The sequence below is a fragment of the Miniopterus schreibersii genome (genome assembly GCF_964146895.1).
Source record: "Miniopterus schreibersii genome assembly, chromosome: 13".
Classification (NCBI taxonomy): domain Eukaryota; kingdom Metazoa; phylum Chordata; class Mammalia; order Chiroptera; family Miniopteridae; genus Miniopterus; species Miniopterus schreibersii.
In genome coordinates this window covers 53,746,551-53,817,739 of record NC_138113.1, presented here as the reverse complement: position 1 = coordinate 53,817,739, position 71,189 = coordinate 53,746,551, and the positions used below count along the sequence as shown (strand labels likewise).

The 71,189-nt window shown below is 48.1% G+C and overlaps 2 protein-coding genes across 2 annotated transcripts; one reads left to right on the top strand and one right to left on the bottom strand.

Annotated features, from left to right (window-relative positions):
• Positions 1–1,184: 1,184 nt before the first annotated feature.
• NEURL3 (neuralized E3 ubiquitin protein ligase 3) lies at positions 1,185–7,588 on the top strand. Its single transcript, XM_081156408.1, has 4 exons — positions 1,185–1,260; positions 4,591–5,082; positions 6,009–6,080; positions 6,675–7,588. The coding sequence occupies exons 1-4, from the start codon at positions 1,233–1,235 to the stop codon at positions 7,001–7,003; spliced, it is 921 nt and encodes a 306-aa protein (XP_081012534.1). The 5' UTR covers positions 1,185–1,232; the 3' UTR covers positions 7,004–7,588.
• Positions 7,589–32,807: 25,219 nt separating this feature from the next.
• NCAPH (non-SMC condensin I complex subunit H) lies at positions 32,808–70,957 on the bottom strand. The gene is made up of 18 exons (XM_081155840.1): positions 70,390–70,957; positions 60,506–60,722; positions 60,254–60,344; positions 59,712–59,804; positions 59,247–59,385; positions 58,718–58,842; positions 52,235–52,424; positions 51,162–51,253; positions 50,204–50,409; positions 45,874–46,022; positions 45,184–45,290; positions 44,703–44,825; positions 41,820–41,930; positions 40,064–40,246; positions 38,684–38,797; positions 36,881–36,972; positions 36,438–36,513; positions 32,808–33,552 (listed from the first exon to the last, which is right to left on the bottom strand). Exons 1-18 carry the CDS (start codon positions 70,406–70,408, stop codon positions 33,493–33,495), a joined length of 2,187 nt encoding a protein of 728 aa, XP_081011966.1. The 5' UTR covers positions 70,409–70,957; the 3' UTR covers positions 32,808–33,492.
• Between the last annotated feature and the right edge of the window lie 232 nt (positions 70,958–71,189).

The window sequence follows — 71,189 nt, the reverse complement described above, 5'->3', positions numbered from 1 at the left end:
GGAGGCAGCGCCTGGGTCTCCAAACCACCACCTCCCCAGCCCAGTCACTAGCACCGCTGCTCCCTGCTACTCCAGGGTCTTGCATGGGGTATCCATCCCTTTAGCCAGGTTCAGAGAAGTCATGGTCATGGCCTTGATCTGGGGTCCTAGGAGCGGCTTAGCTTGGAGGTGGAGGCCAGGGTACTCACAAGCCTCCAGACTAACCTGGGGCCTTGTCTCTAAAGTAGGGTCCACAGAGCCACTCTGTTAAGGGAAGCGTGCTACCAGGCACGCCCAGGCCTTCCGAATCAATCCACATTCAACAAGCTCCCCAGGAGAGTCATGTGCGTGTAGAAAAGTGAGAAGCACTAGGTGAAAGCCAGCCACTTGCCCTCCCCCAGCCTCAGCGTCCCTGTGGGAACGGAGGGCCGAGGCTTCCTGGTCTCTTCGTCACAGGGGAAACTCTGGGAGCCAGAGTTTCTGGGGATGACTTGCACTTTGAGGTGGGTTCTGGAAGGTGAAACTCCAGCCCCAGCAAGGATCGGGGAGCATCACACTCTCCCATTCCACCTGCCTCGCCTTCTTTCTGGGAGACCCCACTGGGCCTCTCCACAAGTCCTAAGAAACAGATAATTCAGCTGGCTTACCTCAGCAACATCACTTAAGCACCTTCTGTGTGCCAGGGGATTCTCCAGGAGACCCTGGGTACGTTAGAGTCTACCAGGGTAGTTTTTTTTTTAGTCATAACCTGAGGACATGCTTAGGGAGAGGAAGGGAGAGAGAGGGAGAAACATCGATGTGTCCGAACACCATCGGGGATCGAACCCGAAACGCAGGTGTGTGCCCAGACCAGGAATTCAATTGGCAACCCCTTGGTGCACAGGACAACGTTCAACCAACTGAGCCACTTGGGCCGGGCTACCAGGGTGTTTAAAAATGATGCGGGCCTACCCCAGGCTGCTGGAATCAGGGCCTCTGGGTCATGTGGGCACAGGTACTTATTAAAGTGCAACAGGCAATTAAAACGCACAGACTGCTCACAAGTGGGCGAGAAGTCTCCCCTAAATCCCACCCAGGCCATCCCAGTCCCTGCTTCCCTCGGATTGGCCAGCTGCAGCCAGGAAACATTAGGAAATTCCCAACATTTAATTAATCATCAACTCTGTAATGTGATCCCAGCCCATAACAAGGGGACCAGTGGAGACTCTGGTGACTTGTCTACTGGCCTCTTCAGACCCTTCCTTCCAGACCCAATGGGGGCCCAGCTCTGCTCCCAGGCCGGTGAGTGGGAGCCCTGTGCGTGGTCCCCGGACAGGGATGCAAGAGGCAGGGGAGGCTCTGGGCCATTGCTGAGGGTGGCGTGGGAAGGGGCAGGCTCAGGGAGCATAGGTGCAGGCAGGGTCAGTGTCGCTCAGAAAGAGCTTCTGATCAGGCTGGCACACCTGGCTGGTGGGCTCTTGCCGTGAGGCACGGAGGCTGTGAGCTTCCTGCCCCTGCAAGAATCCAACAGAGGCCAGTGACCGAGTCCACCATCCCTGTCATCGCCAGATGACCCACACGGCCCGGCTGCCTTCAGGTCCTGCTCTCAGGGAGAAGACTGGCTGGGGGGGAAGCGATGGAGTTTAGGGGGCCAGGTGGGAGATGGGGGGTTCCAGCTGTGAAAGCTGAGCTGTAGGACCCGGAGCAGGTCACTTTTCCTTCATCTGAAGGCTGAGCCGGAGCAGCTGACCTGCTGGCTTACAGGACTGCTAGCAGCACTGACCAAAACGTCACCAGGCACACTGGTGCACCTCCCCAGAGGCCATGATGTCCCTCTGTGTGAGGGGCAGAGATGGAGAACCTGCTTTTACCTACGGAGATATGAGCACGCCTCTCTGGACACTGCTCCCTTCCAGGCAAAGAGCCCCCCCCCCCCCCCGCCTCCCCTCCCTTTCCCTAGCAGCACTGAGGGCTCGCACAACAGCAGGTGGCACCCAGAGCCTGGGGCTGGGGTGGGACCAGCTTTGGCAACTGCTTCTGGATCCCAGGCGGTGCCATGAAGGAGGCAGCACAGGGCGCAGGGTCCAGGAGCTGCACCCAGGCTCCCCTTGCTCTGGCTGCGAGACGGCAGCAACCTGCATATCTTCCCCACGCTCAGTGCCCTCTGAGAATTTCCCCATGGGGTGTGGGCGGAGAAAGGCTGTAAAGCACTCAGTGGGCACCTGGCACCTGGAGAAGCTGGGTGGCTGGAGGGCGGTGATGAAGATGATGGAAGTCTTGGGGGTCCTCACTGAGCAGCAGGTTGACTCTCAGTCACTTAGATCTAAGAGCCTCTCTGCAAAGTTTCTCTGTTTTGAATCCCCTGTGTATGTGTGTGTGTCGGGGGTGGGGCGGGCATCCAAAGGCCACAACTCATGTTTTATGACAGCCAAGGCGGATCCTCATCATCAATCCTGAGGCAGGTGCACCAGGTGGGAGGACGGGGGCCAGGGAGCCCTGCAGGCCCTGAGGGAGGGGATGCATAGGTGGGGTGAGCACCCACAGCTTCTATGCCACTGTGAGCCAGCTCCAAACACAGAGCCCAGTGCTCAGTAGAGGGAGGAGCCCTGGTGGGCTATGCAGTCCTGCAGGCTCTCTGGAGCCCTTGGCTCCCCTACCAGCAGCACCTCGAAGGGGCTGTGAGGTCATTTGTTAGGAGAGCCTGGGTATGTTCCCTGGCAGCCTGTGGCCTGTGCAGCTGGGCGTCCCCTCAGCCTCCCTCCTCTACCGTGGTGAGCACGTTGTGCCCAAGGGCTGCTGGGAAGCTCTGAAGGCAGAGATAGGCAAGCTTTGCAGACCATCAAGTCCTGTCCAGGACCAAGCTTGCTTTGCCAGAGTCCCCAGGGCTCCCCTTCCTGCAGAGGGATTCCTGCAGCTGCCAAAGCCACTCCTGGGGCGGGGCCTTCCTCCTCCCTGCACTGCCTTCTAGTCACGGGGAACCTGGCTGCTCTCCTTCCCTGCCCCCCTCCTGTCCCAGAGTCACTTCTGCCTGAGTCAGTCTCTGTCCAGGGCAGCCGAGCAGGATATGGGGTAGAAACTCCACACACTGACCTTCCTGAGGGAGAGGAGACAGCCTGTCCAGCCAGGTCAGGCTCACCTCTACAGGTTACCCTCTCAGCCCAAGGAGCTAAGGGTGAGGGGTTTCCTGTCCCTCAGCCCAGGGGTGCACTTTCCCTGTAGGGGTTGCATCCAGGCCAGGCTCAGGCAACTCCTGTTTGAACCCTAGCTCTACCCTGCAAGGCCGGAGGCTGTATGCCCACTGCCAGGAGGGGTCTGTCTGCCTGGCAGGGTGGGGGCAGCAATGGACATGGTAGTGTGTGGAAAGGGCTCGAATGCCATTCACCCCCCTAACCAAGCCCATTCCGGGACTCCTTGCCAGTGCCCACTTCAGGGATGGCAGTGACCCAGCCAAGTGAGGGGCTGGGGGGCCTTTGGCTGGTTACACCAGGAGCTCCTACCACCCCAGCCCAATGCCTGCCCAGGTGGGCACTTAATTCCTCACATTCAGTTACTTGGGGACTCCTCTGTGCTGGGGTCTGACTCAGGCTCAGACTGAACTCAGCTCTTTTTATATTCAGCCTCTTTTTATATTTAGCCCAACCCAGAAAGAGTAGGGCCAGGAGGTGCAGGAGGAGAGGGGTGAGTGAGGAGGCTTGGGGAGCTAAGAGCAGTTCTGGGCAGGGAGCTTCTCCAGCTTCCGCCAGGCCTCCCCCAGGTTGCTGGAGTTGAGAGGAAAGCTGCCCAGTAAGCAACTTCCCTTCCTGGCTGCCTCGTAGTCAGGTTGGGAAGTCCCTTGATTTCAAAGCTCACCCCAGGACCCCCTGGGACCCCTTCTCCAGCCTGCGCTTCACTGGAAGGAAGCTGCCAGGACCCCCTCCCCCAGGGCTAGGAAGGCCCCTCACTGGAGGCCTGGCCTTCACAAGTGAGGGAGGGTGTTCAGGAAAATCAGAAAGTGAGACAAGGAAACAGCACCAACCCGGGACCCATAGGCCAGAGCCAAGCAGAGACAGATGGAACATAGATGACACATTAAACAAACACACTGGGGAACAGAGCCAGGAGCGTGGGACACCAGCGTTCTCAAACCTGCGCTATGTAACAACCACGTAACCACCGGGGGCTGAGAGCCTTGGACGCATCAGCTTTTACAACCGGTGCCTTTCTCTTTTTTTTTTTGGTTTAAAATATTACAGATGTCCCTTTTTCTTCCCAATGACCCGCTCCACCCCGTCCCTTCCCCCTCCCCAGTCCCTCTCCCCACCATTGTCCGTGTCCTTGGGTTGTGCATATGTGGGGGGAGAGAGTAACCAAAGAATTTATATGCCTTTTATTTTTACAACCACCCTGCGGGAGGGGAATTGAGGCCTCAGGGCTTTCGCTGAAGGAACTCAGATCCCAGAGAGGCAGAGCGGGCTCCTGGCCAGCTCTAAGCAGGTCTCTGGGGTCCCCAGGATGAGGGGAGGGGCGGTGGCCCCGAGGGAGCTGGGATGGTTGCTCCAGGATGCTGGGGGTCGGGAGAAGGAATGTTCCAGGTGGCTGGATGCGCACCCATGGGTCCCGGCCGCCCTCACGGACGCCCCCCTGCCCCTGCAGACGCCGACGCCAAGCTGCCCCTGGAGGCCCTTCGCTTCCACGCCGAGGCCAAGGGCGCGCAGGTGCTGCTGGGCCCGGGGCGGAGCACCGCCCGCCGACTCGCCACTTTCCACGACGGCATCGTGTTCAGCCAGCGGCCCGTGCGGCCCGGGGAGCCCGTGGCCCTGCGCGTGCTGGGGCACGAGCGCGGCTGGCACGGCGGCCTCCGCGTGGGCTTCACGCGCCTGGACCCCGCGTGCGTGCCAGCGCCCAGCCTGCCTCCCTTCGTGTGCCCGGACCTGGAGCAGCAGAGCCCTACGTGGGCGGCGATGCTGCCAGGCAACTGCGCGCTGGCGGGGGACGTGGTCTGCTTCTGGGTGAACCGCCGAGGCCGGCTCAGCGCAAAGGTCAACGGGGGCCCGCGGCTGGTGCTGCGCAAGGGCGTGCCCACGGGCGCCCCTCTCTGGGCGGTGATGGATGTGTACGGGACCACCAAGGCCATCGAGCTGCTGGGTGAGGCCATCGGCAGGGACCAGGCACTGCCCTAGGGGGGCGGTGGACTTTCGGGTGTACTCCACCCGCATCCAGAGCCCCGGGGAGAATCATTCATTCATTCATTCATTTATTCATTCATTCATTCATATTCAGTTAGTTTTTCCATGGGCTCCTGCCAGTGTCAGCTATGAAGATGGGAGCTGGGGATGGGAAGAGCAACCTGTCTCTAAAGAATTATAAGAAGATATGGCCAGCGCCCCACGCATCAGTTAAAAGGCTGATCACCTTTCACAAAGGAAGAAATTTTGGGGTGGGGCTTTGCAGTCTAAGTAGGAGTTCACTGGAGAAAGAGTGGCAAACCAAGGGAACAAAAGTGTGAGGGGTAGAGATGAGCAAGAAGACAGCCTGTGGGGCAAGGGTGAGATGTGCAGTCAGTGGGTGGAAAACAAGACCGTCCCTCTAGCCGCCTGCAAGGCCAGTGGATTCAGGGGAGGGAGTAGATACAGAAACACCCAGGAGAAGAAATTTTGGCATTCCTGGGCTGGGGGCCCATGTCCCCCCAACACCACTTGTCACAGCTGCTGGAGCCTCGCCCCTGGAAAGCCTGATTTGGTAGGTGTGGGGTGAGGCCCAAGCAGCTGTGTCCCCCACCACCTGGTGGATTTCCATGCTGGTGATGCTGAGGGTCTCCACTCAGGCCGTGGCAGCAGGGCAAAGAGGTGGTGTCTGAAGGAAGGGTGGTTTAGGGAGAAGGACCCACAGCCCCACAAATTCTCTGCTGGGTTAAGCTGGGAAAGGGGTCGGCTGGGACGGGGCCACTAGATCTGCCGGGAGCTCTCACACACTGCCACCCAGAAAAGAAAGGCCATGGGCACTGCCTCGGGGTAGGGGCCGGGGCGCCCTGGCTTTGCTCCCACAGGCCTGAGTCTCCCTCTCTGCCCTAGATCCCGGGGCCAGTGCCTTCCCCACAGCCGCACTCAGGTCTCTCCCTGAGGAGACTCCATCTGGTCCTGAAGGTAAGTGGCTTCCTGGAGCACCAGGGACTCCCCAGGCCTCCAGCCCCAGGGGAGCCGGAGAGGCCCCAGCCCTGGGAGCTCAGGAAAGGCTTTGAGTCCCATCAAGTCTCGCACAGGCTTCAGGCCAGACAATATGGCTCTGCTACCGGGACCCAACAGCCGTCTGGCGGTTCTGCCTTCCAGAACAGCGGCCAGCTTTACAAGCCCCGAGAGCACATTTAGGAGCTGGTGATGTCACTTTGTCCCTGCTTTACAAAAGCGGCCCACGTTCGTAGTAGAAGCTTTGCTGAACAGGAATAAAAAAATATTAAGGATAAAGAAGGAAGTAAAAAGAAGAAAAGCACCCATTACTTCCTCGGTGGGTTTTCCCCCAGTCAGCTTTGTTTTCTTTCCTCTAAACTGGAATTTGATATCGATGTGTGTACATTATGGTTTCTTACCAAGTTTTTTCACTTGATTACACTGTGAGCATTTTCTCACAAGGTAATATTTTCCCCGACATGACTGCCTGGTTCTCCGTTCCGTGGCTATATCATGCGTAGGCGGCCCACCCTTGACCCCATATGCCCCTGACCTATGTTGTCCCTTTCCCAGCCACCGCAGGAGAGGAGTGTGCCATCTGCTTCCACCACGCTGCCAACACCTGCCTGGTGCCCTGCGGCCACACGCACTTCTGCAGCAGCTGTGCCTGGCGGGTCTTCAGGGACACAGCCAAGTGCCCCATGTGTCGCTGGGAGATCGAGACAGTGGTCCCGACATGGGGCCCTCCTGCTCTGAGACCTGAAGCAGGCCTGCGGTGTGAGTGGCAGATGGGACCTAGCTCTGAGCTGTCCCCTGCAGGTGGAGAAGGTACAGCCGCCCTCTTTCCGGAGAAAAGTCAGAAAGGCGGGTTGGTAACAAGCAGAGCAGAGAGAGGAAGGTAGGGGATGGTGGCTCTTCCCCTTCCTGGGCCAGCAGTAGGAGGAGGAGTCCCTCCTCCTGACCAGACCAGAATGGTCTCCCCGATGGGGAGCCTGGTTGTAGACCTGGCTCAGCAACGGTCAGCGCGCTTGTGGTCTCTCTGCTCAGCTCCAGGTTCCTTTGTGCCAGGGGCCTGTCAAGGCTCTTGGCTGGCCACTTGGCACAGCCGCCATTGACCTAGCAATCCCTGGCATGCATAGGTGCCAGGGCTCTTGGGATGCCAAGACCCCACAAGCATCTTTGTTTAGAAGTGGGTGGCCTGACCCCTGGTTTCAGAGCCGAGGAAGTTAAGGTATCTGCATGTGCCTGTGGCAGCCTTGCCCGCCTGGGGACTGAGGAGCTGGACCAGATGCAGGGAGGCATCTTGGCCACTGCCAAGTCCTCAGTAAAGTGGGCCAGTAGTGCCCCCGATGCAACATGGTTGTGAAGACCCAGTGAGGTCATGCATCTGAAGATGATTTAGCACTCGAGAGGGCACTGTTGTCGCTGTGCTTATTTCCTTACTGGTTTTTGAGCTATCGAAATAAAGCTTGTCTTCTATGAATGGCTTTGTAATGAATATGCCCCTTTGTTGCAATCAGTGGGAATAGGTGGCGCTGTGGGCTGGTCAGGAGGCTGGGACATTTGGGGACATGCCCCCCTGTCCTGCAGACACAAGCTTGGCTTGCAGTGGCCTGGGTGGGGGCTCAGGCCTGCGTACTCTATTCTGCATACATGGGGAGGGGACCATCCTACACTACCAGCCCTGAAGTCACAACCAGGCTTTGCCCTTGCCACCCTTGATTTGGGGGAAGTGTCTAGAAGCTCTGGCTCCTGAACAAAAGGAGCAATTGGCCTGGGAGCCCTGCTCAGCAGGTGTTCATGGCAGGGGCAAGGCACACCTATGACTGCTGTTCCCAGCTCTGTGACTGGTGGGAGACCCATGAGTGTTCTAACCGTGGGCGTGTGACTTGACCTTTGTGAACCTCAGTTTCTTCATCTGTAAAGTGGAAATGAGATAATTTTCTTTGATGGTAAGCGGTGAGGATAATGAATATGCATCTTGTAACCTCGAGGAAATACTCACGTGGCAGCTCCTTTTCCTGTACGAGGCAGCTGCCCGGGGAAGCAGCCAAGAGGTCAGTGGGCTGGGTGCCCAGGCCACGGTGTGTGTCCTGGCAGCCTACATCACCCCAATATTTTGGGATGACTCCTATGGATCCTAAGACAAGTGTTTTCTTCCTTTAAGTGTCTTTTATTTTTTTAACCCAGATACCTCCAGGATGAGGGCATTACTTTAATCCTATTTCTATGAATACTTCCTGATTAGTTAAGTCCTACAAAAGCCTGAGCGTAGAAATGGTCCCTAGCAGAGGTGGGACTTCTGGAAGGTGAAGTAAGAACTTCTGCAAATCTATTCTTCCACAAAAACAACAAAACATTGGCAAGATTATATCTGGATATTAACCAGAGGCTAACAACAATCTGAAGAGGGATTATCAAAGGGAAACTACTGAACTTTGGTAAGAACAGTGGAGTTTGTGGTGTTTGAACTTGGCCTTCTCCTGTCCCTTTTATCCCAGCTTCACAGTAGCCTTGAAACCCAGCAGCCTGTAGCTATCCGAAGGAACAGACTGGGCCAGGGGCTCCTCAGGAAGCCCCATCGCCAGCGTGTCGTTACTGTTTGACCTGGACTGCAGTTCCCTAGAAAAGCTTCACTTAGGGGTGTTTTTATTATTTCACCTAACTTGAAGCTCTCTTCATGGGAAACCCCCTACCCCCCCAGCAGTCATATCCCTACTTAGAGCTCCCTTCATGGGAAAAACCCTATTCCCAGGGTGTTTGTCAAACATAATCAGCTTTAATTATTCAACATTGCGGTTGCCCAAGACTGTGATAACAGCTGGGACAAACAAAAGCCCAGCCAGAAATTTAAAAGGAAGATCTGATAAATGAAATGCTTATAAGGGAGGTTGAAAAGCTCTGACATATTCCTAGGGGTCTAGAAGAGTGTGCACATGATCAGGAAAGGCCTGAAAGGGCCTCAATCTCTCAGTTCTGGCTGGCTTCGAGGGTCTCTGCAGGCAGGAAGTAAAGGCTAAGGTGGAGTTGTAAACTTGACGTTGAAAGAAAGCAGGCCACATGGAACTCCTTGGAAAAGGGTAGAAGATTTCCTAGCTCAAGGCATTTAAGGATATCTCTGTGCAATCATTAGCTGACCATTAAGCTAACAGAGCAGAGGCACCAGTGGTGGAACACGAAAGGAAATACATACTTCACAACATTAATCCAGGAAAGTCACCAAACAAACAGCAGCAACAACAAACACAGTGGGGGTGGGGGGCGGTGTATGTCTGATATTCAGAGTTGCCACATTATATTATCTAAAGAAACAACAACCAGTCCCCCCCCAACAAAATGAGACCAGCAAAAAACAGGAAAGTATGGCCCATGTACAGGAAAAAATTAGTCACAGGAGAAACTGTTCCTGAGTGAGACCAAATATTGGACTTACAAAGACTTCACATCAACTATTCAACATTCTATCACCAGGCACTAGAAGGCATCCTAGTATGAGCACAGCCTTGTCTGTGTCCTTGGGGGTCACACTGGGGAATAGGCAATTATAGTGCAAAGTGGTAAGCGTTATGATAATCTATACAAAGAGCTTTTCAACTTCTGGTTCAAGACAGCAGACTGAGCCCATATACTTGTTTCTTTTTACTCCAATTCTCTATAAACTGCTCATAAGAGATCCAAATAAATTCATATCCTCACTAGAAAACAATATAGGGAACACCTAACCACCCAAAACCAGTATAAATGATGAAAACCAGATGGGATCAGAATGAAGATGGAAAACAGGGACCAAAGCTCCACAGAGGAGAGGACTGCTGCAAAAGGTGGGAGCAGCTCTGGGATGCTTCCAACCCAGAACTAGTGAACGAGGAGGAGAGGACCCATGTGTGACTAACCAGGAATGGTTGAGGATCACAGAATGGACAGCCAGGAATATTCATCTCAGGTCAGGCAGTGAGCCAAAGAGGTACCTTCCCATGGGCAGGAGCAGGGGGTGGGATGTCTAAGTAAGAGAGGCAAGGCAAAGCCCCAGAAATTGACAGCTCCCTAGGGGGACAGAAGCCTCTATATCCAGAAAGCTGACTATGGACTCATCTTGTCCAGCAGCACATTTCATCCATTTCTCACTATCACTGTAGACAGGTGCAGTGTGGTTCACACCTGCATATCCTACTCTTTGTTGCAAGTAAGACCCTCAGGCTAATAAGGGAAGCTCAAAGCCAAGAAAATCCAAGTATTTGAGGAAAGCTAATACCATGGGGGAAAGGCACCCAACTCAACAAGAGGAGGAGTTCATACAAAAAAGATAGAATTAATAGAGCAGACAGACCTGGGCTTCAGAATAAATATAATTAGATGCAATAGGATATTACATCAAAAAAATCTAGATACCTTAAAAATGAATAATTTAATCATTGAAATAAAATTAGTCCATTAGATGGACTGAGAAGCAGAAAGATTATGGCTAAAAAAAATGAATTCATGATATAGAATCAAACAGAAGGCACTACAAAATTCCAAAGACATTAAATTTACAAAAGGAAAGGGAATAGAAGCAGAACTTTAAATATCTAAAATTCCAGGAGCAGCTAGAGAAAATGGAGGTAAGAGAATACTCAAAGAAAGCATAGAGAAAATTTTATATTAAGAAAGACATGACTCCTCAGATTGAAAAAGTCCACCAGCTGACAAACACAATATGTAAGAAAAGATCTTCATCTTGACATATACTGATGAAATTTCAGAGAATTAAGGATAAAGAGAAGACCCAAAGAGAAAAACATAGATTGCATACAAAAGAATGTGAATCACATTAACAGCAGACTTTCCTCAACAATCCTGGATGCTGAAAGACAATGGAATAATATCTTCAAAGTTCAGGGAGATTTTTAAAAATTTTACTGAGGTATAATCTACATACAGTAAAATGTACAGTTCTTAAGTCTCCACTTTGCTAAGGAATAATTTTGAAACTTACGATTCTACAAACAGCTACCCTCTCATTCAAACATGGGAGCAAAATGAAATTTTTAGATATAAAAAGACTCAGTTTTTTATTCACAGTTGGTGAAAGAACTATTGGAGGAATTGATTCACAAAGAAGAAAAAACAGAAAGTTAATGCAATGGTGATCAATGAAAGCAAAAAAAGTTGAGTCTACATAAATGTTGATTGCAAAAAAAAATCAACAATAATCTGGAATGATGATATCATGGGTGGAGCGGAGAGAAGCAAAAGATGCTATGGTTCTTTTCTCATTGGAAAGAGGTAATTATTAACAATAAAAATGAAAAAAAAACACACATAAGCTTAATTGGTATGTTGAAGAACATATGAACAGAATATATAATTTCCAAACCATTGAAAGAAATACAATTCCAATTTTAGCAATCCAACAAAATCAGGAAAGGAGGTAAAAGAACAAAAAATAGCCATACCTGGTTTGGCTCAGTGGTTAGAGCACTGGCCCATGGACTGAAGGGTCCTGGGTTCATTCCGGCCAAGGGCATGTACCTTGGTTGCTGGCTCAATCCCTGGCCTGGGTCGGGGCACATACGGGGGCAACCAATCGAAGCGTCTCTCTCACATCGATGTTTCTCTTTCCCTTTCTCTCTCTCTCCCCCTCCTTCTTCCACACTCTCTGAAAAGCAATGGAAAAATTTTAAATATAATGTAAGCAGTTTAAACTGGACAATTTAAAAGCAGCCATATCATAATACATATCCATATCTACAATCATAAATGCAAGTTTATTTGCAAAACTTCTGAAAGGAATATTTGATCACTACCAACAACCTCCCCACCCAATGAGAAAACTAGGCAAAACCTGGTGGGTTTATTTAGACAAGCCAGATTTATTTAAAGGTTCCTCCTAGTGAGCGTCCCTATACAAGAAGTTGAAATCACAGTGCTATATTGACTAAAAAGTCATAATTCGTGAACTGTGTTAAGACTTTGTTCATGGAAACCGAATCAGATAGGTAGAAATGTTGGCAATTTAGGACCTGCTGGAATAAATGGGTGAACAAACTTTTGTAATCTAAACTCTTAAAACATTTTTATTTATTGATTTTAGAGAGAGAGGAAGGGAGAGAGAGACATCGATTTGTTGTTCCACTTACTTATGCATTCATGGGTTGATTCTTGCATGTACCTTGACTGGGCATGGAACCCCAAGCTTGGCGTGTCAGGATGACTCTCTAACCAATTGAGCCACACCGCCCAGGACTGTAATCTAAATTCCTGAGCTGCACGTTTTCTCTTTACCCCAACTCATTCCTTATGTGAGGGCTCAATCTCAGTATTTGGGTTACTGGTTCAGCAGAAGCCAGGAAAAAAAATAACTTTGTAGTAAACAGAATGTGATCCAACTGTATATTGTTTATTTTATTGTAAATACAGGTAAAAAGCCCTGGCCAGTGTAGCTCAGTGGTTAGAGCATTAGCCCATGTACCGAGGGGTTGCAGGTTCAATTCCAGGTCAAGGGCATGTACCTGGGTTGCAGGTTCATTCCCAGGCCCTGGTCAGCACCTGTGGGAGACAACCAGTCAATTTGTTTCTCTCTCTCTCTCTCTCTCCCTCCCCATCTTTCCCTTCCACTCTCTCGAAAAGAACAATAGAAAAAATATTCGAAGGTGAGGGTTAACAAAAATAAAATAAATAATAAATAATAAATAAATACAGGCAAACAATAGTCAATAAATAGTTTTATATTCCTTTAAAAAATTAGAAAACAAAATAGGATAATATTTGACCTCAGAGTAGTGATCCCTTTTTAAACAAGATACAACAACCAAATACCATGGAGAGGAGATTGATAAGTTGGATTACATATATATTTTTTGTTAATCCTCCCTAGATGGGTGAGAATATTTTTTCCATTGATTTTTAGACAGAGTGGAAGGGATGGAGGAGGGGGGAGAGAGACACACATGAATTAGTTGCCTCCTGTATGAGGGGCGGTGGGGACCAAAACTGCAACCTGGTATGTGCCCTTGACCGGGAATCAAACCAGAGACCCCTTGGTGCACAGGCCAATGCTCCAGCCACTGAGCCACACCAGTCAGGGCTACATATACATTTTTTAAAGTTTCTATATGCTAAAAGATATCATAAATAAAACTAATAGGCAAGTTAATAGACAGTCAAGTTTTTCAACATATATAACAGAGAATGGGTTGATGTCCAAATGTAGAAAGCACTCACCTATGATCAATAACAAAAGCACAAGTAGCTCCCCATGAAAGTGGCTATAATCACATTTGGGGACATGCATCCATGTGGCCAACAAACTCATTCACCAGGGCCTGGGAAATGCAAATCAAGGCAACGAGGAGATACCAACAGAACTGAAACTGATCGAGCAGAAACATTGAAGACATTCTCTACTACAATGTGGCGTCTCATACCCTATTGCCCCAGTAGATTCTCTTCTAGAAAGTCCTCACACGGCTGGGATGGGAAGTTACTGGGTTAAAACAAACTGACGGGCCTGGCCAGGCGTGGCTCAGCGGTTGAGCGTGGACCTAAGATCCAGGCGATCAGAGTTCGATTCCCCGTCAGGGCACATGCCCTGGTTGTGGGCTTGATCAATGACTCTCATCATTGATGTTTCTCTCTCTCTCTCCCTCTCCTTTCCTCTCACTGAAATCAATAAAGATATATTTTAAAAAAATAAAATAAAACAAACGGACAGAGGGAGTGAGCATGCGCGCAAGGGTGATCCTGGCAGCGGGCCTCGCACAGAGAAAGCCTGGGGAGCATACCCTGAATGTTCACCATCAGGCCTTGGCTAGGTTTCTCCTCGTGAGGAACACTGTGCCTTGGTTACAAAGGGTAAGTTATTCCTGTATTTCCCACATACAGAATGTGATATATAGTAAGTCTTATGTATGTAAAAATACATAAAGTGTGTGTGTGTGTGTGTGTGTGTGTGTGTGTGTGTGTGTGTGTGTGAATACATAGTAAGGGATCTAGAAGGCTAAAAATTTACCTCAAGGAAAGGACTGGGATGGGGGAGCTATGATTGAGAGGAAATTTAAATTTCACTGTAATGTTTGAACTTTTCTTTACAAGGACAATGAGTTTCTCTCTTAGTTAGAAACAAAACAAAACAACAGTTGCTTTGGAAAACACTCTGTCAATTCTCAAAAAGTTAAACATAGAGTTACCATGTGACCCAGCAATTCCACTCCTAGGAACAGCCCCACTCGGACTGCAGGCACACCCTTGTGTAAACATCTGAACGTGAAAGTTCACAGCACAGTTATTCTTAATGGTCCCAAAGTGGGAAACAACCCAAATGCCCGGCAGCTGACACAATGCGGGCAAACACAATGCGGCCATCCGCTCAATGGCACGTTGTTCCACAAAGTGCTGACTCATGCTACAGGGTGGACGTGCCTTGGAAACGTACTAAGCGAAGGACGCCAGTCACCAAAGGTCACATCCCGTATGATTCCATTGATACGAAATGCCCAGAAGAGTCGAATCCATACACAGGAAGTAGACTCTGGGGAAAGGGAGCAGTGGCAGGGACAACTGAGCGGTGTGGGGTTACTTTTTGGGGTGAGAAAAATGTTCTAAAATTGATTGTGCTGAGAGTCACACAACTTTGTGAATATACTAAAAACCACCGAACTGCACACTTTACAGGGATGGATATTGTGGGATGCAAATTATATCTTAATTTTTAAATTATGTGAAAAAAAATAAAGGAATGAAGAAGTACTGCTGGGGATACCTACCTGGCAGGGGAGCTGCTGTGATCGCAAAGGTGGTTTTCCAGGGCGAGGTTTGCCCATTCCACTGGGGGTGTGCTGACCCCTGCGATTTCCCCAAATGTGGGAAACTCGACTGCATGATTGGGGGGGGCTGCGTTTGCATTCCCCCCCAAAAAGAAAATAAAAAGAAGTGCTACTGGGAGAAAAAGGGGGAGGGAGCCTTAACCCTGGGGGCAGGAAGCGCAAAGAGAAAGTGACATTTGAACTGGTATTACAGGCACATGGCCATTTGGGGAGGGGAGGGACAATCAGGACCTCGGCATTGCGGGCACAGCACAAGCTCAGAGGGACAAGGCAGGGGGTGTCAGCGGACGGGGAGGAGGTCAGAGCGGCCCAAACAGAAGGAGCAAGAGGCCGCAGAGGAACCCACCAGGACGGTGGCTGAGGCCGGCAGGGGGGTGGCAGGGGGTGGGGAGGAGCCTTTGCCACCAGGCTGGCCAATGGAGGGCCAGCCTGTCAGGAGGCCAGCTGCCTGTCCAGGCGACAATGGGCGTTACTAGGTTTCTTTTTCTTAGAAGGCGAAGATTTAGAGGTTGTGGAGATGAGGTCATGAATCAGAGCAAGAGGGGGAGTGTGCAGGGAATCACTGTCAGGAGGGCAAAACACAGGGTAAAAGGAAAGGGAAACTACTGAACCTTGAAAACACATTCAGCGCCTGCTTCAGGAGGAGGCCCCTGGGCTCCGTCCAGGACGCGAAACTGGACTTTCCTGGAGCCTGGAGAAAAATCCCCTTGTCCAGGTGACTCACAGAGTCCGCTTCTTGTTTACCAGCTGGGGTGTGGGAACAACAAGCCCACCCCCGGGGACCAGGGTCGCTGTGTCCCTGTCTACCCTCCCCCTCACATGCACGCACACACAGATGACATCTTCAGAGGGGCCTCCACCAGCATCATCGCCCGATCAACACCCAACCTCTCCACCCCTAGCACTGCGTGCGAGGCCTCCCAGTCCTGATTCAGGAAATTCCACTCACAGTTCACAGCCAAGGCGGGGAGGGTGGGAGGAGACGGCTCCTGAGCCGAGCAGCAGGGTGAAGAGAAGGAGGCGCTGTCCCACGCTCCGTGGCCCTGCACACCAAATCCAGTCCTCTCTGCCAGCCGTCCTGCTCCCCGACCCCTTCCTTCGAAAGAGGAGGAGGTAGGGACCCCTTGTGAGCCTGGAGGTGGTGCCTCTGACCCTGGGGTACAGCCTGCCTGTCACTGGCTCAGATCTGCATGAAGCAGGTGGGCCACAGCAGATGGTAATAGTTCCATTTCACAGCCAGGAAAACTGAGGCCCAGAGTCTGTGTCGGACTTGCCCAAGGCCATTCAGCAGTCCAGGGTGCTGCCTCACTAGAGCCTGACTCTGCTGCCTCAGGCTGTGCCATTTATGGTTCCACGTTTATACAGATCCCCAGGGAGATACCACCTCTTCCCACCCCCACAAAGTTCCCAACAAAATGGAGTCAATTTGGACACAAACAGTGATTTCACTGAAAGGGCCGACAGTGAGAGCCCTTCCCAGTCTCCCTCGTGGACCCCGACCACCTTTCTGGCTGCCTCTCCAGGACCCTCCTGACTCCCTCTGCTCCTCTTGGGTCCTGCTGGCCGAAGAGAGGATCAGCTACACTTTGCTCCTCACGTGTCCCATCAAAGAGTGTGTGGTCCTGGGGCTGACTCTCCCAGGAGCCCTGAGTTCCCTGAAAGGGAGAAGCCTGAGGCTGGCCTTCTCCCCTCCGTGGATTTATGAGGCCCAGAAACAGGTGTGGATGCAGCCGGCTGGGCTGGGTGGGGTAAACCCAGTAGAGGTAAATGTGAAACAACCCAAGTGCTTGTGGCTGCCTTAGAACAGCCTTCTAACAGAAGGTGGTTGGACTCCGGGTGGCGGGCACGCAGTGCAATCTGCAGATCATGCATCATAGAAATGTACGCTTGAAACCTGCATGATCCCGTTCACCAACGTCACCCCAATACATTTACTTTTAAAGAAAGAAACGCCCTGCTGAGACCTGTGCTGTGGGGAGTGTGGGTGACACCGTGGGCTGTAGGGCAGCCACTCCTGCGGGAGGGAGACCCGTCTCCAAGCTCTCCTGCAGGCCCAGCCCTGGTCCAGCCTCCCTTCGGCCCCTGGCCCATGGTCTTCTGCATCCTCACAGGGTCTTTCCTCTGTGTGTGTCCCCATCCTAATCTCCTCCTCTGGTCAGGACCCAGTCAGATTAGATTAGGGCCCACCCTAGGAAACTTGTTTTACCTTAATCACCTCTTTAGAGGCCCATCCCCAAATACAGTCACATTTTGAGATACTGGGGGTTAGAAACTCAACAAAGGAATTTAGGGGGGCACAATTTAGCCCAGAACAGGTGCAAATTCTGTGTGGGCATGCAGCAGGCGAGGAGAAGTTGGGTCCTGCCAGGGCACCTCCTGGGCTTTGCCAGGGTCAAGGCTGCATGTGCTCTCAGAGAGCAGGTGCTCAGGCCGGGCTGAGAGCATCGGCAAGCGGTGTGGGCCCAGGGCTGAAGGATGGGGCAGGGTCAGCTGGCTTCCTCCCTGAGGGGTCTGGGAGGACAGGAACTGGGAAGAGGTCCATCCATGTGGACAGGGTCACATGGGTCGAGCAGTGTCGTGGGGGCTGCTTTCAGGAGCTTCTGAGGAGGGTCCATGCTTGTCCCTGGGCCCTGTGGTCCCTCCTTTAGCTGCAGGGCCTGCTCTAAACCTCTGGCAGGCCCTTCTCAGTGCCAAGGCCTTTGCTCAGGGCTCTGATATCACTGGTTGAGGTATGGGAACCAGAGAGGCAGAGTGGCACTCCTTTGTGATGGTAAAAAGGCCCAGGTACCTCAAGCAGGCGTGGGGGTGGGGGGGCAAGGGAGGAAAAGGGAGCAGCCAGAGCTCCTACAGGGACTTTAGTCCTTGCCCAGCTGCTCCAAGGCCCAAGTTCACTCCCCAGTTCCTGTGCTTACCTGCTGGTGAAGACTCCAGGCTTCTTACCTGGATAGATGGCCACACCCACCTACCTGCCTGGGCCTCTGGGGATCTCTGATGCCAGACTCAAGCAGGAATGATTCTCCAGCACAAGATGCCAGCTGACCCCCTCCTGGTGTCCTCCCACCCCCACCCCCACCTGAAACTCGGGCACCTGGGCACCCTGAAGGCTGGGAATAGGGCAGACAGCATTGGCCCCAGCCCAGCCCATCACTGGGGGTCGGTCACCAGCAGCTGGAGGTGTGCAGTGTTATTGAGACCTCTCGGGTCCTACCCTGCACTACAAACCTGCTCATTAGAAACCTGCCCCAGGTAAACTGGACGTCTGGCCAGGCCCATCTGCGTGGGGAAAGGTGGCAGGCAGCAGAGAGCACAGCCTTCTCCTCACTGAGACCCTCCTCCCCACAGCACTGCCTGGGGGGCTCCTTCAATGGAGGGGTGCTTGGCCCTGAGATGAGTGCATTTTCCACCCAAGGGAGCTGGGAGGGTGGCTGGAAGAGAAACCCCATCTCCTCTCATCCTCAGCACCCTTCTGTGTCTGTGGCTGACGCTGCAACTCCTGGGTGAGGTTGAGGCAGGGGGCCAGGCCTCTGTGTAGGTAACAGCCAGGCCATGGTGCTGTCCTTTCTCTAACCAGCCCCCTCCTCAACCCCACCCTCACCTCAAGGCCAGACTTGGGTCAAAGTCCTTCGTAAGCCCGGCACTCCTCCTGGCAACCTCCTTCTGGACTAGGACAGCCCGGAGCCAGTCTCCTAGCCATGTCACCAGGAACTCCTGGGTCGTTGGGGCACCCACTGTCCTACCTGGGTACCCTGCTTAAGTGCCCAAATGACTCTTCCCAGAGGCTTAAGGGAGATGTGTGCTCTGTGATCCCATTTCATTCAGAGCCCGGCGGCACACCCGATCAGTGCCTACTGTGTGCTCCTGTGCCAGGGGAGCACAGGGTCCTTGGCCTCAGGCTAAGCTAAGCCAAGTACTCTGGCCACGGAGGAAATGTGCTCAGGAAGTGGGGCCCAGAGCACGTGAGGGTTACGCTGGCAGCGAGGGATGACCGGAAGGCCTGACTTCTCAAAGCTTCCTTGCCCACTGACTCATTCAATAAAGTTGCTAATTAAAGCTACTGCTGTGTGCAGGGACCAAGCAGCAAAGACCTTGGGGCTGGAGCTCTGCCAGTGGGAGACTAGCCAGGGAACAGATGTGGAGAACGGGACCTGGGGCAGAAGCTGCTCTAGAAGGCGGACCAAGGTGACAGGCTGGAAGCAAGGGACTCAGATGATCGGGGAGCAGCATGGGGTGCTGAGCCCTCAGAGTGTGAGGGTGAAATGGGAGTGAAAATATACAAAGACAGGGTGGTTCTGATGTCCTGGATCGAGGTACTCTGAGGAAAGGTGACTTGCTCAAGGTTACAAGTCTCAGTAGGACTCCTTGAAACAGACAACTTGAACTCCCACCTAATGGGCTTAATCTCACAGTAATAATATAACCAACATTTCCCGAGCACCATCTATGAGCCAGACACTGAGTGAGCTGTGGCCGTGCAGTCCTAGGACGTGTGTGCCCTTATTCTAATCCCCCTGTTGCAGCTGAGGGCACTGAGGTCTGTGGGAGCCATGTCCAAGGTTACACAGTTAGAAAAGGGTAGATCTGGGGTCCTTAGCCATGTAACCTTGGCCATGTTACTTAGCCCCTCTGAAGCTCAGTGTTCTCAAGTGAAAATAAAGATTACGGCAGTACCTACATCTTGGGGATAGTGGATGGAAGGACAGTGAGTAATACATGTGGAAATTCTAAGAACAGGCATAGAATTGAGCCCGACCAGAGTTAGCTGCTGTTAACTGTTACCCAGACTCATTTCTGAATCTGAACTCTGAGGGCACTGAAACGTTGACATTGAACTTCAAGGAGGTGAGGCTGCAGATGAGCAGGAGGAGGCCCTCCCGGAGGCGCAGGAGACTTCCGTGGCCTATAGGACCGCTTTTCTGCACCTGGAGCCGTGTCCTAGGAATCCAGGTGGCTTAGTTAGAATCAGCCAGTGGAGACTTACATGCTTCCAAGACGGAGTGGCAAGAACGAGATTACCTTCCAGCCGAAACAACTGAAAAAACCACACAGACAAAATATATAAAACAATGATTTTCAAGGTGTTGGACAGAAGACAATAGAAGACAATAATCCCTGAGAAGTGGAAAAGAAATGACAGGCCTCAGACCAGGAGATCTGCAAACCACATGTCCGATCAAGGACCTGTGTCCGGAAGATGAGCTCCCACATCTCAGCAACGAGAGAGCCAACGCCCAAGTTTTAAGAACTAGCAAAGGATTTGGAAATTTTCACCAAAGAAGATACATGGATGGCAAGCAACACCACTAGTCATGAGAGAATTACAAATGAGAAACACACTGAGATGTTACTATATACTGACTGGAATGTCTAAAATGAAAAAGACTTAATATGCCAAGTGTGGGTGAGGGTGTGGGGGAGCTGGACCGTTGATATGTTGCTGGTGAGAATGTAAATGGTGCAACCACTTTGGAAAACTGTTTGGCAGTTTCCTAAGTTAGACATACACCTACTATGTGACCCAGCCATTTGACACCTCGCTGTTTACTTAAGAAGGAAAGCAGACACCCACCTAGCGACTTGTCCAGGGACATTCAGAGCAGCTTCATTTGTAATTGCCCCAAACTGGAGACAATGCAAATGTCCATTGACAAGTGAACAGGTAGACATATGGGCAAAACCAGGAATGAGTGATTTATTATAAAAGCAACAACATAGATGAGTCTCAAAATAATTATGGTGAGTGAAAAGAGACAAAAATTTCTAGAAAATACAAACAAATCTGTGAGTGAGGGGAGAGGAGAAGGAACCTTTTGGGGGTAATTGCTATGCTCGTGATCCTGACTGCAGTAACAGTGTTGCAGGCTTATATGTAAATCAAAATCTGTCCGTACAATTTAAATATGTGCAGTTAATTATATATCAATTATACTGCAAAGCTGTTTTCAAAAATCCAGCAATGAGTATTCTTCACCTGAGGGGAAGCTGCAGCCTAGGTGGGAATGCGTGCCCAGGGCCACTCCCAGGCAGGGACAGAGGGGAGAGCTGGTGGCCTGTGCCTTAGCCCAGAAGGCCATTCCCTGCGCTGCACTGCCACCTGCTGGCCGAGCAAAGCCTCTGTGCGCTGGGCACGCACTGCCTGAGGAGGCCCCTCCTGAAGGATCTTGGATGCTGCTGCCCTCACCAGATACCCCCAGGGCCAGCGAGCCCTGAAGCTGAGGGAGGATGGCAGCGATCAGGTAGGTAGCAGGGACTGATGGGGACCATAGGGAGTCTGGGGGACAGTCACTGTTCAGCTCCACACCCTGCCAGAACCAGGGCCCAATGTTGCCACCCTTTTTTCTTTTTTATTAAAAAAGCTGGATATCTAGGTTTATATGGGAAACCTTCCAATTTTTAATGGCAAACTTGTTCTCTGGTTGGGGTATATTAAAACAGCCAGGGTGGGGGGGTACAGTTTGCAGCCTCTGAGCCAGCACCTGTCTTTTCTTCCCAGGAGCCAGCCCTGGGGCCAGAGGCCCGGCTCACCCTCCTTGCTAACAGAAGGGAAGAGCCAGGGCGGAGGGGCAGGAAGTCTATCCAGGGAGGGAGAACAGTAGATCAAGAGGCCTGGTTTGTTCTCTGAGGCTGTGCTGTTATCTGTCCGTCCTGCATTGGAAGTTAAGGTGTATGGTGACTAACCTGACAGCTCAGGGGAGACCCGAGTGGTGGCCTTACAAACTCAGAGACCGAAAGTAAACACATAGGATTGTCTGAAATTAAAACTTTCTTAACTAAAAGCAGGCCGTGGTAGGTAGTCATGGCCTAGGCCGATATCTTCCGTGACAAAGGTCAATCTTTACCTTAACTGAGCCTATTATCTTTTTGCATCTACAATAACATACCTTTGGAAAGTCAGGATAATTTCCTTTTTCCAGACCCCTCAGGGCACAATCACTGCCCCTGAGACTGCAAATCCCCTCACTGTTACTGAGTTAATCCTTGACTGTTAACTCTCCTGCACCCACCTAATAATTAAAAGAAGTGTGTGTCGATCATTTTATTTTTTATCCAATCCCAGAGGTTTCCCCACTTTGCTTTCTCCCTCCTCCCTGATCTATCACCAATGGATTTCATGCAACCCCCCTTTCATCTCCTCCTTTGATTCTTACGTATAAAATAAACTGTAAAACTGCCATTTTCTGGAGACTGCTGCCCTGCAATTGTCATCAGTTTGGCTCAAATAAACTCATAAAACTTCCCTACAGGTTTGGACGTTTCTTATGTTGACACAACAAAAATAATAACCTGAATTAGGACTGACAGTGTTATATACCGGGACATACCATGGGCAGCAAGGGCATTTACAAATTTCTATGAATGTTATACCATTTGTAAAATATTTACATGAATAATAGTTACCCACACGAATCCAGCCTAGGAAAGGTTACAGCATCTCTTTGATAAGGCCTTTCATGCACTTAAAAGAATCAAATACATCTTCACAAGGAGCCTTCTGGAAGATCTCAAAAAATATTCATTTCATATTTGACTTGGGGAAGATAAACTTTTTTAAACTAAGAAGACTTAGCTCTTTTATTTTATTTATTTCTTTATGTTAATCCTCACCTGAGGATATATTTTCCATTGATTTTTAAAGAGAGTCAAAGGGAGTAAGGAGGGAGAGGGAGAGAGAAACATCCATGTGAGAAAGACACATCCATTGGTTGTCTCCACACTCACCCCAACCCAGGCCTGGGATCGGACCTGCAACCCAGGTACATGCCCTTGACCAGCAATCGAACCCGGGACCCTTCGGTGCACCGGCCGACGCTCTAACCACTGAGCCACACCGGCCAGGGCGATGATTCTTGTTTCTCTTTAATAGGCAAGGGCATGATAAAGATTAGCATAAAGCACAGGAAATTCATTCTGATGAGACCCAGATCTTGGTCTGTGTCCTGCAGATGACTCAAAGGTAAAGAGAAAACCTTTTACAATCTCTCATTACGAGCAGACCAGAAACCTGAGAAAACTCTGTCCTTCTAACAGAGAGAAGACCAAATTCTAGTTTTGCATCAGTGTACTTTCATATTAAGCCTCATTTAAGAAAAACTAATACATTCAAATCTGATTGAGCTTGATTAGGAGAGAGAAGATCTTTCGGCAGATCTTTGGCACCTTCGTTACTCCCTCAGGCGTTTGCTCTCCCAGCTCCCCCTTTCCTTCTGCTTTAGACGACTTACCGAAAACTCTCCCTTCCTGCCCTCACCTTTCCGTGTAGGTAACACACTGGTTTCCTTGCAAAGGTCATCACAGTTGTTTCCCTTCACCCGTATTATTTCTCACAGTTTTTAAAATTTCAGTGGACACACCTATTTCTGGTAGTGTTAATGACATACAATGATTATAATTTTTAGCCATTTGTAGCCTTTCTTTTAGAGAGAAAACTGGCAAGCAGACAATAGTGAGCTATCTTTCACGTAGCGGCATTCTCTGTTGAGCAGGCTGGAAAATTTTATGAATATATCCCATCGAGTGATTTTTAGAAAGCTGGTTTTTGTTTTTTGAAACCTGTTTCTTGATAGTACAGTTTTTCACATTCATTAACAGATCCAAACATATTTAACTTCTCTATACCTTAAAAAACAAGGTGCTGTCCTGGCCAGGTGGCTCAGTTGGTTGGAGCATTGTTCTGTACCCCAAAATGTTGTGAGTTCGATCCCCAGTCAGGGCATGTATGGGGGGGCAACTGATCGATGTTTCTCTCTCACAGCCATTCTCTCTCTCTCTCTCTCTCTCTCTCTCTCTCTCTCTCTCTCTCAAATCAATAAACATATCCTCAGGTGAGGGTAAAAAAACAAAAACAAAAAACAAGGTGCCAAAAGTATATAGGGTTTGCAATGATCTGTTCAGCTAAGGCAGTTGACAGGGTCCAGAATATGCCACCTTGGCATACGGGTTATTGCGAGAAGCAGCAATAGGAAGAGGCCTCTAAGCTTCCTGCCGAAGAGCAGGACATAGTTTCTCTTTGTAAAGGTGTTCCCTCTCATAAAAAGCAGACTGGAGGCCGCAGAGAGGAGTCTGCATAACAGACCTTACTAAACAATCCTTATTTACCATAGGGTTCCTAGTCACCTTCTCATAATTTACAGCCTCTGGGGGCCCAAACACTCTTTCCTGTCTCTAGTCACTTCTCACAATTCTAGCAGCTTCTTTGGGCTTCTCACTCCTTTTCTGTGAAGCTACCAGGCACATAAAATAAAAACGGCACACCCTTTCTCCTGCTAACTTGTCATTTGTAGTTTAATTTGCAGGATCCAGGTGCAGAACCTAAGAGGTTAAGAGGAAAGTTTCCCCTCCCCTATACAGTAAAGTGTTGATTCTACTCAAGAGAAAACATTTTAGTCAAAATTAATGGAGAAAGCCCTCCCTTAACCCTTCGCCCACTCAAGTTACCCACAGTCAGGCCTGCCTAACACGACTGTGTCTTCCCAGGTAATTACTGGAGGGGGAGCAGGCACTGACGGCGCCTGGGGATTCTGTTCAAGGCTCAAGCCCCATTGGCCCAACTTTTGCCCAGAGGCCCCTGTTTGTGTTTCAGTTCAGTGCTTTATGCAAAGTCAGCAAACTGAATTTGGCTGTTTCCCGGGCCATCTCTCTTCACCACCCAACCCAGAGCCGAGCTGACATTTCTACAACCATCCATAGCAGAGCTGTCTGCGTGCAGTGGAGACAGGCAGCAGGTGGAGACACGCGAGCGTCAGGCATGTATTTACCCTCACACAGGCTGACCTGGGAGTGGGACTCTGCCCAGTTCCTGCCCCTCAGACTCACACACCCACACACAGGAAACCAGAGAGCAGGGCTCCAACAGGCAGGGTCACCCCGGAGAGCAAGAGAGGACGCAGCAGATAGGCCAGGGCCGGCCTAGCTGGGAGCCCCCTGAACTTTCAGCGCCTGGCAGAAGGGGACAGTCTGAGTCAGCTCAGCGGAGAGAAATATGTGTGCCCTGGGAGGCATCAGGCAGGGCCCCGAGGGCAGGGCTTGCTTGCTGGGTGCCAAGCGCAAGGCTGGCTGCATGCGAGAAAGCAGAGAAGAGACCCTCATTCCAGACTCATGCGTCCTTTCAGATAACCATTTAGTGACAACTTGAGCTGTATGGGTCCTTTCAGCCAGTGTGTGGGTGCTGACGTCACAGGTCTGACATTAGTGTCCTTGGGCCACTCTGAGGAAGCTAGTCCCCACGGTTCCTCAGGCTGAATGAGTCTGGGGCACGAATGGCACGCCTGGCTGGTACAATGGGGCCTCTGTTTCCAGTCGGTGGAAACGCTGCCAGCTGGAAGAGGGCCTTCAGCTCCAGTGTTTATTGGGGCCAGAGCAACGGGAAGTGACCTACCCGCCTCACAGACCCAACTGGTGGCAGAGCCAGGGCTTGCTGGTGGCTCTCGGCCCATAGCCCCAGCCAGCTCCCTCTACACGGGATCAACATTCCCAGTGTGGCTCTCCCAAGTGGATACTTGGTTGCTTCTACCTTTTGGCTGTTGTGAATGCTGCAGTGAACATGGGTGTGCAGATATCTCTTTGAGACTACGCTTTCAATTCTTTTGGGGTATATACACAGAAGTGGAATTGCTGGATCACGTGTTAATTTTTAATTTTTTGAGGACCTTCCATACTGTTTTCCTAGTGGCTGCACCAATGTACATGTCGCCAACAGTGCAGAGGTTCCGATTTCTCCACATCCTCACCAGCACTTGTTATTTTCTGGTGTTTTGTTTTGTTTTTTAGTAGCCATCCTAATGGGTGTGACGCCAGTCATGTTGGATTAGGGCCCACCCTTGTGACCTCATCTTAACTTGATCAACTGCAAAGATCCTCTTTCCAAATAAGGCCACAGTAATGGGCACTGGGGGTTAGGACATCAACATATTTTTACAGACACAGTTTAACCCATAATGCATACATGGTGTCCCCCAAAACTGTATACACTTTTTTTCTGATAGCTCAATTGATGTTTCTGTCTTTTCAGATTTAACCCACTGGATTTATTCAAAGTGTGTATACATTTTGGGGGACACCCTATATATTCACATATACACAAATATGCTGTTTATGTCTTGTTTTTTACATAAATGGTTTACTTTGTTACAACTTTTTTGTGTAAGAGTGTGTCTTAGAGCTGTTTCTTCCTCAGGATACTCTTTTTAGCTGCTGCATGTTAGTACATGGTGTAGCTGTTTATTTCACACTCTCACTAATAACAGGAATTTAGCTATTTAGAGACTCCAAACAATGTTTAGAACATTCTTTACCATCCTCTCTGAGCACCTGGGAGAGTAATCTCTAAACAAAGACCTGGAAATGTAATTGTTGGGCTGGAGGGTATGCGGGTTTATATTATAAAACATCTATGGCCAAAGTGTCCTTCAAAAAGGCCATATCACTTACGCTCCACTCCCACCAGCAGTGGGAGAGCAGTCCCCACAGTCTCGAAACCCCGACTTCATCTGTCGTTCCCTGTCTGATCCCTTTGCTGAGTCGACCTACCTTTCCCTGGCCACCTTTGAGGCGACACTGGAATGACGTCCTCTGGAGTGAACTGCCCCCTTGCGGCTGTGTCTGGGAGGATGAGACCCGGCTGGTTTAGCAGAAAGGATGGTGTTACAGTGGTTCAGACACATCCATGGGTTTGGTTTGGTTTTCATATCAAAGAAACCCTACCATAGGCGGCAGAGGGCTGGCTGGGCAGCTCTGTAGTCACTACTCACTAAGGTGTGAGCAGAGCAGCAGCAGCAAGTGGTGCCTGGTCCTGGGTGACACGATGGGGTCACACGTCTGTCCCTCTGCTGGGCTGTGGCCTCTGGTTGCAGGTGCTCAGTGCAGGGGCAGGAGAGCAAGAGCACCCCCACAGAGCGGGGCTGAGGATCTCAGCAGGGTGGCAGCAGTCCTTGGGATGGAGGCTGTGGGGCCTGTGGAGGTGTCTTAAGTCCTGGGGGGGAGGCTCAGGGTGCCCCATGCGGAGCATCAGGGTGGGGGTGGCACAGGTAGGGCTGGAGCATCCACGGCACATAGCCCCCAACTCGGCTGCTGCCTGGGCCCCGAGAAAGCTTCTAGAAGCACAGAGCATACGATGGAGTGAGAGGAGGAAGTAGGGGGAAGGGCTGGAAGGGAATCCCAGGCGGCAGGTGGCGCTTTGAGCTGGAGGAAGAGTGGAGGCGAAAGGCAGCGAAGCTCCAGGGTTGTGAAGAGGGAGGAGGGGGAGAGGGTGGGACGGGAGTGCAGAGGGCAGCTGCAGCGCTGGCCACGCCGCACCCCCTCAGCCCGAGCCCTGCACCCAGCCCCTGCCCCAGAGGCCTCCCCGGCCTCACCTCAGGACGGTCACCATCCCATCACTGAAGATAGGTAGACACGTATCAGTAAACACCATTTCAAAAACAGGAGCAAGGAAGGATGGATTTTGGAAACCCTCAGATGAGACCCACCCTGTGCCGGCTACTAGGTGACCGCTCTCAGCTCCAGCCCCCCCTCCTCTGCAGCTGATGCCGAGCCTGGCCCTCCGACCACCTGCTCTGCCAGGAGCTCCCGTTAGGTGATGTTAGGTGATGCCAGGGGAGCGGACAGCAGGGCTGGGCAGAAGTCCCTCCCTGCTCCTGCGGGCGTCCCCAGCTTCTTCACCCCACGATGGCAGCTCCTCTCGTAGCAGCTTTTCAATTTCCCAACACTTGGAACACTGTGACCCTGGAGGACAGCACCCTGGGCAGCCCCTCCCCAGGGGTCAGAGTGTCTGCTCCCTCCAAGCCTGGTTTTTTCTCTCTGTTCCCCTCATTTCCCAGCCCCAGGGAGGGGGTGGGGTTGGTTGTCCCCAGCAGCTGCTGCTCACCTGAACCTGAGAGTTCTCTTTTTACCTTTTCAAGTGTCCAAGACTCTGTACACCTGGTAAACAGCTCACGATGTTTCTGTATCCCAGCCACTCTTTGTTGTTTTTAAAAAAAATATCTTTATTGATTTCAGAGAGAGGAAAGCAGAGAGACAGAGAGATAGGAACATCAGTGATGAGAGTCCTCACTGAGCAGCTGCCTCCTGCACGCCCCCGACTGGGGATCGAGCCCGCAACCTGGGCGTGTGCCCTGACCAGGAATCGAACCGCCATCTCCTGGATTCTAGGTTGATGCTCAACCTCTGAGCGAGGCCGACCTGGCCCAGCCACTGTTAATAATAGGACACCCATCTGTTTTGCAGATGGTGGGGATCCCGAGGGCCAGTTTTAAGGCAAAATCATGGATTCCATGCTCCTATTCATCCCTAAGGACAGGTGGTTTCCAAACTGGGCTCCTGCTCCACGGAGGGTAGTTGTTTCTGCTGAGGACATGCGCAGCTGCAGCTGTGCCTCGGTGGGTGCATCTCTCCTGGCCTCACCACCTGCTTTCCTGCCCTGAGCTCCTCCCCAAGGAGGGGTGGCTCTCCTCCCGTTCCCTGGTTCTGCAACCTGCGTCACTCCTGAGGAACTGCCACCAGACCCCACTGGGAAACCCGGTGGTGAATGAATCTCATTTAACCTCACCCAGGGAAAATTGCCCCTAGGAAAGATTTGTTAGAAAAGGGTCCTGTGCGCTGGGACTCAGACCCCTGGGACACTTGCCCCAGAGCCTTCGGGCCAGCAGGAAAATTGGGAGACTTGGTTTCCTTCTCAGGAAATAGGCTTGTTTAGCAGAGCTCCAGAAGCAGACTTTCCAGCCAACCATCCCCACAGAACAAAGGAAGTTTATCTTCATTGGAAAGGCCACCACTGCCCAGTGCAGTTCCACATCAAGTCTGAACTGTCACTGCGGAGACAGGGTAGGGACGTGGTAAACAAAAGATAGGAATCATGAGTCCAGAAGCAGCCGTGAGATGGCAGCCCACTGAGGTAGGGCGGGCCTGTGGCAGGCTCCAACAGACAATGCCATCTTGTCCCACTGAATTGACAAAGGCTTTTGCTCCCTGACGAGGGTTTCCCAGTGAATATCTTATAAAGGTATGCAAATGAGATCACAACCGTTTATCTCATAAATCATTTCTATTGAAAAGGCTAGGCTGTAATGAGCTCAGGACTTGGGGGCATCCAAGGCTAAGTCTGGTGATGGCAGATGCTGAAGGAAGCCCTCTGCTGCTCCAGCTGGCTATGACCTGGGTGGCCAGCGCACCTGATGGGCAGGTGAGGTGAGCAGACAGCTCCTCTCTGCTCCACTAACATCATCACTGGGAGACAGGACCCCACTCTGGACGCCAGGACCCTGGAGTCCTCGCCTGACAGAAGAGCAAATGTTCTGACCACAGGAAGCAGTGTTGTCATCCTGTCCGTGTCCTCTCCCCCCACCCCGCCCTCCTCAGCAAGGGACTAGGAATGCTGTGTGTAAAGATGCTGGGAGGCTCCCCAGGTAGACAGCATTGTATGCCTGTGCAACGTCAACTTTCCCAACCACTTCTACACACTGTAGGACTGTGAAGTGGGAACAGAAGGGCCGATTAAGCCTGAGAAGTGAGGAAACTGAGGCACAGGGAGGCTAGGGGTCTGGTCCAACGTTCCACAGCAGCTACTTTTAGAGCTATGCGTCCTGGCACACACCCACCATTCTGCCCTACGACTGTTCACGGACTGTCACATTTTGTTTTTCAGTTTTACAAAGGGGCCATTTATTCATTCAGGGTGTGCTGAGTACGAGCTATGGGCTCTTTTAGGAGCTGGAGGCAGTGGGTACAGGGGATAATGACAGATCATTCAGACAGCAGTGAGAATCCTGTAAACAATGGAAGAGCAGGAGGTGGCATGGACGGGAGGGCTGGGAAGGCTGGGGCATTGAAAGGGAAATCCTGCAGCGAGACCTTGAGGACCAAGACACAAATCTGGAGCATAAGTTGCCCCCCCACTGACAGTTCAACTAGGTACATGGGGAAACCTGGGAAGAGCCGCTGACTCCTGAGAGCGCCGATGCACAGCATGCTGCAAGAGGTGCTTCTCTTTCCTGAGCACACTCCCCACCCACGTGCACCTTGCGTGGCCAAACTCTGAAGGCGGAGGGGCTCAGAGCCCAGAGGAGGTAGAGCAGCTAGAAGACAGGGGACTCCTATCCTAGCAAGGAAGTCACAGAGAGGAGGAGCCCATCTCGGCCCAAATCCCTGGCCATGACCACATTTTGCAGGAAAAAGGCTGACCAGGCCTTAAAAGCAGCAGTGGGGCCCTGGCCGGTTTTGCTCAGTGGTTAGAGCATCAGCCCTTGGACTAAAAGGTCCCCGGTTCAATCCCAGCCAAGGGCACGTACCTGGGTTGCAGCTTTGATCCCCTGCCCAGGTTGGGGCACCTGTGGGAGGTAGCCAATTGATATGTCTCTCTCATATCCATGTTTCTCCATCTCTCCTTCCCTCCGTCCCCCTCTCTCTAAAAATCAATGGAAAAAATATCCTCGGGGGAGGATTAACAAACAAACAAACAAACAAACAGGAATTGAAATCTGCATCCAGCGGGAGTACAGTCTGTGGTCAGAATCCAGGCAGATTAAATGCTTACCAGAATAAACAGCTGAGCATCTGCAGGACATGACAGACTCAAAAAGTCACTACAACATTTTATCTACAGTCTCCAATTTCCAACCAAAAATTACTAAATACACCAAAAAAACAGGAATATAAATCTGTATCCAGGAAAGAGCAATCAATAGATTGATGCTAAATGGGCCCAGGTTGGATTTAGCACTGACTTCAAAGTAGCCATTTAAATATGTTCAAAGAATTTTAAAAAGAAAATATGTTCAAATAGTTGAAGGAAAATATGCAATCAATGAAGAAATAAGGAATCTGGCCCGGTGCCTCAGCTGGTTGGAGCATCGTCCATACACCAAAAGGTTGCAGGTTCGATTCCTGTTCAGGCCACATGCCCGGTTTATGGATTTGATCCTCGGCTGGGGCGCCTATGGGAGCCAGCTGATTGATGTTTCTTGCTCATGTAGATGTTTCTTTCTCTCTCCCTCAAAAACCAACCAAACAAAAAACCCACAATAAAAAATATATTCTTGGGTGAAGATTTTAAAAAATAAATAAATAAAACTACCTTAAAACAGAAATAGAAATTTTAGAGCTGAAAATTGTAACTGAAATAAAAGTTTTGCTATATGGGCTCATGAGCAGATTGGAGATGGCAGGAAAAAAAAGAGTGAAACTTTAGAGAAACTGGTAACAATGACCTAATCTGAAGAACACAGGGAAAAAGATTAAAAATCAATATACATTAGCCTTCAGGGAAAGGAAAATAGAAACCATAATCAGGTACCAGTTCATATCCACTAGGACAGCTAGAATCAAAAAGACATAACTACTGGCAAAGATGTAGAGAAATTGGATCACTTCTTTGGATGCTCTAATGGGAGTGTAAAATTGTTGCAGCTACTCTGGAAAACAGTCTGGCGGTTCCTCAAAAGGTTACAGAGTTACCATATGACCCTGCAATTCCACTCTTAGGTGTATGTCCAAAAGTATTAAAAATATGTCCACACAGAAACCTGTGCATGAATGTTCATCACAGCATTATTCACGCAGCCAGAAAGTGGAAACAATATAAATGCCTAGCAACTGGTGAACAGCCAAACAAAAACATCGTCTATGCAATGGAATATTACCCAGCTATAAAAAGGAATGAAGTACCGATACCCACTATAATTTGGATAAAACTTAAAAACATTGTGCTCAGTGAAGCCAGACACAAAAGACTACATACTGTATGCTCCCATTTATATGAAATGTCCAGAAAAGGCAAATCCATAGAGATCCAAAGGAAGTTGCCTTCCCCCTGAACCCCTCATCCTGCTACCTAGAGTATGGATGTGACAGCTGAATTCCAGCAGCCACACTGAAACACAGGATGAGAGTTACACATTAGGGATGGCAGAGAAGAGCTGGAATGATCATTAGTCTCATGATTCATGAAACTACCACACTAGTCCACTTATTTATATACCCACTTATATGGGCTTTCTATTGTATGAGGCTAAAACAATTTGATGGAGCAACCATGTGAATGAGGGTGGAGAAACTTTGGAGAAGCAGGGTGGAGGGGAGGGGAGTTCATTGCTGGAGCAGAGACCACCCACTACCCCAGCAGTTTTACTGGTCACTCAACCCCAGCCCAGCCTCATGGTAGAGGAGTGTGCTGGACTCAGAGCAGGGCTAGGCTTGGCTGTTCCACTCCCAGAAATGAGAACAGAGCAAGAGGACCAGCACTGCCTGGCAGGGGGAAAGATGTCAGAGGCTCCAGGCCAGCAGGACAGGGTGCAGGTTCTCCCTTGGTGTGTTCACAAGTCTAACCCTTTCAACAGAGCAGAGCGGGAAAAGGAGATTTACCGTTGTGAGTATGCAAAACAGAGTTCATTCTTGTATTATTTATTAGTTACTGTATTCTTTTCCATCCGAACAACTGTAAACCTACTTTTCCCACCCCATGTTTAGGATGCAGTCTGGAAAGCACATTCCTGGGTAGACGGGATTACTCGTTTTCTGTTTGGTGTGGTCTTTGGCTTAGGAGCAAGTTCATTATTATCAAGAGTAATTGCCAGTTAGACTTCACTGCTTCTGCCCTAGCATCCGAAGCCTCCATTTACCCAGTGAATGGTGACAGAATGCTCTGGCAGAGAGCAGAGCCTGCTGAGGACAGAGTCACTAGGATCCACACCTCCAAGCATTGAGTCTGTGATCTGAGCAGCATATAGGAGAGTGGCTACAAACAAGGACCCCAGAAGCAGATTTCCTGGTTCAGGGCCAAGCTCCGGACGGTCAGCTGGCTGCCCCTATACAAGTTACTTGACCTTTGTGTCCCATTCCTCCTCTCTCAAATGGGAGTAATACTAGTCCTCACAGTGGTGCTAAGAAGGCTAAATGAAGGAAGTCGCAGAACATATTTAGGAGCCAGCAACTTTTACTGCCATCACTGTGCAGAATTCATAGGCCGCATGGGTCCAATCTCAAACTCTGGGTCTGCAGCCAGCAATTTCTCCCCTCCACTCTGCCACGAGACATCATCGCAGCGCTCCTTTAAGCGGCTCTTGCCTCACACTGACACATGGGTATCCTGTCTAGCTACCAAGACGGCACTCCTGAGTGTAAAGACCAGGTCTAATACTTAACTAGCGGGTACTCAAATATTCTTCCAAGCATGTTACTCAGAATTTTATTTTTAAGCATTATATATACATCTCTATGTGCACGTGACGTATTTTATGTACATGAATCAGGCAGCTGGTAAAACACATGTGCCTACTGGCAAATCCTTTTCTACAAGGGGCAAAAAGTGGGCAGAACAACAGTTCAGTTTAGGAGACTAAAACTATACATGGATACAGAGAATGAATGTAGGTTTTCATCATGAGAAACGTGCCCTCACCCTCTCCTCCCACCTAGGTGCTCACAGGGTGAGCTTCCGGTGCTGGTTCCCAGACTGAGAGGGGCAGGAGGGAAGAGCCACAGACAACTGGGCACCTTGGGAGCTGGCTATGGCCTTGCCATGAGCCCCACACTGTAGCACCTAGTGGAGACGTCCTGGCCGCAGGAAGTGATGAGCCCCCTCCAGCTGACTTCTCCCGGTGAGCTCAATCCCCTTGCCTCACAAGAACATCGGAAAGATCCTCGGTTCCTTCCAGCTTTAGATTCTGAAAGAGGTTCAAACACACATAGACTGATATACCAAGAATGCAAGAATCACAAAACAAATCCTAACTGAGGTAACAAAGCATGAGGTTCATCCCATGATTATAAGTAAAACTGTCACAACAAATATAATTTGCATGAGAGAGCTAGTTCCAAATCCTCGCCAATCGCAGGGGGAAAAGCAGAAAGCAAGCCTTCTCTGACTCTGGTTCCCACCTCCAGGCCCTCCTCCCCCACCCCAAATCCCATTCCTTAGTGATGGCCACTCATCTGTTCTCTCTCCCCCATCTCTGTGCAGACCTTCCCCACCTCCTCCCAGTTCTTCCCCACTCTCCCAGCCCATGAAGTCTCCACCAACCCTAGGCAACTGTTCCCTCAGGACTAAACCTCACATGCCCCCTCCCTCTCTTGGCACTGGAGGGGGGTAAGAGTGTTGAGCTCAGCATCCACGCTTTTCTAGCAAGAGCATACCCTCCCAGGCTGCTAAAGCTCATTGATGTTTGCAGCTGGGGGTCCAGAAGTTGCTTAGGTGTGGCTGATCACTGACACACTGCTGGCACTCAGGGCCATGAAGGGAAGAGGGCCCAGCTTCCATCTGTGGGTCAACCCAAGCCCCACCACACTGCATATGAGGGGCTTGTTACCAGAGTGGCTGATGGGGTGTCCAGATGGGAGGGAAAGACCAAGAGAAGAAAGGCCAGAAAACATGGGGAGATCTCTCTTGGTTGCTCCAAGCTGAATCATATGTAGATCCCTGTGGATTTTCAGTTACTATCAGGGCAAATGTTACAGTCACATCTCACATAGCCCAAAGCCGGCCCCAGTAACAGCCTCAGTGCTCAGCCCAAGAGGTCACAGTCGGGGCCCACCTCCCTAGTCTTCAGATGCTGAGCGCCCTGGGGCCCCTTACAGAGACTTGATCACACTGGAAGGGACAAAGCCAGCACCAGCACTGGGAATAGAATAGTGCTGAAGCCTGAGCCCCCTGGCCATCCTCAGCAGTGGCTACGTGGCCCCAGGCTACTTGGGAGCCATGTGAGGGCCACAAGCTGCTCTCACAGGGAGGAGGCAGGTCTCTGAGACGCATAGCCCAGGGGCGCTCTGCTTCTCACACTGGGACTTTGGAGGTGCCCCACATTTCAGAAGCCTCCATCCAGGAGGATGTGAGATCTCAGGCCTCCCCCAGGAAAGCCCAGCAGCGACCTTCTTAGTGTCAGACAGACGGCGGCTGGAGTGCCCTCCTCCTCAGATGGGGAGTCCTCAGAGCTGTTTGTGGATTTCTTGTCAGGACGATTTAGCTTTTTATTCATTTTTTTCTCTCTTAGTCATTCTCTCCTCATGTAGTTGGCTTCTGACATTGGACACCATGGATGCATCAGGACTTACACGGAGACCTTGTCACTACTGGCTCTCAAACCTTCCTGACCAACCAGGACACGCCAGCTCTGGAGTCAGCACGGTTGCTCACCACCAGCAGCTGTCATGTTCCTGTTGACACCCATCTACACTGGCTCTCATGCACAACTGGTTCCCTCTCAGGAGCTAGGCTGGCTTATTCTGTTCAGGCCTCAGGTGTTGCCAAGCCTGGAGGTTACGGGCCCAATGGTCACCCCAAGGTCGGACACAAATAGCACGTGGCCCTGGCTCCACGGCTCTTCTACCTTAATTCCCCACCCAAAATCAGAACTAGCTCTGACAAATGGACAGCATCCTCTTCAGTGAGGTCATGAACTTACAAGGTGGCAGGAGAAGTGGTCCCTGACTCCCAGGGGTAGGTCCACTGGGATTGGTTGGAGGCTGTGCCACACAGGCAGCCCTACAGGGGACATTCCCTCCTTGGGGGCTTGACAGTCAGTCCAAAGCAAAGGCAGGCCTGGGAAACCAAGCCGGTCATCACTGCTCCCAATGTCATTAAGGGGTCAGAAGTCAGATACTGGCACACAGTAATCCCTGGGCACTGCTACCAGCACCTCATTTTTGCTATTTCATTCCAAGCTTATCAATCCTCTCAAACCACACTTGAGATGTCACACTCCTCTCCCCTTGTCCCTCCGGGGCAGGGGACCTGCCCTAGACAAGTGTGAGCATCCACAGTGGTGGCAGTTGGGCATCCCTAGCACTGGTGATGCTCATGGCACAGGCTAGAGCCCAAACCCAGTCCACAGTCTGCTACTTCAAGTGCCAAAGTCTGTGTTAAAGACCAGCTCGGGGATAACAAAGGACAGCAAGTCTCAAGCAGTACCACACAGACGGGGTGCCCCACTGTAGCATCAACAGGCTCCTGAGAGGATGGGCCGCTACCTGCTCTTTCAATAACTATGCCACAGTTGCTCAGCTCTGCTGGCCAGCACGGCACAGTGAGGAGCCTGGCACACTATCATAGGCAGCACTTCTGCTGTCTCCGTTCTTGTGACAGTTATCTCCATTCCCAAGACTTTCCTCACGACTCTTGGTGGCCCCACCTGGCTGGCTGCTGCCTCCATACCTTACTTCTTTCTCCCTGAGCATCTGACTCCTTCCACCCTCTGCTCTATCCTTTCCTCCCTCCTGTTTCCCATGTGCCTTGTACTCTGGCACTGACAGGATTTGGCCTTTGAAGCCTGTGACACTCAATGATGTGTAAGTACTTTGTGTTTTCAAGTTGGGAACAGACACATCTAACATTTTCCCATCTGGGTCTTCCTCATTCTTTTTATTGCTAATCACACCTGATGGTCATTTTCTAAGTTCCTTCTCGGTTCCTGGTCAATCCTCTGGGCTAAAGGTACCACACAGGTCACTGTACATAAGACATCCTCTGAGGTAGCCCACGAAAGATCTCATTAAAAGTTCAAGCAGGTGGACACAAACAGAGAACACAACACACCCATGCTGACCAGTCACCTACCTTCTCATTGGCTAAATGCAGGAGACAGGCAAAGGCCAGGGGTATAGAGAGGTTCTGAGCCATGAGGGGCGGCAAGCTGTGAAACAAAGGGCAGCATTTAGCTAGGTCACTGCAACTCTAGGAACATGTCCAGTGAATAAACTAATGAGAAACAAAGAAACAGTTCAGATGCATTTGATAAGCAGGTTTTTCCAGTTTGTTTCTTTTTAATCTGGGAATAAAATATATCTCCTGTTCCATTCCAACCACTGGTGCAGAAAATGCCTTCTGAAAATTGGTCTGTATTAACTCATCTATCAATGCAGAGAAGAAACAGAAAAACTGCTACAAGTGTTAGGACAGCAGGGCATGTGCGGAGGGCCCATCACACTAACAGCTTGGGCTGGAGTGCTCTCAGCCACGCGCAGATGGGACACCAGCCCCCAGAGTTTGCTGCCACGCACCTCTTCTGCAGGTCCTGTGTGAGTCTGCTCAGCATCTTCTCATCGGCCGCCTCCACTGGGTCCCCTTCTTTTCCAGTCTCACTGTGGTTTGCCTAAGAGAAGGATATTCACAGATGAGACATCTGGGGCCAGTTCACTTTTTTTATTTAAAATATATCTTTATTGATTTCAGAAAGAGGAAGGGAAAGGGAGAGGGAGAGAGATAGAAACATCAATGATGAGAGAGTCATTGATCGGCTGCCTCCTACACACCCCTGACTGGGGATGGAGCCCACAACCTGGGCATGTGCCCTGAATGGGAATTGAACTGTGATCTCCTGGATCCTAGGTCAACACTCAACCGCTGAGCCACACCCAGCCAGGCGCCAGTTCACTTTTGAGCTAGCAACATAAACTTACAAAGTTCTAGCTCCAAAAGGAAATGTCTATATCTGAACAAAACCGAAATAATTTCTTAACCACATTTTCAAGGAAAAGGACCCATAAAGGATCCAGTGTCTCAGCCCTGGACTATAACACAAACATTTACTGAGTTTTTGGTAAATGTGTTGAAGGCCAGTGATATCCCAGGAAGGGAAAAACTGCAAAGTAAGAAAAAGAAAAAAAAGACAAAATAACAAAAAACCATGGTCATTTATAGCTTCAACTGGACCACACAGTCAAGGGCAGCACAGAATCCCTATCTAAAAGTAGACTTAAGCTTTCCACTTAAAACACACATGAAACAACACAACACAGACATGGCGGCCTCCTTGCTAGCAGGCAAGCAGCTATAAAAGGATATTATATCTGGCATTTGCGTAAAAAAAAACTCAGATTGTGTACAGGACAAGGTGGGGGGTGGGGGACAGAACTGAGTACAGGTAAAATATTGATAATTACTGGAAGCAGATGTTCACTATACTATTCTGTTTTCTATTTTTGAATCTGAATGTTTTTACAATAAAAGGTTTTTTAAAAAACCCCAACCTTTAATTAAGCAGAGTCCTTGGAGGACAGGGTATTATGAGTCATTTAAATTAAAAGGTGAAAGCAGGACCCCCTCCTACTTTTTAAAAATTTCACTTCCCATTCCACTTTAGTTGATAAAACTTCATAAATACAATAGAAGCTTTATCTGATATCCAAGACTACACAGCTCAGGGTCCTCCACCAAGTCACAGTTTTCACTTCTCAGCCAGCAGAGAAGTACAAGAAAGCAGGCAGAATTTGGAAAGCTCAGACCACCCCAAGCAGAGGAGGTCTGAAAGGGGAAATGAGGGTTCTAGTTAGCGGAGAGTTCCATTCAGTGGGAACGTGCTAATCAAGGTTTTACCTTGCTCAGGAGAGACAACTTGACAGCATTTTCTTTTTTTTTTTCCTTTGCTACTTAAAATACATTTTCCAAATCCAAATTATTAGATCGAAGGGCTTAAACACTTTATGGCACCTGAGATGTCAGAATTTGCTATCCACAAGGGCCATTTATCAACTTAAAATACACCAGCAATGAATCCGTTTAGCTGCCAAGCTGTTATTTGAAAGCAACATAAACATCCTTTCACTGTTTGGCATTTTGATCAGCAGCAAGGATGAGAAATGTCCCACATTCACTATCTCTATCACCATGTGTGTGACCTGTTCACGCCCTTGGTTCACCTCTTTCAGGTGTGATGTCATCCCGGTGTTTCTGAGTGATGCCTTCTGCGTTGGCACCCTGGATCCTGGAGCCATGGGCACCTGCAGCTCCCTGCACCCCCCCGCCCCTGCCAGGCTCCTAGAGAAGTGGAGCCCTTCATCTCCGTCACCTCCATGTCTACTAACCTCCGCGTCCACTTGTGTGGAGAAGTCCGTCAGCAAACTCCACATGCTCTGCTTCAACTTCTTCATGTCCATCTTTTTGGCAGTCTTGGCATACTGAATTTCAATTTTATTTACCTGAAATAGGTATGGGACAAAAAGTAAAACTAAGCAGAAGAAAGAAGCATTTACTATCAATACACTGTAAAATGAGTCTGGAGTTCAAATAAAGAAGAATCATGAAGTCAAAGAGTTTTCTTTGGACATATTAAAACAGAGTCCTTCATTTCAACCTAACTTCTTCTTGGTGACATATGTAAGTTGAGGCTAACCTGGAACTCCAGTGTAAGAGAAGAGTGAATCTCATAAACAGGGTGTCCCAAACAAATGTATATACACTTTGAATGATTATAAAATCACTGTTTATTAACATACAGTTCATTTTCAAAATTTAACAGAATCTACAGAAATGAATAACTTTTTTGTCTATACCTGTTCTCAAACTGATGTCCGTTCTGGTCCAGGCACTGCTAATAATGTGAAACAATGGAATTGCAAACATCAAGAATAACTTCATTTGGTATTTGTGTGCCGTCAATTCATCGACTGTTGCCAATTTTGTACTATAAACTTCGTCTTTTTTATTTTTTAATGTTTTTATTGATTTTTAAAGAGAGAGGGAGAGGCAGAGATAGAAACATCAACATCGATCAGCTGCCTCCTGCACACCCCCTAATGGGGATCAAGCCTGCAACCCGGGCATGTGCCCTGACTGGGAATTGAATTGGGACCTCCTGGTGCATAGGTTGACACTCAACCACTGAGCCACATCGGCCGGGCAAACTTTATCTTTTATGTATCCCCATTAAAAAAAAGTCTAGTGGCACTTTAGGATAAATTTTCTTTTTCAAAGCTAAGTCTGGCTTCACCCATTATTTCAAATTAGTTAAACCTGAAAAGGAGTGAAAATTAAGTGAGTTATCAGCTGTTAAAGTGTGTATACATTTTTTTGGGGACACCCTATACATGAGCCTATAATCTATGAAACAGACAGATGCTTAATGCAGATAATTTAATATGAACTGAACCTAGCCAAGATTTTCCAGAGCCAAACAGCGAGCATAGTAACCCACTCTCTCTGCCCGCACGCAGCCTTCATTCACACACTTTGTGATTGGTTTGTCATGTGTGGTTTATCACGACCTTTAGAGAAAGGGCTCGTTCCGCAAATCTAATGAGTGCCAGTTAATCCCCACAGCCCTACTTAAGCATTAGCCACTTGGATAGCAATAGCTTAAAATCGAGAATAAAAAACTCAAGCCCAGACCAACGTGACTCGCATTCAGGAGGTAAATGACAGATCTCAGGAGAACACCATGAAAGGGATTCTTGCTCCACCTTTACCTTCTGAGGTTCAGCTACCAGGTTCGACTCCCCGTAACGAGTGATGTCTGATTCTTGGATGTCAGGTGGGTCACCGTTCTCTTGTGTTGTCTTAGGCGAATGGCAAGGATAAGCTGAGAGATCAGAGGTCCCAACTGGTCCCACAAATAAGTCACCCGACTCTTCATAATCACTATCAGCAGCCTGGGCAAGGAAACAGCCCTTCAAGTTTGGCAGAAGCTGTGGGAGGGGCTTAGAGATATCCCTGAAAGAGTCCATCTTTACACAGCAAGAGCAGAGGGTTCACTATGCTGAGTCAGCCTAGGGTGGCCTTCAGGGTGCCTCTAGTCATCCTGCTGCACACAAACCCTATGAGGGAGATATCTGTTAACACCTTGCTGACTGGTGCTTTCGAGCCAGAACTCGCCCGTGTGGCCGGCTACTTTTCAGCTCTTTTACAACTCTACATTGCTTTCAGACTTTGAAATTACTTAAATTAATGTAAGTACAGACACGAGTTATCTTGTGACCGGTCAGCAAGGTGTTTAATAACTAAGACTGGAATTAGAGTTAAAAAAAATACAGTCATCACAACTGCTACAGTGTCCCCTTGACTTCTAAAAAATTTAGGGTTTCATTTTACAGAAAGCACTCCTGAAATGGTGTGACCTGTCAGCAGGCCTGAGCAAGGATACTGCTGGGAGCCAGTGGGAAAGTCAATGTTGACCAAGCCCAGTGGCAACAGATCAGCTCTCCTGGATGGGACCCAGGAATGGTATAATTAGCTTCCCCGGTAACTCTTATGCACGGTGAAAGTTGGAGAAACATTGGTCAAGAGATCAGTCTAGATTTTCACTAAAATATAAAAACCTAACTCTTATCCAAGTAAGAAAATAAAGTGAATAAACTCTCCAATTCTTTTCTTTTAATTTTTTTAAATATATTTTTTATTGATTTCAGAGAGAGGAAGGGAGAGGAAGAGAGAAATAGAAACATCAATGATGAGAGAGAGTCATTGATCGGCTGCCTCCTGCACACCGCACACCCCCTGCCTCCTGCACACCCCCTGCTAGGGCTTGGGCCCACAACCTGGGCATGTGCTCTGACCGGAATCAAACTGAGATCTCCTGGATCATAGGTCAATGCTCAACCGCTGAGCCATGCTGGCCGTGCTCTCTCAATTCTTTTCCCCCTCCCCACATGCAGGGACCCAGGTACAGCCTAATGTTCTCCCCCTGCTGTCATGTCCACTTGTGTCTCAGTAGCAGACTCACAGGATGAGCACAGACATTATCCAGTCTAACCAGGACCTACAGGTAGGAGTAGCTTGTACAAGTTCACACTATGAGAACCAACATCAGAGCCTGGTCTCCTGAGACCCACCCATGAACCCTTTTCCCTGTTACTACCCACCATCTTCTCATGTCTATGAGTTTTGTCTCCCTGACCAAAATATCAGCTCCTAAGAGCAGAGTTGTGTTTTCTTTTGAAATCCCAAAATAGCTAATACAAGTGCTCGGCACACGCTAACTCCATGCACATGTTGACTGGATTACTGGAGCATGTCCACTTTTCTGCAAACAGGGCTAACAGTAAGGCAGGCCTGGTTCTGGTTGTATCCTCAGCTCTGCTCAGTTCCCTGATGCCTGGGGCAGGGCAGGCATCCGAAAACCTCCACCTGATTAAAACCCTACAGCCTCTGATACACAGCAGAGGTGATGGGAGCCGGAAAGAAAGACTGTGGTGCTTGGAAGAGAGGACAGAGCTCTCCTTTTACCTGTAATCCAGGGCAGAAGTTGGATGTGTCATTAGGATTATTATAGTCATAGTCTCCAATTTCTTCATAATGCTCGGTCCCCGCCCTCTGGCCTCGGGCCATCGTAAGTATCTAGAATGCAGAAAAAAAAACTGCAGAAAGCAATTTCTAGAAAAGCAACCACTCAACTGGGTTCCTATGCTCAACCTCCTAAAATTTGGAGTTATAAGGGCACTCAGAAGTCATCTAATCCAACCAGCTTTCCAACCGCACAACTCCATTCTAGAGCAAGCCGGGTAGCAGGGCTCAAAGCCACCATCAATCCCAAATAAACCAGAGCAGCTGGTATGCAATGCAGTCTGTTCACAATTTTATTTGAAAAAGAGTTCCTTCACTAAAATCAAGTCTGCCTACAGCTATATGAAAAGTCAACTTTTTGTTGCTTGCACAATTCTGATAGGAAACTCACTCACTACTTCAATGAGGCAATGGCGGTTCCCCCCAGAGCTACAGCGAGAAGAGTGCAGGTCTTCTCCCGGTCATTACATCCAGGGTCCTGTCCCACCTTCCAGAGCCTCGCAGATGAAGTCTGCCTCCTCTTTTGGGAGTGCCTGCTAACCACAGCCTTTCAGATATTTGCAGGCCCTTAGACCGGGGATTTTTACCTGGGGTGTGTGTCTTTGGGCCAAAGAAATGGTATTAAAGCTGTGTACAGTTTACAAAAGCACAGTGAATATTTTAATGCAACTATATACTACAAAAGCAGCCCTCAAAACTCAATGTTCTTGTAATATAAATCCAAAAATATTATTAAATAAGATATTTATTGAATTAAGAAATTTTCTTCCACTACTCCTCATATGACAATTTCTAATTCCCTCTCCATTTACCATTCTCTCCTCTGGACACACGGGAAGTTGTCCAGAGTCTATAGGAAATGTTTCCGAAAGGGAACACAACCCCCTCATGTACTGGCTGGCTGCTATTAGAATGCCCCGTTAGGATATTAAACTGGATGGCTAGTTGCTCTGTGGAGTCTCTAGGTAAACAGAGCTTTAACTAGTCCAGCGTTGTGGAAGGGTGAGGGGACCCACAGCCCGTGACTGCTGCCCTGCTACACGTGGGAAAATTTGTTCCTGTGGATAATCACAGGCAACTTGAGGCAGGGCCCGGTTTGATGGATGAGCCCTGCCATCTTCCTTCAGCTCCCAGCAGCCTGGCTCTGCCTCAGGGCTGTTTTCTGAGTAGAGAACTTGCTGCTGGCATCTAACCAATATGCACAGCAGCTACTACTGCTGCAACTTTATATCTCTCTGCATTTCTTTTTTTAAAACTGAGGTATAACTGACATATAACAGTATATTATTCCGTTCTGCATTTTTAAGAGTACTGTTGATTGAACATGAGTTTGAACTGCGCAAGTCTACTTATATGTAGACTTTTCCAATAAATACGTACAGTACCATAAGTGCACTTTCTCTTCCTTATGATTTTTTGTTCTTGTTAATCCTCACGCGAGGATATTTTTTCCCATTGATTTTTTTTTAGAGAGAGTGGAGGGGAAGGAGGGGAAGGGAGGAAAGGGCAGAGAGGGGGGCAAAGATGAGGGGGCACATCGACATTAGAGACACATGGATTGGTTGCCTCCCACACTTGCCCTGACTGGAGCTGGGGATGGAGCCTGCAACCATTACGTGCCCTTGACCAGGAATCAAACCCTTGACCCTTGGGTGTGAGGGCTGACGCTCTAACCACTGAACCAAAACTGGCTAGGGCTCCTTGTGATTTTTTAAGTAACACTTTCTTTTCCCTAGCTTGCTTTATTGTAAGAATACAGTATATAGTACATACAACATATAAAATATGTTAATTGACTGTTTATGTTATCGGTAAGGCTTCCCATCAACAGTAGGCTATTAGTAATGTTTTTGGGGAGTCAAGTTATAAGTGGATTTTTGACTGTGGGGGAGGTCGGTACCCCTAAACCCCATGTTCATCAAGGGTCAACTATATTTCTGTTAAGTGAACGGTATTGACTAGAAAGAAAATTATAGCAGGATTCCTTTATGAAAACATAATGTGAGCTCTGGCTGTGTGGCAAGCTGGTTAGGGCACAGGTTTGGGGGGGACCCTGTAGAGGAACAGGCAAAATAAGGAAGAGAAACTGTAGACTATACATTTGATACCAGTGACTAAAACAACAGGAAAGCAAATGAGCAGAGGGTCCCAATTAAATGGAACTTGGCATGAACCACTGCCTGGTCACCCTGGAGACAGGGACATGCACTTGCTCTTAGCATCACCAAAAGAGCCACAGGCAAAGGAATTGTGCACAGTAACTGGGATGCAGCACCAGGTAGTCTAGAATGTTCATCTTGACAGCTGTGGAAGGAACCTAGGCTGCTGGTGTAGTTCTAGGGCACTCCCAAAGGACTGCAGTGAGGTGCTTGGCACCTCCATTACCCATGGGTCACTGTGGGTTCCCGTCTACACCCTGCTTGTGGGGAGGCACGTGGGCTAGGGAAAGCATCCAGCCAGTGAATCCACGCCAACAAGAACATAAGCAAATCAAGAAACAACTCTCACCTTGTACAAACCTCAACAAAAGATTCTGTTTATCCCCCTGGCACTTCAACACGTAGGCCTGTGTGCAGCCTTCCATCCAGGTGAGGTATTTCCTAAACATTAGTGTCCATCTCCCTATGAGCATTCCCCTTCAGCTCTGCCTCACCCCCCCTGGATCTTCTGGTAACTTCTCTTGGCTAACACACATTCTTCCTCATGCTCTCTCGCCTTTTCCTTGAAGGCACAGTCTGAGAGTCAACACCACTAGCCACTGGACACCTCCAATGCTGTAAACAGATTCGACAACAGGGGCCCTGAGGAACCAAGAACCAGCCTTACCCTGGTGCCTGGTTTGAGGTGCAGCTGAACCAGATTATCCGTCTCATAGTGGAAGTCTGTAGGAAGCGTGGTGGCTCTCCAGTTCTGGTTCTCCAAAGTGGACTTGGTCAGAATAGTAGCAGTCTAGTAATTAAAAAAAAACACAAACCCACAAAGTTTTATAGGCATCTTTAATAAAAATGGCCAAAACCTATTCCTTTTTGGAATGAGCTTGGGAGGTGTACAGGAAGCACTAGTCTGCCATCAGAGTCCCTAGTTCTGTGTAAAGCAGCAACTTTGCTGGACATTATTCATATTCTAAACTTTATTCTCTCTGCCACTGAATTTGGGACTATTTCTCAGTTCCCCTAAGAACTGAGGGACAATGAAGCCATCTGTTTTAAGAATTCATAATGACTTCTTTAAAATCGTATCTACAAGGGAAAGGGGAGTGTAAAGAGTAATTTAAGAGAGTACAAATGGTAATAAATCCAGCACAAACCTTTGCTTTTCCAAAATACACATCAAAGTCAATGTCATCATCAAAGTTGATTTCAAATTCTTTCTTTGTGCTCTTCTTTCTGTTTTCTGATTTCAAGGCAGCATCTTCTGCAGAAATGGACAGAGAGCAACACTGCTCACTTCTGGGTCCCACATTATTTCCGCATCTCACAAGACACACTGGCAGTTTTACCAACCCCACCATAAAGCACTGGAAGAGGCAAATGATGCGCCTGATTTTCATCTGTAATTTATAATTTGTGGTTTTGCTAACAAAACACAATAAAAATGTATGCATATTAATCCCTCCTTTTATAAGGGGGAACAGAAAACAAACGATGCTGGTATAACCCCTTCAGACTCCTGCTGAGGGCCGCCAGAGCCCAGTGGTCATTCATTCCCACCTGTAGCCATTGTTTGAAACCTATGTGATACTAGAGAGCAGTACCAAGTCAGGAACACAGCTCTCCTGACTCTTGTCACTCAAGAGGCCTTAGTCTTAACTGAGCCCTCATCCCAGGCCAGGTAAACTGACTGTCCAACTGGGAGGCTGGCTTGTCTATGTGCGTTTGCAGTTGACCAGGAGGTTCAATAGGACAGAGATGGGTACTTCCCTTCCTCGGCTGATCTGCTAACTGCTGGTGACTTATACTCTCTCTTTTCCTAACAGGTTCCACCTGGAAGAACATACGTTTGTGTCGGGGTCTGAAGCGCCAGTGCTCCGGCCCAGCCCACATCGACATGGTGCGAGGACTAAAATAGGAATATTCTCCAGGCTTCATGGATAGAAGGGGGCACATGGTCCTAATGTCTCCATCCCCGAGGGGAATCATTTCTTCCCTGTAACACACATGAAGTAATGTTTTTACACATACAATCATGTCCACGTCCATATATACAACACAACTATGTACTTACATGTAAAGCAGTATGTGGTGTGGTTGAAGGCTCTACCTACCCACCTTTCCACAAGTGAGCAACATTCCTAAGTCAGTCCAATACAAATACTCCACATTAACAACCCTTTAGTTTTTACTTCAAAGCATTTTGCTTCTCTTAATTTCATAACAATATGATCAAATCTACACAAGTACTTTGGATGTTCCAAAGTGCTTCATAAAATACAAGTGCACCCATTTCAAAGACAAGAAAACAGAGGTAGAAAGAAGCTACATTTGTACATAAGGCCACATGGCTAATGAGCTGCCAGAGCAGGAAGCTGACACCCTCCCTCCACCGCAGCCCGGGTCTTCCCACACACAGGCTTCTGCCACAGCTGGCAGCCTCTCCTTTCCTCATCACCATTCCATAAGGACAGCTCCAGGAAGTGCAGTTGTTTCTACTAAAAGTGAAGAGGTTCTTCTAATTTATATTCTGCAAATGCTTTCTTTGCTGAAGAAGTGTCTAACTGGCAAGTCCAGTGTGACAGCTTTGATTTGGTTTTCCACCCTTTCTGCAAATTACTAGGATGTGTGAGGTAGCTTTCTCCTCAGGCCTCTGACGTCAGCAAGTGTGTGAGTACTGCTCTACTGCCCTCTACAGAGAAGGTTAACAAGGGAATTTCAGGAGGTTTTTAACCTGTAGTGAGCCATGAGTTTAAATCCCCTTTATATCAAGCATTATGGAATAAGCTAAAAAAAGTTTTAAAAGGGGACTTTGCCTGCCTGGCCAGATGTGGCTCAGCGGTTGAGCACCAACCCAGGATCCAGGAGATCGCAGTTCGATTCCCAGTCAGGGCACATGCCCAGGTTGCGGGTTTGATCCCCAGTTGGGGGCGTGAGGGAGGCAACCGATCAATGGCAACTCTCTCATCACTGATGTTTCAACTCTCTCCCCCTCTCCCTTCCTCTTTGAAATCAATAAAGATATATTTTAATAAAGTATTTTTTAATATATCTTTATTGATTTCAGAGAGAGGAAAGGAGAGGGAGAGATACAAACATTGATGAGCGAGTCATTGATCCGGTGCCTCCTACACGCCCCCAACTGAGGATCGAGCCCACAACCCGGGCATGTGCCCTGACTAGGAATCGAACCCCAATCGCCTGGATCCTAGGTTGACGCTCATCCGCTGAGCCTTGCCCGGCCGGGCAAGATATATTTTTTAAAAATAAAAAATTTATAAAAAAGGGGACTTTGCCTTTATCTACAGAATCTTTTTCTTAAAAATCCAGGAAATTGCATTTGTATATTTAATGTGTAATTAAACATTAATTTTAAAGATTAAAAGGTACTAAAAAATTCACACTTCTAGTCTGCAGAATGCCTGGCCTATGTTACTAACAACTGTAAGCACTGTGCACTCCAAATGGAGAAAGATGGCTTCAGCAGCATCCCCACTCAATCCTCATGGACCTTCTGCTAAAGCTTTAGTGGTCATGCTGGGAATCATAAGGAACTGATAGGCAAAGCTATAAAGAGCTTGGCTTCCATCCCGAGTCTGTGGGCCAGAGCTTGACTGAGGCTCTGGAGGCTTGAACTCTAGCCATTTAATAATTCCTACAATACACAGTGCTGTGTGGCAGGCACCCCATGGGTCCCCACTCAACAGCTAACCTAACTAGTCTTTTTCAAGGCTTACCTCTCCATCAAACATCTCTAATCTTCTGGAGGAATTCTATTTCATCTATACACACACACACACATCTTGCCCTTCAGTTTAGCACCAGTTCAGTCACTAATACCTTTGGGTTAAAGGTCTCCTCCCATCTGGCTGCTAGCACTTACCACTCCCTGCATGCATTGGGCAGGCTAAGGTCTCGGACCGGACTTCGGAGAGCAAACAACCCACAAAGTCACACCCTCACCACAGAGACCAAGAAGAGGGAGCACCCAACCTGCTCCTAAACATTGAGCACTTTCTCAGCCGTGTCCTTGTTAATGTATACACACACCTTTTACACTGTGCACAGCTGTCAGTGTTGCCACCCAGGTACAGGTAACGTGGGCATCCCACACACATGGGGATTTAATCCAGCACTGCCCCCACCCCACCCTGAAGACCTTTCAGCATGGTGCAGAGTTCTCAACCCCAGGAAATAAGGACGGTCACTGAGGGAGGTTGGGGGAACAGCAGCACATGGCTGGCCTCACAGACTCCCAGCTAAGTGCTCTGGGTGGAAGCTGCCATCCGTAGCTCATTATGTGCAACCAGGATTACATAACCTGTTTCCACATGTAAAATGGGGTAAAATGAGGCAAAATAGGATTATTGTGAGGTTTAAGTGACCACATTTTATATATTATATAAATTATGTAAAATAATGCAGGTAAGGCCCCTAGCATAGTGTCTGGCACAAAGCCAGAACGAGTTGCTCAACAAATATCAGATATCACTATAATCATCTATTTCCAACCCTTTGAGAAAACAAAGAGCCCAAAAAGTGATACCACTTGCCCCACATCACGGCTTCTACAGCAGGTCCAGGTCCAGTTCAGTTCAAACATTCACTGAGCTCCCAAGGGTACGGGACTTCAAGATGGATAAAACCCTAACTATAACCCAAGCCCCTGCCCCTAATGCACTCACTAGGATGGAGTCTTAGAGTTTGCTCTGGAGCTAGGGAGAGGAATGGAGGCACTTGCTCAAAATAAGCATCCATGGTCCTAACAAAATAACAAAATGAAAGTGACTTTGCTACCATCAGTTCCTCAGATGCCATCCCAGTGTTTAGGAAGAGTGAGAACTCTTCTTCTCTGACATTTGAAAATGTCTCACTATTTTGCCTGCCACTTCTCACTTCTTAGAAGACAGGATGAGAACTGGGATCAAATCACAGGTCAATAGCACGGATCAGGCAAGAAGGGTGCTAAAGGGCCAGGTGCTAACTTTGCCTCGAGGTACCAAACATTTAGCCCTTTGACATCCACTCCAATTTGAAGACACATTAATCAATCAAATCACTTTCCACATGGGCGGGCAAACTGAGCTCAAGAAAGCAGTCTTTACCTTGGAGACATTAAAGCAATGCTCTTGAAGGGATGTTTGCCTCGGTGGGAAATTATACTGGTTTTACCCATACTCAACCAGCTCGGCTATCCCCAATCCCAGTTGCAAAGCTGCTCTTATAGGCACAGGCATCGTCAGAGGGCCTGTCCTACACCCAGGCCCATTCAAGATGGGGCCCTCAGCACTGTAGGATTTTATGAGATCCTGCTACTAAATCATATTCAAAATTAAAATAATACTAATCTGTTAAGTACATACAATAAAGCCCAACAAAGTTCTGATTTTCTTAGTTACTAGAGTAATAAAAAAATGTAAATAATTTCAAACCCATTTTACACCTCTCTTCCTGCCCCATATGCTCAATGTTATCTGCCTATTGAGTTTCCCCTGCTCTGCTTATCCCTGCCCCGCTTTGCCTGATCTTTCAGGCAGGGGCCCCATTTTTCCTGTAAGCTACACATCAGCGGGTTCCATCTTTAACAAGAGGGAGCAGTTTAGTCAAAAGCCGGACCAAGTGCAGTGTGCAGAAAGGGAGCACCTTCCATGTTACCAAATGCAAGTGCTACCAATAGGCACCACTGAAGGAGCTACTGTATCCCAGCTACTTTTCCCCAGCACTTTACCTACCCGAGTTCTAGCCTTACAGACTCCTGTAATGTAAGGTGTGTTTTTTAAATCCTCACCCAAGGATATGTTTATTGATTTTAGAGAGAGGGATGACAGAGAGAGAAACATCAATCAGTTGCCTCCTGTACACACCCCAACTGGGAATCGAACCCACAACCCAGGTATGTGCCTTGACCAGGAATGGAACCTGCAACCTTTTGGTGTACAGGATGACACCCAACCAACTGAGCCACCTGGCCAGGGCTGCAATGTCATTTTTATAACCAATAAGTGGCTGTGCTGACATTCAAAGCAGGTGTAATTCCATCGTGAGTTGGATGGCTCCACCTGTGTGGACAACACAGCACAGCAACCCAGCTAATCACAGAGATGGAATGAGACTGTCCCAGCTGGAAATCTAGGGAAACTCCCATGGGAACATTTTCTGTGGCCCTGAGAGCCTTACTGGCAGCTCTGACTGTGGCAGGGTTCCCTCCAGCTCCTGAACTCTGCATGATCCCCAGAGGTGGTGTGGTCCGGTTCATCGTTGGCATCAAAGTCATCCTCCAGAGGCCCATCAGGGAAGTTGCCGCCATCACTGTCCTCTATTTCAGCATTGATGTCAAATACCTGATCATTCTTCTTGAACTTGTCTACCAGGGCTGACACAGACTAGAGAGACAAAGAGAGAGTTCTCATTCCTGTGACCACCCCAGTCACTGCTGGAGGAACAGCCTTCGATGGATGTGTCTCCTCCCCTCTCCCGGCAGCCAATGTTCCCATAACAGAAAAGTGCCAAGGAAGTTTATATTGTGCAGTCCAGAAAGGAGCTGTACTGTCACCAGGAACATTTTGTAACATGTGAAACAGGACTCTGCATCATTAGCTACATGTTTAGAGAAAAGAGTTGTCCATGGAGACCATTTGTTTTGGAAGTTGTACTAAGTAGGCTAAAGGGGCCAGGCTAAAAATACACAGAGGAAAGCTTTACACATGACAATTTCTCAGGAAACTCTGTGCCAAGGGACTCAACCTCAAAGAGCAGGAAATTCCTTGAGCTTGACAGCAGCCTAAGACACCAGTAGCCACTGGGATAATCATGTTCAAGAGTAAATCTGATAAAAATAGGCACCCAGGAGTGCCAGGGCTGCCTTATCCCAGGGGAGCACAAAGCTGGTCCCAGAATTCACCTACCTGTCCATTGGTCTTGTTGGAGCTTACAACCGTATTCCTACCTCCGCCCACCACTCCCATGTTTTAGTCCCCACAAAAGTGCCAAAGGAATGTTTTCTGTGCTTGTGGCTAAATAAAAACGATGCTACAGTTTTGGTTCCTATTGGGCAGAACTAATCTCAGATGGTCTCACTGAAACCACAAGGTGCTGGAGAAATGCCTAGAGCCCTAAAAAGGCCAGAAGTCCACACCTCATTATGTGTTTCGCTGTCCCATTTCGTGAACTGAAACCCGGCCAGGGAAGGGCAGATCTGGCGATCTTCTGCACACTGCTGCAGGAGTGCTGGAGAGGACAGGGAGAGCACAGAGGGTCAGAGGTGAGCAGAGCACGCTTCTCACCCCCAAAAGGATCAGAGCAGCACGATGGCGAGGGTCCTCGGGCAGGGAGAGTGGCTGCTCTCTCTGAGGGGCGGATGCGCAGGCCTCCCCACTGAAGGCAGGCTCCACAAGGGCATTCCAACGATTAGTAAAACACTTCAGCAGAAACCTGAAGCACATACGTGTGACTCTGAAATGGATCTTGTACCCTCCACTGTAGCTGGGAAATCAAAACCCTGCCTTAAAGTGTGCTCAGTGCACAGCCCATCATCAGAATTATTTTAGTCCCAGACTATAGATTACCTACGTCACAGCATTAGAGCCCCAGCCAAGCACATACACTTGGAAAACAGGTTGTTAGAACAAAATTATTTTACTTAGCAAATCTGAGATAAGGCTAAAAGAGGAGAAGGCACTGGGGGGTATCGAGGGAGAGAATGGGCCAGCGGTTAAAATCCTTACCAAGCCAGCATAAGAGGCTGACCACAGGGCAGGTCTTTCTCAGACCACCACAAAGGCATCAGTGAACAGTTCCCAATGCCTGCTTCTCCACAGGTCCCCCTGGACTGGTGACAAATAAGAGTGAGACTCCTCTGACTCGACAAGTCTCTCAAAGCCCCTTTCCTAAGTCCAAACTCTAACACTCCAGGTTAGTGGTTGGCTCCAAAATGCGACTATGAGAACTGGCTGCTAATGGGGGCACCTGAGGGAGAGGCAAACCCAGGCTGAGAGAAGGTAGCATAACTAGTACTGTTTCAGGCTGCATGCTGCAGAAAGTTGGGAAAGTCTGTTGTGCCCTATAGGGTGCCCAATCTTGCACCCCAGAGGATCCTTCTGGGTATTTAAATACACAACACAAGAGCACGATGCACTTTCCATATCCCACGGTTACAAGAAACGTCTCTAATGACTGACATGCTCAGTGAAAGGCACTGTGTGGACTTACCTTTTAAATCTGTCATTTCTACGCAACCTAAATCTGGCATCTCAGGAGGCCCTGCACTGGAGAGGGTCTGGACGTCCGAAGGAAAAAGCAGCTCACTTCTGTAGTCATGGCAGTGGAGGGTGGAGAGGAACACCCCTGCTGTGCTGCACTCGTCAAACGAAGCTGCAGTCTTCTGAAACAGGGGATCAATCTGAGCACAAACACAGGGAACCCAAGGTTATGGAATGAAGCCTAAGGAAATACCAATTCATTCACTGGGCCTGCTCACCACTGCTGCACACACTGTCTTGAAATGTCTCTGCACGTGATCAAAAGGGGAGGGGGCTTTCTAACTGATTAGGCAAAGGTCCATCCCAACAGATACCAGTTAAAGGAAAGGCTGCATGTAGTCAGAAGAATAAATGGATACTACTTGAGTACACAGTATGTGATCCCAAACACATTTATTGAAACCTAACAGTGACCTGTTGGTCTCTTTCCATAAGCCACCATTTTAAAATGGCTATCTCTAGTGGAACGCTGTCAACAAATCTGCTGACTTAAAAGTCTGTGTGATGGATCTGTCCACCAGACCCCACTATTCCTCAGACCAGAAATATTGTGAAAGATTTGGGAAAATGCAACTAAGAGATCCAGGGAAAGAACAGGCAGTCAGCCAGGCAAGATGGCTGGGTAAAGCAGGAAGTAGTAAGAAGGCCCTCTGGGTTGCATCAAGGAGCAAGAGTGGCACAGCCATGTGACACCAAGCCCAAAGGCAGAACAGGGAACAGGGCATAAGAATGGGGGCAGGGCAAGCATATGTATGCATGGCAAGAAAGCAGAAGTCATCTGGGACTCTCCAGGTGGCCCTGTGACAGGAATAGGCTGGGTACCAGGTCCACAGGTCTTTCTGATGTCTCAGGACGTGGCTACTATGGGGGGAGGAGCTTTGGATATGATAGTAGACATGATGGCTCTCTGGTATTTCCTGGCTCCCTGAGCTGTGAGCCCGACCTCACCAGAACTGAGTCTCCTCTCACCTTCTCAATGACCCAACTCAACAGCCCCAGAGTGGCACATACGTCCCCACACGTTCTCCCTGTAGCCTTACCCAGTCACACAGTACAGTGGGTTTTCCTCCCAGCGCATCTCCACCATCTATCCCTTCCTTCCTACCCCCACTGCCACCATCACAGTCCTTGCCTGTGTTAACCCTGTCTCTGGTCTAATTCCCTTCCTCAGATGCTAACCAGATCAATGGTTCCCACCAGAGAGCCCCACATGCCTAGAGGGCTGTGTATGGAATTAATAAAACCCAGCATTTCAAAGAGTTAACACAAAAACTGTACAATGACCCACATTAAAGCTGAAAACACGATAATTTTCCTCACTTTTGTCTAGAATTACATCATGCCCATGTGAGAACAATGGTTCTTTCACGTACATTAGCTCTGACTGACGTCTTTGAGTAATTTCTTCAGGAAATGAATTACTACTGGCTGTAACTAGGGTAGATGAACCTTTTTTCCCCTTAATCTTCACCCGAGAATATGTTCATTGATTTTAGAGAAACAGGAAAGGAATGAGAAAGGGAGGGAGGGGAAGAGAGAAAGAGAGAGAGAGAGAGAGAGAGAGAGAGAGAGAGAGAGAGAGGGAGAGAGAGAGACATTGATATGAGAAACATCAATCAGTTGCCTCCCGTATGCGCTCTGGCCAGGGATAGCACCCACAATCTAGGCATGCGCCCTGACCAGGAATCGAACCCACAACCTTTTGGTGTACAGGATGATGCTCCAACCAACAGAGCCACTGGCTAGGGCTAGATGAACCTTTTGAAACAAGGGTCCACAGCAAGACAGAGAAACAGTAAAAAAGGCCTTGGAAGGCAGGAAATGCGTAAGGTCTAGGGCTGATTCAGCCTCATGATAAATCCTCAGCTCCAGCCTGGTGTGTATACTGCCCAGCTCCCTGAAGAACCAAAACTTTCCTGTTTTGTGGCTTGTGCTTCTCCTTCTGCCTAGAATCACCTTTCTGGCAATGTCCACCTGCAAAGACCTACCCTTCCTTTAAGGCCCAGTTCATATTCCATCTCTCCATAAACTAAGCACACAGTAGAAAGCTGTGTCGAAAACAGGTGAGCTCACACACAAACAGTTCTCACCAGGCCAGGCACACCACAGAACAGTTGCTCTCTGATATCCACACAACCTCCAATAGCCCCCAACTTCAATAAACAATTGAAACTTCAAATTCTAAATTTTTCATCATCCATACCTTTGGCTGTTACAAGTTTATGGCAGATGACAGAGCAAACAAAGCTCTTCAGGTCTGGGTACTTGGTGTTTCTTCAAGATTGTTGATTTCACTTGGCATAAGTATACCACAGCCCAACAGCCACAGGTTCAGAGGAGCAGCGCTGCTTGCTCTTCTATTTCTTTTTATAACAATAAGAGAGACTACTGTAAGCCTCCTCAGGCTCCCCAGAACTGGGTCTACCTGGTAAGGAAAAAGATGGCTGGAAAGCAGGATTTCCAACCATACTGTCGAATAGAACATTTCTGTAGGCCAGAAGCAAAAGCAAGAATGATAGAGAAATAAATATTCAGATTATCGAAGGAGAAAAAACAAGAACTTGGGATGGGAAATGAAGGTGGGAGAGGATTTCATGGCCCCCCTTCAGATGTGTACAGCGTATTACATGGACGAAACACTGTGCCATCAACTGATTCACTAACACAAAACCTGTGTGTGGGTGGCATCAGTGTTGCCTGCTTGTACAGTTTAACAAAGTGAGATTCAGAACCTTTTCCCTGGCCGCACAACTAAGACAGTGGAACCAGGATCAGAACGTCACATCATCTGCCTCCAAATCTGGTGCCACCCAAGGTCAACACTGACTCTCTCCCCTAGAGTGCCAGCCACCCCTGCCTCTCCCCTCCCTGCACATCCACACACAGTCCTCACACCAATGCTGATGAGAGCCACTAAGCAGCCCAGAATAAAACTGCCTCATCACTCAAAGTGAACCTAGCCCCATCCACTCAGCCTCACCATCTGCTGTGAGACCAACAGGACTAATTGTATTATTGCCCTTTATCTATTTGCCACACATAAAAGACCCAAGGTCCCCCCATGATTCTGTATTTCCCAAGCTCTAAAATCTGCACATCTCTGACATCTCCTTTGGCCCCCATCTCTTCTTTTCCTTTCTAACACTATTTTCCCCCCACGACGCTCTATTGAGTCATTAACAAAATTCCCTCTAGCCCCCACTTCTGTCCTGAAGGTCTTGCCACCTACTTGCTCTCACTCATTTATTCTCAATGGAAATGATACCACTCTCAAGGGGCTAAAAACTGGTTCTTGGGAGAGAGTGAAAAAAATCTTAGCAAGTATAATTATTTGTGGTTCTCTAAACCTCAACCCTTGTTCTTTAACAATTAATTTCAAGGGGGAGGGGGAGGAACAAAGTATCTAAAAAGGCTCTTAAGGGTTGGAGACAATGACAAAAGGCTGAGGAGCACCACTCTAAAGGAAACACGGTGCCCACCCAAGGACACTGCTTGCGCTGGAGGCCTGTCCAGGGTGGCTGCTTTCTTTCCCACTCCCCTCAAACCACTGGCCAAGCAATGACTGGTGATTTCCTTGCTCCTCATTGCAGCTTCCCCACTGTTCTTCCCAATTTCTAAAACTCTCAGCTTTAACAGGACATGGGATGTTATCACCCTCTGCCCATGTTATAATTACCTTCTAACCCCCAGGCCTACCCCCTTCTTGGGAGCTGTTAATATTAGCTCTTGGCTCATAGTCTCTGACTTTACTACTGTCATAGTTTTTGGTGATTTCAATATCCATATGTTGATTCATTAAACATTCTGGCCTCTCAGTTCCTTGATATCCTCTCCTTCAATGGTCTTGAGCCTCATCCTAAGATTCCAAGACTCAGAGAGATACTAGCATGACCCTCACACCTCCTCTGCTTTTTGTTCCAAATTGAACCATTAACCATGACTGCAAGCTCTCCATACCCTCAATTCTAAGTGCCTAACAACCACTTCCCACCTTTACAGCCTACAGGTGTTGTCTCCAACACCAACAAGTCTCTGACCCCACCAGGCCCTACATCTACTGATCAAATGACTTTACGCTGCCCCTTACTGCCTTCTTTCCCAGCTGAAATTCCAAAAGCAATGATTGTGACCACTCCCATGCACATGCTCTTAACTCCAGCCTCTTTCTAACTGTCACATTCATTCAGCTAAACACAACCCTTTGTTTAACCTTCTGTCTACTCCATGCTTGTACCCACCCAGCTAATCATGGTGGAAAAACGAAGTATGCTGACTGACTTCAGTCCAAATCCATCAAGTGGACCCAAAGTGTTGTCTGGTAAGCAAACTATACTTCCTTAGTCCATTTTCTCACCGCCCCCCAGATGATTCTTTCCTACCTTTTTCTCTCCTCAAACCTCTAACACTTTTTTCCTCCACACTGTCAGTTGAGAATCTGGCTTCCTATCTGAATGGGGGGCAAGGGGACACTCAATCAGAAGAGAATGTCTATAATGGAGACATGCACCCCTCTCCCATCGGTGTGGGGCTCCTTGGCCCAGCCCCATCTATGCTGTCCATTCCCTTCCCTTCTCACGTGCTCAAGGATGCCAAACTAGCGTTTCTCTGTTCTTTTCTGGATTGGCAGTAATTCTTTCTCCACTAGATTGTTGCCATCAACAAGCAAACATGCTATTATCCCATTTTAAAAAATGCGAAACTTCTAGACCTTACTTTCCCCTCCATTTGCCAATCCAAACAATAGCCTACATTCAGTCTCTTCCCATTCGTTTCCCCCCATTATGAAAAAATTTCAAGCCTATAAGAATTCTGAACTAGTAATATGAACCTCCATGTAACTTTTACCTAGATTCCCCAATGGGTAACATTTTGCAGATTGTCTTTCTCTAACCATTCCCTACCCACAGAACTTTTCTGAAAGTAGAGACCATGACACTTTACCTGTCTGCCATTTATTAAACTTCTGCTTCTCAGCTCCAAACCTACCTTCTATCCTCTCTGATGCAGGGTCTAGGGCCACATTCTGGCTTTGCCAGCAGCTTGCTGTTGGAATCCACCAATAGGGGAGCACTAGAGGGAAATTGCAAGGCTAGAGGGAGAAGAGACTTGCTTCTTTCTGCAGGCTTCCTATTTCTGTGTCACCCAGCAGTGCTTCTTCATTCTAGATGTGACAGGTCCTACCTGTAGCAGTAGCTGCATTCAATCTGTACTTTTTCTCACTCATAGAACCAGCCAAACTGTGTGCCCTCACAGACACCAGCACCAACCAGCATTTCCTCTGGATCCTTGTCCCAGGGTCCCTGGATCCTTGAGACCCTTTTTCAAATTCAGGAACATCAGCACAGCCGAATGGCACCCCTTCCTTGGAGGTCTGACCTTCAGTTCCACAGGGTCCCCTCCAAGCTCACCAGAAGCCTCACATTGCAACATTTAATATGGCTCATCATTCCCTCCTCCCTGAAACTCCCTCGCTCCCTCATTTGGATACCACACTCTCCTGGCTTTCCTCCTACCTACTGGATGTTTCTTCTTCAGCTTTCTGAACTCTTAAAATTGGAGCATCCCAGGGCCCAGTCCTTCTTCCACAAGCATACATCCCCTTGGTGATCAAGTCCAGTCTCATGACCTTAATTACCATTTATGAATGTCATGGAGATAAGACACAGAAGTAATCTAGTCCATTGTTGGTGGGAAAGTAAATTGGTACAACCTTTTTTTGAGAGCAGTGGAAATTCCCTCTCAGAATTTTCTTACAGATATACTCCTAGAAGAGTGCAAAGATGATATGTGCAAAAATGTTCATGGAGGTATTGTTTTTAATAGCAAAATTTGTAAAAAAAAATTGTGGTGATGCTTGTTTGCTTCAAATTAACTGTGACAATTATAAATGAGGCCTCCAGTGCCATGCCTTCAAGCAGATTCCTTAGGATTTGCCAGATCATATTGGCTGCTTAGAGCAAGGACTCTGGAGCACACCACTGAGTTTCACATCCAGGTTTAGAGACTAGCTGTGCCATCTTGGGCAAGTACTTAACAGCCCTGCACCTCAATCACCTCTTCATAAAATGTAGCAAGGATGTTGTAAGGATTAACTGAGTTAATACTGGTCACAGATTCAGGGCAGCACAATGTGCCCAGCAAGAATAGAATAAATGTTCACTAGCACCATCACTGCTGCATGTACTAGGAAAGAAATGTTTTAATCAGATTTCTCAGTAATTTGTCATTTTTTTTCTGCTCAGTCATTCTGAAACACTGAGGGAAAGAGGGACTTGCCCCCATCCATCTTTACTGCAAAGCTAAAGGGTGACACTGAAGAGAGCAGTTGAATACTTTACCCCCTTGAGGCCTAAACAAGCACAAACCAGCAAGGCAGCCTCAGCCCCCAGGTCTCCAATGAGTCAGAGACCGCACTGTGCACACAGCTCCTCACCTCACACTTCCGATCCGCCTCGGAGACATTGAGGTTGTTTATATTCTGCTCGATGGTTTTGTGTGAGTGCTTCTTCTTGGGCTTTGGAGCCTTTTTAGTAGTTCCCATTTCAGTCACACTTCCATCTAAAGAAGGAATAAGACCATGGACTGACTGCGAGGACTGCTTTGGAGGGTGCAACTTCAAGTTCCTCAAAACTCTAAAGAATGGCTGTGACTTAAACACACACCATTCTCACAGCAACAGGCACATCTGATCTGCAGCTGAGGGAAAAACCAAACTATTCAATTAAGCTTCTAAGACAAGTCAATTTCCAAAGACCCACAAATCAGAAGTTCCCTAACTGGTGACGTTCACTCAATCTGGCCTAAATAAAATCTAAAAACTTTTTATAGACAAATCTAAAAATGTCCATGTCTTCACAAGATGAGATAATTGATTTCTTGTGACTTCATTCTAGTATATTACTCAAATAATCTGCCACGCCCTTTAAAAAGCCCTTACCTTATCCAGATCCCCACCCATGTACCTTCACCATGGCTTTCTGCCTCTTCTGGAGATGGTGCATCTTTGCCCAGTCCCCCAAGAACTCTGTACACGTCAGCGTGGACGGCATCTACACGCACAGCATAGATCTTGGTGCTGGCATCCAGAGTGCCCGCAGCCACCTAGTCAGACAAGCAGAGCTGTACTCATGGGGATACATAAAAAGAGACTGAACAGGCAAAACACAGCAGGCTTCATAAAATATTTACTTGCCCTATGAAAAACATCACAAAGGTTCCCTAAAAGTAATAGAGATTAGACAGAACATAACAGAAAGATAGCTTCTCCACATTTCATCAGTTTAGGAAAGAAGGTAAAGAGTTAATAAAATGTCTTAAACAAGGAAGACTCTCGTGTTTGTAGAATTCAATGATTGTGCTATGCTAAGTATCAGAAATAATCATTATTAATTCAGATGCAAGAGAAGGTGGAAATCCTTCTTACTTACTTTAAAGTTGGTCAATTCTGTGTCTTTCTGTTTAAGAATTTCTGACATGAAATCAATCAAGTGCAAGCCAAAAGCATTCTTGGTAGTGATTTTCTGGAAAGAAAAAATTGCAGAAAGGTTTGTTATTTATAGCCCAGGCTCACATAAATGATGCTACCCTGAGAGGTAGCTAAGTTTTTAAACAGGGATATCCCACATCTCGCCACAGATATCACTTCCCACAAACACTTGGGGAACGTAGCTAAAGGCATATGTGTCCCTTCCCATTCTCAAGGCCTAGAGAGTGACAGCACACAACTCCTGAGTGTTCAGTGTTCTAAAAACAGCACATACTGCAGGTGGCAGGCAATCTGTCAGAAGGTACACCAAAGGTATATAAGAAACAGTAAAACCATACTGAAAACACTAACATTAAGGCGAGTTGCTGGAGAATAGAAGTACACAGTTATTATGGATCATGCATTCTCTATAGAATCAAGAATGCTAGATTTCCCCGCTGCTCAAGTTGCAGAAGCTTCGCTGATAAACCAGCAGATACTCACGTTCTCAGTGGAGAGTTTGATACAGGTAGAATAATGCTCTGTAATCTGTGTGTTTGTAAACTTAGGAATTGTAGCTGAAAAGTCAATACTCCTAAATAAAAAACAAAAATAAAAACTCTGGCAAGGATCCAGGATACTGTAACTTTTCAAAATGAAGACCCAGAACCCATGAGGTAGTGTGGAGATGCCAGACCCACATACCCGATGTCAGGGTAGCGGGCCACTCCAGGAGGCAGCCCAGAACACACTCACCGATTGGAAGGAGAGGCCAGCAGACGGGGCGAGTCTGTGCTGAACTGCAGCTCAAAGGCCCGGGAGCGCCTCCGCTGCAGACGCTCCTGTTCATCGTCATTCTGAGGGAAGTCTTCAAGAACTGGGGTGCCAGGAGTGTTGAGAGGGGCCTTCTTAGGTGGGGGCATCGAGAACACCCGTCTTGACGGTGAGGCACTGAGGGGGTGTCCACGGGTCTCTGAAGAACAGTGATTGATTCATTGTGGCTCACAGTGATGGAACAAAACACTTGCTCAAGAACCTTCAACAGAATGTTTCCTAGATCTAAAGGGGTCTTGGGGCCCGTCACAGGGTGTAAGTTCACTGCACAATGCTCAAGATTGCTGTCAACTCTTAGAGCCTATGGCTAGAACCTCTATAGTTTGTGTTTCTTGGGGGAATGGTGGGTTTCTGATGCTTCCTTGCCCATCTGGGACAAATATCCACTATGTGAAACTAAAGCACTATTGGGATATAAAGGAGGGTAAGAAAAAGTTGCTGCCTCTGATAAGCTCACAAACTAACAGAACAAAAAACACATAAACCATCCTCCTGGGCAAGATAGACAGATGCTGAGATAAGGGTGAGGTCCAGGCTATCGCGTCAGACAGACTAGGCTCTAACCCCAGCAGGACACAGAGAACAAACATCACAAATGTGTAAAATAAATATATCGTGCCAAAGAATCACTCACAGATTACTCATTCACTGCAAAGGGAAAGATGGTTTTTAAAACAAAAGATCTAGCAGTGACCACATTAACCAAGTAATCAATGTAGCCTAAAAATGAGACAGCTTGATTGGTTAGAGCATCGCCCCCAATACGCCAAGGGTGCACATTCAATCTCCAGTCAGGGTACATACAGGAATCAACCAATGATGCAGCAATAAGTGGAACAACAAATTGATATCTCTCTCCCTTGAAAATCAATCAATAAACAAAATGTTTAAAAAAAATAAAAATGAGATAGCTTGAAACTCATCTCCTGATGGGACAAAATATGAAACTCACAACATTGCCCATAAAATATTTTTTCCAAAGACGGAGAACCTAAATTTAACTAAGATTTTAGATCTAACTACCACTTTATAAGAAATATAGGGGAAGAAGAACAAGTTAAATATCACAAGGAAACATTCAGACAAATCCAGAATGTGGGACAGTTTACAAAACAACTGACTTAGTCTCTTAAAAAACAACAATGATGGGTCTAGGCAAGATGGCCCCATAGGTAAACACACTACTCGCTGCCTCCCACGACCACATCAAAATTACAGCTAAACTGCAGAACCACCGTCATTCAGAACCACCTGAAATCTATCTGAACAGAAGTCCTACAACTAGGAAATTAAAGCAGCACTTCGAGACTAGTAGGAGGGGCGGAATCGCAAACTGACTGGTCCCACACCCACCTGTGGCAGTTTAAAATCAGAAGGGATATCTTGGCTGTGGAGATTTCCCTGAGGAGCGAGGAGTTTCAGCCCCACACCAGGCCCCCCAGCCCAGGGTTCCAGTGCCAGGAAGAGAACTCCCCACAACTTCTGGCTGTAAAAACCAGCGGGTTTGGCTCAGTGGTTACAGCTTCGGCCTGCAGACTGAAGGGTCCTGGGTTCAGTTCCAGTCAAGGGTACATACCTTGGTTGCAGGCTCGACCCCTGCCACAGTAAGGGCTTGTGCAGGAGGCAACCAGTTGGTGTGTCTCTCTCACATTGATGTTTCTCTCTCCCTCTCTCGCTCCCCCTTCCACTCTCTCTGTAAAGCAATGGAAAAAATATCCTCAGGTGAGGGTTAAAGAAAAACAACAACAGTGGGGATTGTGGCTGAGTGACACTGATGCTACTGGAGTCCCAAGCAGTTTCTCTTAAAGGGCCCATGCAGGGACTTTGACTCAGACTCACTCTCTCTGAGCTCTAGCATTGGGACTGCTAGCAGCTTGAAAGGAACCAGGGAATTCAGGGAGGAACTAACTTGTCTGGAATTAGGGCGAGAGCTGGAGGGGCAGCTTTCTCCCAGACAGAAGTGCCAGCAGAGGCCATTGTTCCTTTGCTGAGCCCTCCCCAGCACAGAGCCAACAGGCAGGCACCATATCTGAATCTCCATCAACTTTTCACCTTGCCCTGGTGATTCCCTGAGACCCTGCCCCTCCCTACTTACAGGCTCATCCAAAGCCATTTCCAGTGCCATACAACTTTCCTCTCTTGCCTCATGCTTTGGACTTTCCTAACATCTCTGAAAGCAGCAACAACTGGCCTCAGTGTGTCCCGTACCTCTCAAGTGGCCCCAGGCCCGGCACTAGTGGCAGCCAAACTTGGTTTGCCACTTGGCCTCTCCTGGGCACCTCCAAGCCCAACACAAGTAGCAGCCATCTGTGGATTGCTTTGTAGCTCGTGCTGGGTGGGCCGGTGCAGGGCACAGGCAGTGGTTGACTTTGCATCTCCTGGGAGGCCCCAAAGCCAGTGCACCTGGTGGTCAGCTTCAACCACACCAGATTACAACCCTACCTACCACCTCCATCCATAAGCAACACACTCAAGGGGTGGACTCAGTAAGCACCAAAGCCCCAATGAAGCAAGTCCTGCTCCATAGGGTCAGTTCCTGCACAGTAGCTCTTCAGCTGTAGTTGCAGCTGATCCTGGAGCAACCAATTAGCCTGGGGGGGTCAACCCCTCCCAGTAATGCCAACATCAATCAAGGCTCAACTACAATAGAACAGTGCACACAGCTTACACAGGGGCACACCAGGAGTGCCCAGCTCAGGTGACTGGGGAGGCTGAGCCACTGGGCCCTATAGGACACGTACTACACAAGGTCACTCTGCCAAGTCTGGGAGACATAGCAGATCTACCTAATACATAGAAACAAATACAGAGAAGGAGCCAAAATGCATAGAAAAAGAAACATGTCACAAATGAAAGAACAGAAGAAATCTCCAGGAAAAGAACTAAATGAAATGGAAGAAAACTACCAGTTAGAGTTCAAAACAATGGTTATAGGATGGATACTCAAGAAACTTATTGAGAACTTCAAGAAACTTAGTGAGAACATCAACAACATAAAAAAGGACCAGTCAAAAATGAAGGGCACACTAACTGAAATAAAAGGATAATTTACAGGGAAACAACAGTAGAGGACGCTGAGAATCAAATCAAGAATTTGTGATATAAGGAAGCAAAAAACACCCCATCAGAACCCAAAAAAGAAAAAAAAGAATCCAAAAATATGAAGATACTGTAAGGAGCCTATAGACAATTTCAAGTGTACCAACATTCATATCATGGGGTGCCAGGATAAGAGGGAGCAAAAAATTGAAAACCTGTTTGAAAAAAATGACAGAAAACTTCCCTTACCTGGTGAAAGAAATAGACATATAAGTCCAGCAAGCACAGAGTCCCAAAAAAGGTGAACCCAAAGAGGCCCACACCAAGATACATCATAATTAAAATGCAAAAGGTAAAGACAAAGATCTCTCTTTGATTAAGATTCAAAGATCTTAAAAGCAGCAAAAGAAAAGCAATTAGTTACCTATAAGGGAGCACCCATAAGTCTGTTGGCTGATTTCTCAACAGAAACTTTGCAGGCCAGAGGCAGTGGCAAGAAATATTCAAAGTGATGAAAAGCAAGGGCCTACAATCAAGATTACTCTACCCAGCAAAGCTATCATTTAGAATTGAAGGTCAGATAAAGAGCTTCCCAGACAAGAAAAAGCTAAAGAAGTTCATCACCACCAAACCAGTACTACATGAAATGTTAAAGGGTCTTCTTTAAGAAGAAGATAAAAAATATGAATAATAAAATGGCAACAAATACATATTTATCAACAATTGAATCTAAAAAAACAAAATAAATGTACAAGCAGAACAGAAACACTCATACAGGGAACATTCTGATGGTTGCCAGATGGGTGGGGTTGGGGGATGGGTGAAAAGGATGAAGGGATTTAGAAGTACAAATTAATAGTTACGGTGTAGTCATGGGGGTGTAAAGTACAGCATAGGGAATATAGTCAATATTTTAATAACTATGCATGGTGTCAGATGAGTATGAGATTTTTCTGGATGATCACTTAATAAGTTTTATAATGTCTAGTCACTGGGGTGCACCCCTGAAACTAATATAATACTGTATGTCAACTGTAATTGAAAAAAAGTTTAATGATTTAATTAAAATAAAAAGTAGGGGGGACTCTTCTCAATGAAAAGAAACCAAAGAGTCATACAAACCAAAAACAACATCTGAACTTTCAGCCAATCCTTGGTCAAACAAAAAAAATCAGTTATAAATATTTTTGGGGACAAAAAGGGAAATTTAGAATACAATCTGAATATGAGATAACATTGATTTTTATTTTAAAACCAATTTTTATTTTCTTAGGTGTGATAATGATTATCACAGTATGTAGGAGAATATCCTTACTTTTAGGAGATACATGAGAAACAATTTAGGGGTGATATAACATGTGCAAGTTTCATCTGAATCAGTCAAAAATGTGTGTGTGTAAGGAAGGGGTGAGGCTAAAGTTAGTCTGGCCAATTAGCAATTGTTGGATCTAGGTAGTCAGTATAAGCTGTTTATTGTCTTGGCTTTTCAATGTCCCTATGTATTAAACATTTTCATAACAAGAAGTCAGAAAATAGATGGCATGCTGGATGGAGATAAATGCTATGGAGAAAAGTAAAGCTTGGAAATAGGACCAAGGAATGGAGGTAAAGGCAGTTTAAAACAATACAGTAGCCAGGAGAGGCTTCACTAAGAAGGGAGCCTTAGAACCAAGTCCGCACAGATATTTGAGGGAAGTTACACTGAGGAAGAGGGAACAGTAAACAAAGAGGCTGGAACATGCCTGGCATGTCTGAGGGGCCATATGGCTGAAGTGGAGTGAGAGGATGGGGTCAGGCTCTCCAGGGCCCGGTAGAACGGGGACACCAACAAATCAGGATAAGGGAAGGACAGCTGGCAGGGAGATAGAGCTTCATTCACAGGCCACAGTAAAGACTGTGGCTTTCAGGTGGAGCAAGAAGGGAAATGATCAGACAATGGTGAGAAGCGGAATAAAGTAATTCAACTTATGCTTCAAGAAAATCACAATGGCTGTTGTGATGAAAAGGGAGAACTGACAAGCAGGAAGATGGATTAGGAGGCAACTACCAATAACTAGGTATGATGCAATCCTCATCTCCAAATGTAATCACAACTGTCCTTTTAGAGGGAAGCGAAAGGGTCAGGGTCAGAGGAGATGTAAGGACAGAAGCAAGAGGTTGGACTGATGGGAAGGAGGGACCCCAAGCCAAGGAATGTAGGTGGCCTCTAGAAGCTGAAAAGGCACAGAAACAGATTTTCCCCTAAAGCCTCCAGAATCAGTGCAACCCTGCTGACACCTTGACTTTACACTTGAGTCCAGAACTGCAAGAGAATACATTTTTGTCATTTTTATACCACCTCTTTATTCCCCTTCTCACCATGCCCAATCACTTCCCTGCCCACTCCACATGAGAGAAATGATGGTGGCTCAGACCAGAGAGGTGGCATGGAAGTGGTAAGAAGTAGTCAGACACTGGATAGTCTCAAGACAGAGCCAACATGATCTCCTGATGGATTAAATGTGGGCATGAGAGAAAACACAAGAACCAAGTATAACTCTAAAGTTACCTGGAATAACTGATGCAGGAGTTGCTATGACCAGAGAAAAAAAGGCTACAGGAAATATTTGCGGGGAAAGAGGCAAGATCAGAACTCAGTTCTGGACATGCTGGGCTTGAGATGCCTACTAGTCATCCCATAGGGATAGAGAGGAGATATTTAAGCCTAGAGTTTAGGGAGAAGTTCTGGGCTGGATACATAGATAAACTTGAATATCTTAAGCATATATAGGGTAGTCAAAGCTGTAAGACTAGATGAGAGCTCCAAATAAATGAGTACAGATACAGAAGATAGAAGGCTGAGTCCTAGAATACCCCAAAAGTTTAGAGAGAAGGAAAAGAATGAGGAACCAGCAGAAGAGATGGGGAATGTGCAACAAGTTAGGTAAAAAACATTTCAGGTGCCCTAGCCAGTTTGGCTCTGTGGTTAGAGCGTCGGCTGGTGGACTGAAGGGTCCTGACTTTGATTCCAGCCAAGGGTGTACCTTGGTTGCAGACTTGATCCCCAGCCCGTCAGGGTGGGTGCAGGAGGCAACCAATCGATGAGTCCCTCTCACGCTAATGTTTCTCTCTCTCTCTCTCTCTCTTCCACTCTCTCTGAAAAGCAATGGAAAAAATATCCTCAGGTGAGGATTAAAAAACCCACAAAAACATTTCAGGCAAAGAGACTGTATTAGTTTCCTATTGCTGCTGTAACAAATTACCACAGATTTGGTGGTTTAAAATGACACAAATGTACTCTCTTGCAGTTCTAGACTCAAATCTAAGATCATGGTGTCAGCAGGGTTGCATTCATTCTGGAGGCTTTAGGGAAGAATCTGTTTCTCTGCCTTTTCAGCTTCCAGAGGCTGCCTACATCCTTGGCTTGGGGTCCCTCCCCCTTCCCATCACTCTAACCTCTTGTTTCTGTCTTCAGCCTCCCTCTTGTAAGAATCATTGTGATTACATTGGGCTCATTCAGATAATCCAGGAGAATCTCCCCATCTCAAGATCCTTAATTTAATCACATCTACAAAGTCCTTTTACATGTAAGATGATACATTCACAGGTTCCAAATATCTTTGGGGTGCCATTTTTCACAGGGATCATGCAGAAGGGGTAAAAGTTGCTGAACAATGTACTCAAGAAGGTAAAGGGGTTCCTTTGCTGAGAGCACACAGAGCCCATCCACAGCAACAGGAGGGCAGAGAGCACAGGCACAGCTGAGGGTAGGGGGAGGAGGTGAGATGGTAGACTTTGGGTATTCCCTTTTGATTGCTTTTCTTTTCTTAGAAAAATAGGAAGTAAAAACCAAAAACTCCACAACTAAGTGTGAGGGCTGGGGAAGAGATTTCAGAAGAAAAAGGAAGGTATGAAATAATCATCTGGGAGGAGAGTGGGTGAATCAGGGAATAAAACATGACTGCTCAGCAGCCTTAGGGTCCCCTTGACCATCAGGTGCACTGGGCAAAGTGGGCAAAGTTAGAATTAACCAGGGTTATGATTTAGTCAAGCAAGTGTAAGAAAACAGGAGGGCAAGGTGTTGCGGGTGTATGAAAGGGAATGATCACATTGACTGACCATGGAATGTAAGCTAAGTAAGGAGGGGAACAAAGTCATGGGAGAGGTAAGGGACAATGAAAAGAATACTGGGTCTGCTGGGTCAAAAGACTTTTGGAGTCAGGGAACAGCAGGGAGCACATTGGAAAGACAGGAGTGATATTGAGAAATGGGTCTTAAAATTGAGATTAAGGAGTAGTGCAGCTATTGATAATGAAAAGGTTTAGGGTGTGACTACGGTAGTGAGTGCTGTGGCCTATTATGATTGGAGAAACAAGATCACTGGAAGAGAAAGATGAGGAAACAGGGACCTTGGGAGAATGTTTCCAGATTTAAGAATCAGAAGGCTTGTCTTCAAACCTCAGCTCCATCACTTACTAGCTGGAGAAATTTTAAGCAAGTACATGCCTTAAGCATTTGTTCCTTCATCCTCCAAACGAGAATAAGAATGTGTATCTCAGGTGGTTCAGAATTCGTGATATAAAAAAATACACATGCACAATATAACACATATTTTACAGGAACACATTAAAAATAGTGATATGGCCCAGCTGGTGTGGCTCAGCAGTTGAGCATCGACCTAGGATCCAGATCTCAGTTTGATTCCTGGTCAGGGCACATGCCCAGGTTGCGGGCTTGATCTTCAGTAGGGGGCATTCAGGAGGCAGCCGATCAATGACTCTCTCTCATCATTGATGTTTCTATCTCTTTCTCTCCCTCTCCCTTCCTCTCTCTGAAATCAATAAAGACATTTAAAATAAATAAAATAAAAATAGTGATACACAATAAACACTGGTTTGCCCATGTAAAGGAAAGTAAAACGGAGTGGCAATTAGGGATAAAAAACAAAAACAGCCCTAGCCAGTCTGGCTCAGTGGTTACTCGAGCATCGGCCCGTGGACTAAAGGGTCTCAGGTTCGATTCTGGTCAAGAGCATGTACCTCGGTTGCAGGCTCAATCCCGGGCCCCAGTCAGGGTGCATGGGGGAGGCAACCAATTGATGTCTCTCTCTTCCCTCCTCTCCCTCCACTCTCTCTGAAAAGCAATGGAAAAAATACCCTCAGGTGAGGATTAAACACACACACACACACACACAACTTCACATGTTCCCCTGAAAGCTTCCTACAAGTTGAAGAGCGATTAACATAGCTCTCAGCTGAGAGAAAAAATAGAAAGGAAGGAGGCAAGAAATTTTGAGAGAGAATCAAAAGGACTTGTAACTATTTAGATGTGGGGACCGCAAGGTAAAGAAGGGAGTTGGACCTCGGGAGAAGAGAACTTAACAGAAATAGGAAGCACTGAAGGAGGAATTTGTCTAAGAGGGAGACTCAAGATGGGGATTAGAGGCTCGCTTCTATTCTTGGAATACTTTCTCTGATTTCTCACACTGCCTTTGATAACATGCATTCATTCATTCAACAGATGGTAACCGCGCTCAGAAACACTTTCTGCAACCCCTTCCTCACCTCCTACTCATTTTCAGCTCCCTCTGGTCTGGCCCCCAGCCACACCACCTTATGAAAAATATTACTGATCACCAACAACTTTCTTGTCGCCAAATCCAGCACTTTTCAGGCCTCATCTCTCTTGAGATTCAGCAGCATTTGAAGCAGCTGACAACCCTGTTTCTTGAAACATTCTTGGCTTCTATGACACTTTCTTCTCAGTTTTTCCAGCTCTTCCTTCTATCCAGCTTCTAAATGTTGGTCCTCAGTGTTTCCTCTACATGCTCTTCCTAGAGTTCTCATCTGTTCCCATGGTTTTACGATCTATGATGATGTCCAAACTTATTTCAGCCCATGGGCCACTTCCCTGAGTGGCCCTATCACTCCCTTGGGTGGCAATCTCTTATCCAAGTGTTTACTGACCCCCTCCCTTCACCCAACAGTCTCTGGAGTAAGTCATTTATCATGTCCAAAATATAACTCTAAATTCCCAATGTCTATCAAGACCTACAGAGGCCCTGCTCACCTGAGAGACACTGCTCACTGTTTGGTCACAGTGTTCTGTCTTGGCTCAAGCCAGGCTCTTTCCTGCTAGCCCTTATTCTTTTTCTTTTTGGCACCTGCCCCTCTGCCTGCAATATCTTCCCCAGTCCCTGCTACGAGCTTCCCTGAACCCCTAATCTAAAGGGCCTCTCCCCTCAACTCTGCTATTCTCAATCACAGCACTCCGTCTCGGTCTCATATGCAAATTATTTCGTTTGTTTAATTGTCTGTCTCCCCAACTAGAATACAAGCTCTAATAGGCTGAAATCTTACTTATTTTGTTCTTTACTGTGTCTCTGCGTCCGACGGAGGGCCTGGCCCAAAGGGAGCACTTAATACTTGCGGAACGAGTGTAAAACTTAATGCAAGAGCGTTAAGCATACATTGGTAACCACGACGCTTCCATGGCCCCCGACTACCAAGAAAACCACCTTGTGAGTGAGGACACACGGGGCCCAACCCAGGGGAAAGGGTTTCCGCCGGCGAACAGAGCCGCCGCCAACCAGGCCGCGTCCTCAGAGGCAGAGCGCGCCCGCCGGGCTCCCCTCCCCCGCACCAGGCCCCAAGGCCCGCGGGGCTCAAAGTCAGCGACCGTGGCGGGAACGCGGCGCCGCGCCCGCTCAGGCTCCCCCCACCCCTGACCGCGGGACCCGCGCCTCGCGTCCGCACAGCCCCGCTGCGCCTCCGCACGCCCGGCCTCACCTGGGCACGGAGGTCCCATCCTGCCTGCCGCCGCTCCGCAGCTGGTTTTAAATCGCGCGCCGAGACGTCCGAGGGCAGTTAACGGCCGCGCTGACGTCACCCGTGGGCGGGTCGAAGGCGCGCCTGCGCAGGTCGCCGGGTCCTCCGCGCGGGGATCCGCACTCGGGAGGCGTGGTCGAGGAAGTCCGGGGCGGCAGTGTCCGGGGTCGGATCCTGCGGGCTGACTGAAGGGGGTCCGTAGGATGCCCCCGGGAGAGTATAAAGTCTCTCCTTTTGGGCGCTGGACGCGGAACTGGGCGCTGGAGTCCCCGTGTGGAGCAGGGCGGGCGAAGATTCTGCTTTCACGGACTTGACTTACTGGTGGGGAAGGCCGAGCGCCAGGAAACGAGGTTCATTTCCCTTCGCTGTGAGGGCGCGTGGGGGCCGGAGGTGAGGGAGCGGACCCCGCGGTGAGCGTTCCAGGCAGGAAGGGCGGGTGCGAAATGTTTCATGTACATTTTAAAAATGAAGGCCATCGTTTTTATTCAGATTCTTGCGGAAAGCTACCTGGATCTCTACCCCTAACCCCCTAAAAAAAAAAAAAAAAAAAAATTAATGTCGAATGTGAGGCGAATGCTTTGTTCTGCTTCGTCTGATCCCTGGATCTGATTCCAAGAATTATTAGGGGAGGGAAGGCCAGGGTAATTCCTCCAAGCGTTCCTAGGACATCCTATAATTTCTGTAACACACATCTGGCATTTTATATCGTGTTTCTTCCCAAGGGTGCCATTGGCATTCAGGATGAAACAATTCCTGACAAG

Excerpts from the sequence above, each read along its gene's own strand:
- NEURL3 (XM_081156408.1), top strand. The coding sequence starts at position 1,233 with ATGGGGGCCCAGCTCTGCTCCCAGGCCG. Across the intron at positions 1,261-4,590 it reads CCAGCTCTGCTCCCAGGCCG|ACGCCGACGCCAAGCTGCCC; the intron begins GTGAGTGGGAGC and ends CTGCCCCTGCAG. Across the intron at positions 6,081-6,674 it reads GACTCCATCTGGTCCTGAAG|CCACCGCAGGAGAGGAGTGT; the intron begins GTAAGTGGCTTC and ends TCCCTTTCCCAG.
- NCAPH (XM_081155840.1), bottom strand. Across the intron at positions 46,023-50,203 it reads TGCCACAGTCAGAGCTGCCA|GGAAGAAATGATTCCCCTCG; the intron begins GTAAGGCTCTCA and ends TGTGTGTTACAG. Across the intron at positions 33,553-36,437 it reads TGCATTTAGCCAATGAGAAG|AATCTAAAGCTGGAAGGAAC; the intron begins GTAGGTGACTGG and ends AACCTCTTTCAG.